This window comes from Sesamum indicum, linkage group LG4 (assembly GCF_026168435.1).
Source record: "Sesamum indicum cultivar Baizhima isolate 11 linkage group LG4, ASM2616843v1, whole genome shotgun sequence".
NCBI lineage: Eukaryota > Viridiplantae > Streptophyta > Magnoliopsida > Lamiales > Pedaliaceae > Sesamum > Sesamum indicum.
Window position 1 is genome coordinate 8067661 of NC_142660.1, and position 72089 is coordinate 8139749.

Here is a 72089-nt window from a genome sequence, read left to right on the forward strand (position 1 = left end):
TGCATATCTTGCTCAATCAACTCTAATAATCCCATGTGCAGGACCTGCATCACAAGCATAACTAGATATAGTGATAGGGGGTCGCCCTGTCTAGGTCCTCTAGCACCCGCAAAGAATCCATGCGGTTTCTCATTCATACCTACCGAAAATGAGGGTGAGGTGACACACTCCTCAACCATCTACTGAATGTCTCAGGGAATCCAAATATCTGAAGTACCAATAATAGAAAATCCCACTCCACAGTGTCATACGCCTTCCGAGTATCACTTTCAATGCACATCTCGGTGGCAGCCGGGCCTGATTATATCCAATGAAGAGTTACTGTGCTAGCATAACATTGTTTCCTATACTCCGACCAGGGACAAATGCAGTCTGATAGGGGCTAATAATCTTGTCCAAAACCATACTCAATCTTTGTACAATGAGTTTTGCAATAATTTTGTAAAGTACATTGCAGCAAGAGATAGGGCGAAAATCAACAACTGACATAGGAGAGTGTACCTTGGGGATAAGCGCTAAAAGCGTGCTGTTGATTTGCTTAAGAAGCTTCCCCGTAGTAAAGAAATCTAATATCGCATTCGTCACTTCATGCCCCACAACCAGCCAGGCCACTTTGTAGAAGTCCGACGAGAATCCATCCAGTCCCGGTGCTTTATCCTCGGCAATATCAAAAACAACATTTTTGACATCATCTGCAGTGAACGGCTCGAGAAGGTGGGCAGCCTCCTCATTTGTCAAAACATGTTGTGCCCAAGGTCTAAGATACCGAAAGTCCATTACCTGTTGACGCCTATCTCTCCCTAGCAAGGAATGGTAGTGGGAGACAAATTCATGAGTGACGGCATCTAACTTTGTAAGTGTGATTCCTTGGGTATATTGATTTACAAGATGCATCGTGCTATCCGTCGCTGGGTAATTTTGCGAAAAAATACTCGAGAACACTGATCACCACCCTTCATCCACTCCATCTTCGTCCGCTGCTGTAACATAATTTGCTCGAGCTTAGCCGCCTTAGCATACACAAGCCGACAACAATGCTCCAAGAAAAGGAAGAGCTCATCCTATCTATTCGAGCTTACCAAAGCTTGAGCCATTTCAAGGAACCCCCTCGCCAATTCAACATACAAACGCAATTCTTCATGCCCCGCTTTTACGATTCACATGAAAAAAAGGCTTTGTGGGAGGTAACCTATACCATTATCATCAATGAGATCGACAAATTGTTATGTCTCGCTACTTCACGTAATCCCGAGGACTCCAAGCGAATCATGCTACTCAGCGTTAGAACCGATTCATTAACCAAACGAATATCTCAACTGTAGCTTCCATTACTCGTGAAACAGGAAAACATGAGCATATTCCATTCGTTCACAACGATAGTGTAGCTTTCTTCTATCCCAAACGTGCCACGACTCGTGAGACCACGAATGGGTGAAAGTAGCATCTACACCACATTGTTGTGGATGGAAGGCTTGAATTTAATCAAACCATTTGAATTTTAATCCATTATGGGCCTAATATTTAACTCGGACCATCCAACTGAGAGTTAAGATTGTTGTAACTGAGACCTCATTATTATTAGATTTTGCATGTATCAGTTTTAATTATTGAGTATAAACAGATCCGTTGCAAACACATCATACTTCAAATATTAAAACATATACCACATACAAAAACAAGCCTAGCACGCTCCTGTTGGATGATCACAAGTCCAATCCTAAGTGACCCACTGAGCCCCCAGTGAGTCTATGGTCAATGTAGGGTGTAGCCTAACTATTACAAAATAGTAACCCATTATCATTCTAATGGGCATTCCTCTTTGTTCTTCTTTCATTGTGAGCTCCGTCTAATAGGCCTAGACCTTCATCTCCTTAGAAGCTTACATTTATTCAAAATAAATAAAATCTCTCATTCCTAACTACACTCATTAAAACTGAAATTGAAAAACCCCAATCAAAAGTTATGGGGAGCAAAAAAAGAGAGAAAAAGCAAGCCTTATTATTTCTATGCTAAAGACGACAGAAGGAATTAAAACAAAGAGGTGCACAGGCCTCACCCAACATAAAAGTAAACCATGCATTTGGCTAATGGGCTTTATGATCATACCTATTGTTTATCCAATAAACAATAATTAATATATTTATATCAATATAAACATGCTAAACAAATAAATACAATCCATGTATTTAATAATAGATATCCAATATCAAATATAAAAAATATAATTAAATGCAGAAAATAGCATACTATTAACGCAATTATAAAATGAATATCAACCATACAATCCAATGTACGACTTTTTGGTTTGTTTGAAAATCATTTCCAAATTAATTTACGGCACAATTTAACTCTAAAAAATTCAATTTAACTAAAATTAAAATTAGCCAAAATTAATAATTTCAAAAAAATTGCAGAAATCAGGAAAATCCAATTTTTTGGGAAAAACGACATAAAACGGCCTAGCCATTAAAACAACACACGATCATCTGCTATCGGCCGCACATGCGTGCTGCCTTACCGGCACGTAAGCTAGCGGGCCCGTGCACCAGGCAGTGCGCAGGCAGTAGCCGGCCCGCACGGCCTGCTGGCTAGTGACCTGCCAGTAGGGCAACAACGACCGTCTTTCACAAAATGCATAGATATCCATAATCTAAAAGCAAAGTTAATACATATTTTTCAGGCATATAACCATGCTTCAAAGCCATAAAACATGCTTTCCAAAAGTAAATTAAACTTGTCTTTCATGCTCAACACATAACAACACCGAACCGGGCTCTAATATCTCTGAAAGAGTCGGTACGGCCCGGGGAACGCGACGGAAGCGTGAAATAAAAAAAAATTAAAACGTTTAAAGGGGTGTTTCCTTTGAAATTTTTAGTAGTTCGATATTTGTAAAAAGCATAATAACAAATAAATAAACATGCTAAACATGTGGCTAGAGGATAAAACAAAAGCCACAGAAATATAACATGAAACTTTATCTTTTGTTTCTTTAGATGATCAACAACGTACATTGTTTTAATTTTCGTTCCTCTTTCATTCACTTTAGGATCCAAATTTGAATTCCTCTAATTTGTCCACACCACACTATGAAATAGATATAGTTCTTTTTCCATTGCTAGATAGAACAAAGAACAAGAAGAAAAACAACTCCAAACAAACACTATTGTTTAGTGCTTTTGAATTATTTTATGTTCTAAGTTGAATCAAATTCAACATAGAACAAAAAGGAGAATGTGATAGAGAAATGGGAGCAAAATTTTGTGGCTTCTATGTAAGGTTCTGTTAGATATATATGTAGTTTTGTATATTACAAACCATTGAATTCAAAATTCAATACCTACCAAGTTTGCCTCCAAGACAACCTATACTATACACACACATGAATATAACCTTCAATCAAGATGAAATAACCACTCCATCATGTTCATCATGGTGAGAAGTTTTAACTCCTTCTTAACTTACTCCAACCTCTCTCTAATGGGGTAGGACTTCAAGCATGTATCGGGCTTGATATAATAAAATTAAGTCAAGCCCAACCAAAGTATATTGAACAATAATTAATTAAATTAATTTTATCCCAATAAAATCCAAAGATTTATTTAATCTAATTAAATAAATCTAAGCCCAAACAATAATTAATTGATCCAATCAATTAATTAAGCCACGCCTAATAAATTAATCCAAATAATTTAAAGATGTTAAGCCCAAAAATTAATTAATCCAATTAATTTATTCTTGTGTCATCAATCAAATGAATTATTAAATAAATGATCCAATCATTTATGTATATTCTCCTTGAGTTAACTTAATCTAATTAAATTAATTCATTTCTTCTCGAATTCATTCCACCAATTCCATAGTAATTTGTGTGTGACTCTTTTGGTTCTCCCTCAGCTAGACTTGGGCATTGCGTCCAAAATAGATAAATAATTAAATCTAATTTAATTAATTATTTTTAATTAACAATTAATCAAAAACGCTCGTCTCTATGGTGGCAGTCTAGCAACGGTCTATGACACTGGAGACTAGGTGAATATTGGGGTGAACATTTAGGCTCTCGAGTTCCATACAGGTACGGTTCCTCCGTCAACCATCTCCGAGCTTTCGTCTGGGCCTTGGAGTTGGGTTTCGGTTGGCATCCTAAACTAGGCAATTATACTGAACACTTGAGATGCGTTTACTCTATTAATTGACAAAAAAAACTATTTTCTATTCGACCAATCGCTATGGCCATAGACTTAGAGAGTCTAAACCATCTCAGAGCGCATAGGAGATTTATCTATCATATACGAATTGGGGACGGATTCTATCTTGAAGTCCACCGTCCTTACTACATACTTTGACTACACTGGACAAGGCTTATAACGACCACATCAAAGACATAGTCATCTCTCGCCAGATCCAAGATATAGCCATCATATGTATGCTACCACCATGGTTCCTCAAGTCCAAGGACTAATTCTGTATTATCGGAGTTGGGAACTTAAGTCATAACGACCATGCCTCCAAGACTTCCATATGAAGATTCCAGCTAGTCAGTTCAATTAGTTAACATCCTTGTCAACTAATCCACTAAAATTGCATAGACATCTCATGTCTATCGCCGATGAAATACGACACTCATCCAATGAATGCAATACTTAGTGTAAGTCTCTATAGGACTATAGATGTTCAGTCTCGTGGTCCTCGACTTGGAACGTTTCAGACCAACCCTCAAAAGTTTGTTTCATAGCCGCCATCCAATGCGCAACCCGACTACTTGGGTTATTCAATTAGTGTGTGGGCATTTATTGTGATGTTAAAATACCGTTCAACGTAAATAGTAAGCACAACAAACATATGGTGCCACAGAAGAATGCTTACTATATTCATTAAGATAATATCACATTCAAACACATTGCTAAATGGTTCCCGATATCGCCAATCTAATTGGCTTTCTGGTCATCTATTCTAACAACAATACCCCAATTTGAGGGTATAGTTGCAATTTTGATTTTTCATAATATTTATGTAAATTATTCATAATTTTGGGGTTGGCATTTGTGGTCAAATCTACCTTCAATCTTACGATTAAACAAAATAATTTAAAACAAAGTAGTATATTTGGTCCAATTTCTATAAAAAAAATTTAATTTGTCCAAAAAAGTAGTTGTCACATGCCAAACATGCGAGCCTTTTCATAAAATATATTTTACGCGCATAATTTTGTATATATATATATTAAATACCACAAGGATTGTAATAAGAATACAATAAAGAAATCAATTCCAACTAACTTTTAATCATTCCATCAGTGCTTTGAAACCCAACTCCGCCCGGGCTACAAAAAGGGTCAGGTTAGAGGAGAAAATTGGAGGAAATGAAAATATTTTGTATTTTTCCAAAATCAAACGACCCAGCGATCGGACCATTCACCCGTGTGAACTGGTGTTAGGTCTCTAAAATTGGACAGTTTGTGCATTTGTATCAAAGAGCATAAAATCCCGAATTCTTTCTTAACCAAAGTCTATGTTCCAAACATATCTCATCCAAGTTATTTATTTTTTTATTAGTAAAAAAAATTATATTAATATAATTATTTTTAATAATATAATATTAATATATCGAGTCATGATTTTAAATCACGACTCGAGTAAAAAAAATGATTTTTTGTCAGCAAATTGGCTAAGTCGTGATTCTGTTTCACGACTTGGCCTTTCGTTTTTTTTACTTCGTTTATTTAAATTTTGTATAATTTAATTATATATAATTAATTTTTAACTACATATTAATGTCTAAAAAATTATAATATTAAAATTTCATTAATTTAAAAAATTACAATTAAGGGTACAAATGTAATAGTGTATTTATTTTGTACAATTGTAAAAAAATTACAATGAACTATACAATTACAAATATAAAAAATGTCCACCAGTTCCACAATTGCGTCTGTGGCGTTGACACCGAGGTCTTCTTATTTCCTCGCCCACATTTTGCATTGACTCATTTTGCGCCTCATTTTCATCACCACCGAACCGACTTGATATTGTTGCGGAACTATACTCCACATTGTCACGATATGCACCAAACGATGAAAATAGAATTGGTAAAATATTGTATCCTTGTGCATATGGTTGATTAATACGAAGACCAATGTCAAGATGTACTTGTGAAGATTAATCTTGTGTTTGGTTTGCATATATGAAGTCGATTGAAACCAATCATCTTGAGATGGTTGAGGCATGTAATAATCTTGAGGCGGTTGAGGCACGTAATAATCTTGAGGTGTATATACTATAGAAAGACCACTATATCCACCCCAATATCATGACGTTCAACTGAACCATTAGACATTTGGCTAGAACTTCTTCTTTGCCTGTCGGATGTTGTGGGAGCATCATCGGATGGAGAAGCAATTTGTTGTGGCTGTTGGGTTATAACTTTCTTGATAATATGTAACCCATTTTAAATCTATCCACCAATTGACTATATCCTTCAATATTTAGTGGTCTAGATCGACATAATGTTTCAAGGGCATTCACCTCATTGGCCTGAAAATTGTAGAAAAATAATGAGCCTTGTGTTGTTAAAAAGAAATCTAAAATAAAATATGTAATATTATATACCAACGTACCACAACTTGCAACTTAGGTGCTTCTCTAGGTTGGCACCCGCTTTCCACACGTCTATCAGTAGATGACGACACGAAATTTTTTGTTATGTTGTAGTACCATTTCGAATAACCTCGTTCTGTTTCTCTTCTATTGGAAATGGGTGGCCTCTGTACAACCGTGTCATATCGTCTTTGCCATCTAGTGATATATTGTATGTGTTGCAAGTACCAATCGCGCTCGTGTGATTTTCACGAAAAATCTGATGGAGGCTTATATCCTGGGTATCCGTCGCTTCTGGTACATTTTACCTCATCCAAAATTGGCGAGTAACCCGTTCGGTACGATGCTTTTGAACTATGGCGTAGAATATCAATGGACATGATGACCTCCACAACTGTGGGTTCAATTCATCGACGTAAGCCATAATGACATTCGAATCCATGTCATACGGCTGCCATATATTAATATGCATTTAATTCACGGTATAAATGTACGTATAATATTAAAAATATATTACCTGATCTGCCTGCATCTCATCCAGTATTTCTCTTATGACCCGAACAGTTCCCCGTACTTTTTGGGTGAACTTGTGCTGACAATTCCAAGTAGCACCATATGGTGTTGCTGGGAGCCAGCGATTGTTGTCCATTTGGACTTGGCCCATAAATAGTCGCTGGGCACCAAGTCAGGACAATGTGGAGTAATCTGTGACCATGCCCAAATCTGCACGAATAATATACATATGTGTTATTAATTAATATTAATTGCAAAAAAAATTGTATAAGAGTTATTAAGTAAATTTTACCTTCAGAAATTGCATTGCGCCACCAATTGCCGCTTTGCCTTTTGTACTGACATTGCATAATTTCCGATATAAAAATGCCAGCACAACACTCCCCCAACTACAGTTCCTTGCTGTTTCGTTGATAGCTCCCAGTTTTCGTTGAAAGTATCTGCAAACATTCGTACCAATACCTCGGTCGAATAAAGGAAACACTCAACAAATTAAAGATGACGATACGTTGTCATTTTTCATCGATCCTGCAGGTGGATTCCCAGTCATGGAAATTTACGTCGAAATTGTAAAAATCCACCATGATGATACTCCACAAAATTGGCCGAGGTTGGGGAGCTTTCGACCACCAAAATATGACTCAACAGTGGGTGATGACAACTCAGAGATGAGTCAACAGTGGGGGGAATACATGGCGTTGTTATCAAGCCAAGGATTCCCTTCATCTTCCAACTACGAAAATTTCCTAAGTACGTATAACACTAATTTCAGTGCAGGTACTTCTAACACCGATTTTGGGGCAGGCACATCGAATTATGATATAGAGTGTTATACTCCCAATGTGGTGTATGTTACGGAAGGACTCGATAATATTGAACTCAATTACACAGATCCCACCCACTCACATACTCCATCCACCTCCCATTTTATACTAAATGATGTTGAGGCTGAAAACCCTATCGAAAATTTTGCACAAGACGATGCAGAGCCAGAAGACCCTTTTGCGGACACTTTGGCTTATGATTTAGAGACTGCTTCTGAACTGGATGAAAGATTATCCAATTCCACCGGAGGATGGACTACAAGATGTTGACATAAATGTTGTGGCTGAAAATTTTGCAAGGTACGTCAACATCCTCTGAACTAGCTATGCCACATCGAACTACTCATCAAACATTTTACCGCTCTATACTATTTGTTGAACAAACATTCCCGGAGGTACCAGTGGATTCCATTGATGTACTGAACTTGAAATATGCAAAATTTTATGACAAAAACGAAGGAAGAATTGATGTGGGAATGCTTTTCAATAATAAAGAAGCTTTAATTGAGGCGGTGAAAGATCACTCGTACGATATGCACGACGCGAGTATTAGGTAGCTGAGAGTTTAAAGGCCAAGTGGAAAGTATTGTGTAAGCATAGCAACAAAGGTATATATATATATATATTTGTATATGTATAAGCATACAAAATTATTCGACTGATTCATGTTTATTCTTTTCAGATATGTGGTGTAGATGGGAGCTGCGAGGGATTTTAAAACAAAAAATTAGAAGGTGGACAATAACAAAATATGGAGGGGACCATACATGTATATTGAATCAAATGTCCCTCGAACATGGTAATTTAGATAGGGTTTATGTTGCTTCTTTACTTTTAGGGCAGGTAAAATGCAACTCGTTGTACGGAATAAAGCATGTCATCCAAGCTGTGAAAGACCATACAGGGTATGATATACCATACCAAAAGGCATGATACAGTTTGAAGATGGCACGTGATGGTTTACGGCACATGGAGAGAGCTCAGTTCAAAAGCTACCCAAACACTTGGGAGCTCTCCAAAAATATAATCAAGGAACGATTGTTGAATAGCAACACAAAGCCCGCGACACATCATTCGGCGCATATGTGATAGGATAAGTCTTCTGGGCGTTCAAGCCGTGTTTTGAAGGGTTCCAACACTGTCGCAAACTTATCAATGTAGATGGGACCCATCTATATACAAAATACAAGCACAAGATCTTAATTGTTATTGCTATGGATGGAAATCAACAGGTACTCCCTCTTGGTTTTGCAATTGTCGATGAAGAATCACATTTATCTTGGAAGTGGTTTCTTAGACAATTGAGCGGACACATTATACGGGGGCGAAGGGGTTTCTGCCTTATTTCTGACCGCCATGCTGGTATCACCAGAGCTGTACGTGAATGTCCGAATTTCGTGCCACCTAACAGTGTGCACCGATATTGCTTGAGGCATGTGTGTTCTAATTTCAACAGTAAATACAAAAATATTGTGTTGAAGAATCTTTGTTGGAAAGCTGGCTCTGAATATCATATCAGTAAATTCAATCGCATTATGGAGGAGATAAAGAGCCAAAAACTAGAGGCGTTTGAGTGGTTAGATAGGATCGATAAGAAAAATGGACAGCATCTCATGACGGTGGATGGCGATGTGGAATTCTGACAACAAATATGTCGGAATGTATAAATGGAGTATTGAAAGGCGCTCGCCGCCTACCGTTGACAGCAATTGCTGAGATGACGTTTCAGCAAAGTGTCCATTATTTTCGTGAGAGGTTAGCAAGAAGTTCTGTAGTGTTGGCCAACAACCAACTGTGGATGGATTTTGCACATAAAATGTTTATACATTGGCATCAAAATTCTGTTGATCATACCGTCACCAAATACCATCAGTTCTAGTAGTCCGCCTCGATTGTTACAAGACGTTACAGTGGACATGGAGTCAACACCCATGTTGTCAAAATTGCGAACCGAGAATGTTCTTGCGACAAGTGGACTTAATTTAGTATTCCTTACAGTCACGCTCAAAAGATTTGCGCTGCATGCATGATTAATGCTGCATCAATGGTGAATGATTATTACGATATAATGGCTTATAAGAATACATATTTTAAGTCATTTGAATCTGTGCATTCCGAAGATTATTGGGATGTACCGGGATTTGAGTTGGTCCACGATCCTACTATTCGCATCTCTTCACGCCCTGGTCGAAATCAAACAACACGTATTCACAACGAGATGGATTGGTCGCAAACGCATGCACGACAACAAGCCCAACAAAGAAATTTTTCAACAATCAGATGTGCCGGTACCAGGTTGCCAGGAATAATTGTATACTTCATTTATTTTTTTCAATTGTACAAAAAAAATACACTATTACATTTGTACCCTTAATTGTAAATTTTTAAATTAATACAATGTTAATTTTATAATCTTTTAGATTTTAATATATTGTTAAAAATTAATTATAAGATAATTAAATTATACAAAATTATTTAAATAAAAAAAATAAAAAATACCAAGTCGGGATTCTAAATCACGACTTGGGCTTTTTTGCCTTAAAAAAATAGTTTATAATGACGAGTCGTCATATTATTAATAACATATTTAAAATAATTATATTAATATATTTTTTTATTAATAAATAATTAAATAACTCTATCTCATCCTCCATTTTTCCTAAAACCGTTAGTAATAAATGAGAACACAATTAGGGATTGATGAACTGATTTCTGCTGAGTTTCGCGAAAATTATCGAGATTTAGAGTAATAATCAATCCATTTTTGCCACCCCAATTGTTATTAAAAGTTTATGTGAATTGTGCAAGAAAAAAATGGGATTGTTATGCTTTCTTGGTTATGCAGAGAAAGGGAGTTGAGTTTGAGGGCGTGTAATATGAGGAATGGGAAGGAGATTTCTAAGAATGTAGGATGAGGTTTTGAAGAAAGAGAAAAAGAGGGGAAGAGAGGAAGAGGAGAAGTTTAAAAAACGATGCATTAAAGGGTACTTTTTCTTTTCTTGTAGAAAAAATTAAAAACAACATTTTGAATAGTTTAAAAATTGGTAAGTCAAGATATAGATGTAACATATGTTGAAATTATGCATGGTATTGTGAAAAGTTTGAAAATATTTTATTAAAGACATATATTATTGAAAATATTAATTTGCAAAGAGGGGCATGTTTAAAAGAATATTTTTTTAAGTATATTTATATTATTTAAAATTTAAAGCGACTCTTTATATATTATATAATTATTTATGACGTATATATGACATTACCGGTTTGGTCACGATTGGACCAATGGTTGAACCAGTGACTCGTAACTCACTGAATTTTCCAATTCGACAAACAGTCCAAGTTTTAAAACATTGCTTTCTATCTATCTATTTTTTTTTTTTTTTTTTGTAGAGTTAACTTGAGTTAGATTAACTGAAAAATTCACCAAGCAACAAATCATTCAACCCAAAGGGTACATTAGAAGAGTCTCCTTCAAAGTTAAGAGCAAGTTGAGCCAAAAGATGTGCAACAGAGTTGCCTGACCTGAAACAAAAGAGAAAGAGGCGAACTCCAATTGAGCTGCAGGCACAACAATGTCAAGAACTAAAGAACCAATAGTAGAGTGGTCCAGAAAATGAGGGAGAGTTTGCAGAGAAGTGTAGGGCAATCCCCTTCGATTGTCAAATTTTGCCAAGATCTTCGATAAGCTAAAACTATTGCTTCTCGTATTGCAAAAGTCTCTGTAAAAAGTGTTGGCCCTCTTCTTTCGATGCGAAGTGAAAGCCATGCCAATTCCGCGCCACCACCCCGAGTCCAAACGAGTTCCCCCCTTCCAGAAGTGCACCATAAAAATTGATTTTGATACAATCTTCCTGTGGGGCCTACCACAAGTGATGCTGAATTCGACGTGGAGGTAAGTAAGTAGAGTTATGCACGATAAAGGCAAACAAATAGCTCCTAGCAAAATCTATAATTTTTATTGGGGGAAAGGAAACTCTTATTCAACAATTTCAAATTTAACGACCACCAAACCGTCCAACATATCGTAAGAGCACAATCAAAGTCTCTCGATGACAATTTATCCTCGATGTTGAGGAACCATTCCTTAATGAAAAAGACAGGATCACACAAATTACACTAACAAATATTTGACAAAGCCCAAACCTGTCTCGCGAAAGAGTACCTCAAAAGTGTATGAATGATAGTTTCATCCATGGCTGTACAAGAAGGACAAACAATCTCTTCATGTGGCAGTTTCTTTTTAGATTGAGCATGATGGCAAGGTCATTCTGAATTGCTCTTCACGTGAACACCTTCACTTTGTTCGGCACTTCTGCTTGCTAGATTATTCTCCAAAGCTTTCTAGAGAGAAGGTGCCCATCACTTGTACCTGGAGGTGAAGAAAAAGAAAGTGCGAGATGATACGCACTACGTACCATCTAGAGACTGTTGTTTGAATAATGCCAAATAACAAAGTCGGGTTCTCTTGAGAAACTAAGAGGAATTTGCAAAATAGCGTCTTTGTCCACGGGCCACAAAAGAGCATCAATTGTTTCAATATCCCACTCCTTGGAGTTGGTCAAAATAAGATCACTGACGCACAAGTTTTGTAAACTATGTACATTAAGTGTAATAGCTCTAAAGGAGGGCATACGAGGGATCCATGTATTTAAAAATAGATATCCAATATCAAAGAAAAAAAATTAAATTCAGAAAATAACATACTAATAATACAATTAAAAAGTGAATATCATTCATAAATCCAATGTACAATTTTTTTTTTGTTTGGAAACTATTTTCAAATTAATTTAAGGCACAATTTTAATTTTACAAAAATCCAATTAAAACAAAATTAAAATTTGTCACAATTGATAATTTCATAAAATTAGCATAAATCGTAAAAATCAAATTTTTTAAGAAAAACGGAACAAAACTGTCTAGTCGTTATAACAACAGACGGTCGTCTGCTGCAATCCGCGCGCGCGAGCTTAGGCGCCCTTACCTGCTTGCATGTTGTGTGTGGGCCTACGCGTTACCCTGCCGGCACGCGCCCGCCTGCGTGCGCTGGGGCACTACCTGCACGCGCCTGGCCAGCAGGGCAACAACGGTTGTACTGCTTCATTTTTTAAATTTTTTTTTAATTTCTACAATTAAAAATTGAAATAAGATCATGCATGTACAGAAAATCCAATTTTAAAAAATGCATATATATCAATAATTTAAAAGCAAAACTAATACATATTTTCTGAACACATAACCATGCTTCAAATCCATAACACATGCTTTTCAAAAGCAAATTAAAATATTGTTCATGCTCAATACATAATAACATGTTAATCCTAAAGCCATAACACAAAATCGGACTCTGATACCACTGAAAAAATCAGTATGGCCCGGTAACATGATGGAAGCATAAAATAAAAAAATTAAAACCAGTTCGAAGATGTGTTTCCTTTGCAATTTCCAGGCGTTCGATGTTTGTCAAAAGCATATAACTAACATATAAAAATGTTAGACATGTGGCTAGAGGATGAGATAAAAAGCATACAAATATAACATGAAACTTTACCTTTTTGTTTTTATAGATGAGCAGCAACGTCGTTGTTCCCTTTACGTTCTCCCATCTAGTTCAAACTAGAATTCGTCTAAGTTGTCCACACAAAATGGAATAGATATAGTTATCTTTCTATTGCTAGATAGAACAAAGAACAAAAACAAGAAAATTCCGAACAAACACTATTGTTTAGTGCTTTTAGATTGTTTTATGTTCTAACATGAATCCAATTCACTATGAGAGAAAAAAAAAAGAGAGCAAAATTCGTGGTTAATGTATTTAGTTATGTTGGATATCTGTGTAGTTTTGTATATCCAATGCAATTGAATTCAAAATTCAATAACTACCAAGTTTGCCTCCAAGACTACCTATACACCCACATGCATATAACCTTCAACTATGATGAAATAATCACTCCATCATGTTCATCATGGTGAGGAGTTTTAACTCCTTCTTAACATGCTCCAACCTCCCTAAAATGGGCTTGGACTTCAAGTATGCACCGAACTTGGTTTACTCTAATTAATTCAAATCCAACCAAAGTCCATAAGACAATAATTAATTAAATTAATTTTAACACAACTAAGTCCAAACATTCATTTAATCCAATTAAATAAATTTAAGCCCAAATACTAATTAATTGATCCAATCAATTAATTAAGCCAAATCTAATAAATTAATCCAATTAATTTAAAGGTGTTAAGTCCAAAAAATTAATTAATCCAATTAACTGATTCTTGAGTCATCGATCAAATGAATTATAAAATAAATAATTCAATCATTTATATATTCTCCTTGAATCACCTCAACTAGACTATAGCTTGTGTCTAACACAATAATAAATTAAATCTAATTTAATTAATTTATTTCTAATTAACCATTAATCAAAAATTTTTGTCACCATGGGTGGCGGTCTGGCAACGGTCCGTGGCACTAAAGACTAGGTGAATGTTGGCATGAACATTTAAACTCCCGAGTACCATACAAGTATGATCCTTCCATCATCCATGTTCCGATCTAAGCCTAGGGTATGAAATTGGATATTGATTCCCATCCTGGACAAGACACTATGCTCGATAACTCATGATGTGTTTGCTCTATTGGTTGACATAGAAAATCATTCCCTTCTCAACCAATTGTTGTGCCATAGACTTTAAGACTCGACTGTCATATACTGATAGGTGACAGATTCTATCTTAGAACCCACCATCCTCAATACATATTCTGATTGCATTAAACAAGACTTGTAATGACCACATCCAAGATACAGTCGTCTTTCGCCACATCCAAAATACAACCATTATATGCATGCAACTGTCATGGTACTTCAAGTTCAAGGACTAATCTCTTACTATCAGAGCCAGGAAGATCTAGTCATACCAACCAAGCCTCCAAGGCTTTCATATGACAACTTACCGCGAGTCAATTCAATAGGCTTAACAACCTTGTCAACCACCCTCTAAAATAACATAGACATCCAGCATCTGTTGCCGATGAAACACTCATCCAATGAATGCAATTTTAATGTAAGTCTCAGTAGGACTCTCAATGCCCAGTCTCAAGGTCCTCGACTTGGAAAGTTTCAAACCTAACCATTAGAAGTTGGTTTCATGCCACCAACTAATCTGCAGCCCAACTAAATAGATTGTACAATTTGGTTTGTGGCTTTGTTGTGATGTTAAGCATATAAACATAATTAGTGAATACAACAACTACAATTGCTAAACAATGAATACTCATTTTATTGATAAACAATATTACAATCACACCGAAATTGTCAGAACAGATTATATAAAGATCAATCCAATTAGTTTTTTTATCACCTATTCTAACAAATACTCCTCCACGTGTAAGAGGGTTGAATCCTCACCTAAAAGATGATTGTGGCGGAACTATTTTACCTTCAAGACCTTACTAACCAAACATTCCGGACGAATCAAGATATGCCACAGTTGTTTTGAAAGTAACGCCAGATTGAACGCCTCCAGATTACAAAAACCAAAACCCCCATAGAGATTGCTAAAACACAACTTATCCCATGCAATCTAATGAATGCATCTACGGTCCCCATCATGCCCAAAGAAATCCTCCGCAAGTGACTGGAACTCTTTAAGAAGTGTTTTCGCAAGGGCGAAAGCACAACATTACATAAGATGGGATTGCATGCACGACCGAATGAATAAGAATAACTTTACCAGCTTGAGACAGTGTTTTTTCATGCCACCCCTGGATCTTCCTCCAAATCTGATCCTTAAGCAACGCACACAAACAATGATTTTTTTTAGCGAAATGCCATCGCTGGTAGTCCAAGGTATTTCTCATGCATGTTCTCAAGTCGGATACCTAGTAGATAAGCCAGGTGCATCTGGACATCTCGCGACGTGTTTCAGCTTAATGCAATAGAAAACATTAGGAAATTAATCTCCTATGCAGAAACCTGTTTGTAAGCTGCAAGAATCCCCTGCACATACTGCACCGAGTTCTTATTAGTTGGACAAAAAATCATTGTATCATCTGCGAACAAAAAATGAGAGATCATCGGGGCCCCTCTATAGACAGAAACTCCCAGAACAACCCCACTTACCTCAGCTTGTTGAAAAAGCAAGTTAAAAGATTCTGTACACAAAATGAAAAGATAAGGGGAGAGGGGATCCCCCTGTAGGAGGCAACTCTAAGGGATAATAGAGCTGAACTGTGTGCAACTCTAGATGAACGAGTAATAAACATAAAAAATACAAATCATAATAAGATCAATAAATGATGTAGAAAAATCAAGTTTGCCCAACACCCTCTTCAGAAACAACCATTAGACTCGATCATAGGCTTTGTTGATGTCTAGTTTAAGATTCATAAAATGCTAGTCACCTTTCAACTGAGTATTCAAAAAGTGATTAAGTTCAAAAGCAAGAAAGACATTATCGATAATAAGAGGCCCGAGGACAAAAGCCAACTGAGACGGGAAATAATTCTATCAAGGCAAGGTTTCAGTCAGTTAGCAATTGATTTAGAGGCAATCTCATACACGACATTGGGAAGAGTAATTGGACAAAATTGTGCAAGTATTTCAGGATGTTTAATCTTTGAGATCAACACAATATTTGTTTCATTTCATTCCATTAGGAAGGATATGGTCATTAAGTAGCTTGAGAACATAATCAACAACATCAATTTTCACGAGATGCCAAAATTTTTGAAAGAACAACAGTGGCAAACCATCGGGGCCTGGGGATTTCAAGGGGGACATACAAAAAAGAACTTGCGATACCTCTTCCTCTGTGAAGGGTCGTTGGAGGTCAGCTGCCATATCCTCGTCCACCACGACTGAGGGATGCTCAATTCCTCGCTAGATATCAATTGGATGTGGTCTATTGGATGCAAACAAGTTCTGAGAATACTTGATGATACACTGTTGCATCTCCTACTTTGTTTCAGCCCAAGACCCATCAGATCTTCGCAGCCGGCGAATCGAATTAATATGATGTCTATGACGGGAGTGGATCAACCGGGAAGCGCAGTGGAAGCGCAAAAAATTGAATAATTACAATTAAAGCAAATAATTAAGTCCTGATCAAGGGGTGTACCCTTGATCTTTTTTCTGGCGTTCGGTGTACAATAAAAATAAAGGACAAGAATCACACACAAAAAAAAAAAAGAAAAAAACACAAGAAGCACAAATGTAAAACGATTTACCCTTGTCGTTTTTCTCTTGCGGCTACAAGCGTTGGCTCCTCTCCTTTTCGAATCCATTCACTTAGATGGTTCAAGTGTAGAACTTCTCTAAAGCTAGTTCATACCACACCGTTGGAAGATGGATCTAGCCCTCTTGTTAGAAAGGATTAGATCCGATAAAAGAAAATAAGCTTTGGATCACACTATTAATTAGTGTATCTGGATTTCCCTCATTCTCAACTTGAATCCAATTCAAAGAGAGCACAAAATTAAATGGAGAAGATGAGTTTTCATATTTTTCTTGTGAAAACACAGGGGGGAGAGATTTTGTAAGATGCACGCACTATCCAACACATTCAACCGTGTGTCATTCTATTTGATTAGAGAAGAATAGTTGTAATATTTGTGTAGAATCCAATTCCACATATATTCAGCAACTAATTTCCCTTATCCTCAAATCGCAAGCCTCTTTCCCAAGAACTAAGGCATGTGGTAGAGTGGTCTCTCTAAGAGACGATTTGGCCACTAATTTTTTTATTGTGGCTAGGGGGCTCTAGTATATTTGGATTGAGTTAGTTTGTCCAGCAAATTAGTTAAGCCAAAAACTATTGAGTCTATTATTTAATCCAATTAAACAAATACCCAGTAGAAAATCCATATGAATATTTAATCTAATTGAATATACACAAGCCCAAATATACTCAATTAATAAATCTAATTTATTAATCAAGCCCAAACAATTAGGTAGTCCAACTAATTAATTTAAACCCACGTCCATTAATTAATGAATCCAATCCATAAATTAATTAGCTCAAGTATTTTTAAATTAATCTAATTAATTTAAAATGATATGCCCAAAATTTAATTAATCCAGACAATTAAATTCTTGGGCTATCCATCCCAATAGATTATCCCAAATAAATGATCCCATCATTTATTTTTTTTTTCTCCATGAATTAATTTAATGTAATTTAAGAATTAATTTAATTTAATTTAATTAATTTGTTTCTTCCAGAATTAATTCTAAATTAATTCCATCACTTCCACAATTATTTGTGTGTGACCCTTTAGGTTTACCCTCAATTAGACTCGGGCGCGTGTGACTAACACAGTTAATTTAATTTAATTTAATTAATTATTTTCAATTATCCCACCGTCTAGCAACTGTGCATGGCACTAGAGACTAGGTGAATGTTGGTGTGAACATTTAGGCTCCGAATCCATACGAGTACGGTCATACTATCAATCGTTTCCCAGCCTTAGTCTAGAGCATGGAATTGGACGTCGGTTCCATCCTTAACTAGGCAACTATGCTTAATACTCCTCTACTGCTTCAGTCTAGGAAACCTATCCTCGATCGACCAATTGCTTTGGCCAAAGGCTTATAGAGTTTAAACCATCTCAAAGCGCATAGGAGAACTCTCTATCGTATACTAACAAGGGACATATCCTCTCTTGGAAGTGTTGCTTACTCCGACTGAACTGGATAAGGCTTATGATGACCATGCCTCACGACACAGCCACCGCTCGTCATATCCAAGATACAGTCTTCATATGCACGTTACTATCATGATTTCTCAAGTCCGAGGACTAATCTCGTACTATCGAGAATTCGAGTCATACCGACCAAGTCTTAGAAGTCTTCCATATAATGATTCCCACGAGTCAGTTCAATCAGCTGACTACCTTACCAACTAACTCACTGAAACTATACTGACAACCTATGTATCCTGCCGTCGAAACATGGCTGCAATAATTAGTGCAAGTCCCTATAAGATCCTCGATACCCTGTCTCGAGTTCCTCAACTTGGAATGTTTCAGACCGTTCCTCAAAAGTTAGATTCATGGCTGCCAAACTTAAGCATAGCCTAACTCCACGGGTTTAACTTTCGGTCTTTGGGCATTTCATTGTGACACTAAAATCCCATTCAGTATTAGTGGTAACCACAACGACACTACTGCCGACTTGATGTATTCTTACCGTATTCATCAATTTAATATTATTTGATAAAGTTGGCGACTGGAAAACAACCAATCCAATTAGCTTTTGATTATCCATTCCAACAGTCTATGAATCGCTTTTCATGAAAGAAACTAGAGTTGCGACCCCCAGACTTGAGTCACAAATCCTTACTGCGTTGTTTCCAAAAGACCTCCTCCTGGGTGATAAGTTTGGTTAGCTTCTCCTTCAATTTCAGCTCTCTTTCCTTCATCTCTCCTTTTTTGATAAATAAGATGGAGCGTTCTAACGTTTGAATCCTCTCTTAGCTTCCCTACCAAACAACCACCCTTACCTCGAATGTGTAGATCTGACCTCTGAGATTTTGTTCCTTAAGGTAGAAGATGAGTGTGATTAACCAGAGATATCTAAGCCTCTGTGACAATAGCTTCACATTCATTTTCTTGGAGCCACGCGGCTTCAAAATGAAAGTATTTTTTGCGAATTGTTCGAGAAGAATTAGAATCGAAGAATGATCTGAGTAGGGGTCGATAAATGATGTGTTCTTGCCTTGGGGAACAACTGGGACTAAGTTAAGCGTCGCATGCTCGATCTAACCTTTCTCGGACTGCATGTGGGGCCTGCTATTGATTGCACCAAGTGAAGAATTGCCCATGGAAACCCAAGTCATGAAGTTCACATTCTGTCAGACAACTTCTGAAATTTCAGATTAGCCACTCTACTCTTGAAGGGCCACCATCTTTTTTAGAATGTTCAAGTATTTCATTATGGTCTTCAGCATACAACCAAGGACGTATTGATTGCCGATGAAGTTGATGAAGGAGTTGCTAAGTATTTTCCCTTCTTTCCCGTATTTTATTCCCGATAGATACCTGAAAATCTCCACCACTCCTCTAATTCATTGAGTCGAACAGATAAGTCAATGTGATACTTGGAAAATGACTGCAGTTGAACCTCAATAGATTTTTGCCAAAATAATGCTAACCCACCACTTCTACCCTTAGGATCCACATTACGACTTAATAAATCAAACTTTCTTTTCAATGCCTCAATTTGGCTTGAAACACTTGATCTCCACCTGAAAAATCAAGGTGGGTTTTTTGTCTATGAGGAAATCTCCAAGACCTTTAACTGTCAAGGGGTTTCCCAACCTTTGATAGTTCCAAATGAGAAGATTCATTGCGGTCGGCAAGGTTGCGAGGCAGCCTCCACCATTTGATTGGTAATGTCTCTGAAAACTCTGTTGATTCTGCTAACTTTGTTCTGATGAGAGGAATCAGTAGTAGACTCAATTTCCCTAGCCATTTTCTGCTTTGACAGGGGATATGGGTTGGTGTTGAGACAGGAATCAGGTGGGGCGGATTTTTATGGTGTACTTTTGTTTCTGTTTAGTAATTGAGCCTGGATATTGCAGTAAGTTTTCAGCAAAGATAGGGTTTTGGTGAGTTAAGGGGTCTTTGTGGACGTATGCCTAATGACGTTAGAGGTTAGGGGCGAGGATATGAAGCTGGTAGGGGGCTGGTTTATTGTCTGAAGTTGGGGAGCTTTAATTGAGGGTGTCGGAATACCATGTAGGCTTTGGTCAATGGAGAGCTTAAGTTCAAGTTGGGCTTGGTGAGTGTCGTGGGTGGGGGGAAATTATCTTGTTAAGGTTCAGTGTTGATGTGGTGGGTTGAGTTTCTGTGAAATTAGGGGGAGCTTGGATGGCTTCTGTGGAATCATTATGAGCAAGGGATGAAAATTGAGGGGAGATTGGATGAGTAGCTATAGATTGAGAAATGTTACGAAAGTCTCAAAAAAATGGTTGTACCTCTAGTACCTTGTGCGAGCGAGGGTGATTCGAAGGGGGATCAAGCTTTGCGACGAGGTCTACAATCCTGTATCTGGGGATAACCATTCCTGCACTGATGAACTCGGTTTCTTGAAGTAGGGCCAATAACCAGCCTCAGCCATGGTCCTAAGGAAAATTCCTCACCGGGGTCAACAAAGCCATCATGAGAACAAGTCTCACACCACTTAGAGATGTGGCCAAGTCTCCCACACAAATAACAGAAATTTGGAAGTCTAACATAAGCGAACGTCACAAGATGCTCGTCCCCAAGAATTGTTCTTGTTTCAAGAGCGTGAGATAGAGGTTCCGAAAAATCAAGTGCCACTCATAATCGCATAAAAGAACCTCATGATTCCGGCCCATTATGTTGATCAAATTCCTTTAGCTTGCCGTTTTTACACCCAATAAAATTTGCCACTTCCTTAGTCATCTTTCCAATGGGGAGCCCATGTATCCGAACATGGAAATTACACCAGCTGAGGTCCACATCAGCTGGGTTCTCGTCCTCAGCAACTTCTGAGAGCACAATCAAGTTAGTTTCAAAAGCCCAGGGGCCATTTTCAAACACCCGCTCTCTGTCAATGGTATGGAAGTATTTTATGAGAAATAAAAAAAAATAAAAAGATTTGAAGGGGTGTTCCCTTTGAAATTTTATGACGTTCGTGATTTGTCAAAAGCGTAATAATAAATGTATAAGCATGCTAGACATGTGGCTAGAGGATGAAACAAAAAGCACAGAAATGTAAAATGAAACTTTACCTTTTATTTTTTTAGATGAGAAGCAACATGCATTGTTTCCCTTTCCGTTCCTCTTTCGTTTAGTTTAGGATCCAAATTAGAACCCCTCTAATTTGTCCACACCACACTATGAAATAGATATAGTTTTTTTTATATTGCTAGATAAAACAAAGAACAAAAAAAAAAAAAAAAACTCCAAACAAACACTATTGATTAGTGCTTTTGGATTATTTTATATTCTAAGTTAAATCAAATTCAATATAAAACAAAAGAAAAATATTTTGAGTGAGAAAAGGAGCACAAAATTCATGGGTCATGTCATAGGTTATGTTGGATATGTGTATGATTTTGTCATACAATTGAATTCAAAATTCAATAATTACCAAATTTGCCTTAGGACAATCTTTACATACACATGCATATAACCTTCAACCATGATGAGATAACCACCTCATCATGTTCATCATGGTGAGGAGTTTCAACTCTTTAACTTGCTCCAACGTTGGGATTGCACTTCAAGTATGCACCGGTTTGATTTAATCAAATTATATCAAGCCCAACCAAAGTCCATTGGGTAATAATTAATTAAATTAATTTTAGCCCTACGAAATTCAAAGATTCATTTAATCCAATTAAATAAATCTAAGTCCAGACACTAATTAATTGAGCCAATCAATTAATTAGTCCAAACCTAATAAATCAATCCAATTAATTTAAAGATATTAATCCCAAAAATTAATCAATCCAATTAGTTAATTCATGAGCCATCCATCAAATGGATTATTAAATAAATGATTCAATTATCTATATATTTTTCTTGAATTAATTTAATCTAATTAAATTAATTCGTTTTTTCTTGAATTAATTCTAAATTAATTCCAACAATTTCATAGTGATTTGTGTGTGACTCTTTAGGTTCACCCTCAACTAGACTTGGGCATTGTCTCCAACATTAATAATTAATTAAATCTAATTTAATTAATTATTTTTAATTAACCATTAATAAAAAATGCTAGTCACCATGGGTGGTCGTCTAGCAACAGTCCATGATACTAGTGACTAGGTGAATGTTGGAGTGAGCATTTAGGCGCTTGAGTTCCATATAGGTCTCGTCTTTCCATCGACCATCTCCTCGCATTAGTTTAGGGCATGGAATTAGGCGTCAGTTCCCATCCTGGACCAGGCAACTATGTTGAATACTTGAGATACGTTTACTCTATTGATCGACAAAAGAAATCATGTTCTATTTGATCAATCGCTATGCCATAGACTTAGAGAGTCTAAACCATCTCAGAGCACATACGAGATATATACATCATATACTAATAGGGGACGGATTCTTCTTGAAATCCACCGTCCTCACTACATACTCCGATTACACTGGACAAAGCTTATAACAACCACATCGAAGATAGAGTCATCTCTCATCAGATCCAAAATATAGCCATTATATGCACGCGACTGCCATGATTCCTCAAATCCAAGGACTATTCCTATATTATCGGAGCCGAGAATTCAATTCATACCGATCAAGCCTTTAATGCTTCCATATGACGATTCCCACGAGTTAGTTTAATGAGTTAACAACCTTGTAAACTAATCCACTAAAATTGTATAGACATCCAATATCTATCACCGATGAAACACGACACTCATCCAATAAATGCAATACTTAGTGCAAGGACAAAATGCATATAACCCCCCTGTGTTTTAAAAAGTTTGCAAAAAGCACCTCTCTGTTTTCAGAATAGGCTAAAAGCTCCCATGTGTTTTGTAAACTCAGCTCAATCGCCCCCTCTCCGTTAAATCCAACTAACGGTGTTAATTTTTTAGAAAATGACCGTTATACCCTTACTTAATATATATTATTTCTTATTCTAATGACCGTTGGATTTTTTTGATCAAATATTGATCGTTAGATCTAATCAATTAATCTCAACCGTTAGATTTTGAAAAAATAAAAGGTCTAGATTCAACATATTATTTAATTTATATTATATATAAATAATTTAAAATTTTAAAATATATTATTATTATATATTAAAAAAAAATAACTAACTATCCCACCCACCCCCTCCCCCCCGCTGCCCCCCCATCCCCACCCCCTTTACCCCGGCTTCCCCCACCACATCTCGTCGTCGGCGACGAGATTTCGATTAAATCATCATATCTCCATAAATTCTTTACCAAATTGAGTGAGGCTGGTCTCGTTAGAATCGTCTTAAAGAGACGAGTTTGATGGTGCTAGTTTGAGACCGAGATTCGATCGGACGGAGACGAATCGACGAAAAATACGTTCGGCGATCGTTGCTTGAGCCCACTCTCTATGATCGACGAAAACTCAAATTGAAGGTATGGAAATGATCGTCTTGAAGAGAGGATTCTAATGATACCATTGGGCATCGGAAATTCGTCCGGACGGCGTCGGAAAATTGTTTCGAAGTTTCCGGCGAAAGTGGGCGAAATACCAAATTTTCTTTCTTTTTTTTTTAATTTTTTAATTAATTTTAATTATATTAGTTAAAATATATTTTAGTAAATTAAGAATATTTTAGATAATTATAATAATTAAATATTTTGGCTAATTAATAATAATTATAATAATAATTATTGTAATTAAATATATATTTTAATTAATTAAAAATAATAGTTAGATTTAATAATTAACAATTACAAAATTATTTGAATTTAAATATAATTTAATTTAAATTTAATATGCCAAAATTTAATTTATTTTTTAAGGTGAGAAATGAAAAAAAGAATACACAAAACAAGCAAAAACCCCTTTGTGTGTTATATAGACCCATAGAGGGGTATTTTGGTCCAAAAAATCATTAAATATCAACCTAAGTCGCAGAAAAAGGCTACCAAATGCAGCAGACGCGCGTCTTCTCCACTTCCCGTTAGTTGCTAACAGAATGGGGGTTTTTTGCTGACTAAAACAAAACATGAGAGGGGTTTTAGCCTATTCTGAAAACAGGGAGGTACTTTTTGCATACTTTTTAAAACACAGGGGGGTTTTATGCATTTTGCCCCTTAGTGCAAGTCTCTTTTATACACTCGATGCCCAATCTCGAGGTCCTCGACTTGGAATGTTTCAGATCAATCCTCAAAATTTGCTTTATAGCTGACATCCAATGCACATTTGTTGTGACGTTAAAACACCGTTCAACGTAAATAGTAAGCACAACAAACATATGGTGCCACAGATGGATGCTTACTAAATTAATCAAGATAATATCACATTTATAAAGATTGGTAAATGGTTCCTAAAATCTCCAATCCAATTGGCTTTTTGGTCACCTATTCGAACAAGAATTTTATGAGAACTCTATCATTCTCAATAAAGGACATCTGCATTCCTTTGGCCGGATTGAAAGCTGCTTTCAAGATAGATTGTAGAGCTTTAGCATTACAGGGCTTGTGAGATAGAATCCACCCAACCATATGAAATCCTCAATTATTAATCTCTGAGTGCCACAACCCTGCAAGCACCACTAGACCCAAGTCTTCCTCTTCTATGAGAACAAAAAATTTACTTGATGTGTGATTAAGAGGAGATACAAGGAAAATGCCAAGAATGCCCTTCATTAAGGGCATTATAGTCATTTAAGCAAGAATTCGCGTCTCTTCCATCAGGCGGGTCGCAAGGACCCGACCTGGATCCGTATGCCCTCGAAGACCCGGATAATTATAGCCGTCTGATCATAGACGCGGGCCAGTAGGATGAGACCACGTGGCTGGTCAGCGCTACCCTGCTGAACCCTATATATAGACCCAAAAAGCCGTCATTACAGGTAACTGTTCTGTATTTATTGAGATCGAACCTTGTGATCGCACACTTTTCTCTCGATCAACCTAACTTGAGCATCGGAGGGTCATTGTCGGGGACGTGCCCGACGAACTCATTTTCTTGTCTTATTCTCAGGGAACCCAAAATCTGATCTTGAAAGAGTTAGCCATCTACGTTGAGATCGTTTCTCGAGATCGCCGAATTTGACCTGAATCAGTTGGCGACGTCTGTGGGAACGTCTGAGAATTACCATCACAAAAGGTTCATCGAGAAGGAACGACGGGGAAGAAGAGACACCAAGGAAAGGAGGAACGACCATCTAGATAACGAAAGAGGAGCTACAAAGAATGATAGAAGAAGCAAGTCGGAATGCCATTATGGAATATGAGAGAAGAACCGCTACCCCAGTGGCCAAAGACACCGCGAGGAGACAGTGGATTGAGAACACCGAACCTCAAAGAGAGTCACGGGTGCATGGCGAGCCGGAGCGCAGAACTAAGAAACCGGTCTCGTCAGACGCAGGGTCCAATAGTCATGCCAGGACAAAGAGAAGAGAGCCCGTGATATCGCGAGCAGAAGTGGAAAGCGTGGGAAAATAGATAGAAAGTCTGAACAAGCAAATCGATGAGCTGAAAAAACGAGGGGAGATAGTCGCGCATAATAAGAAATCCCCTTTTAACAATGATATTCTGGTTCAAGTTGTGGAACCGGGGTTTAGAGTACCCGATTTATCAAGATACGATGGAACGAAAGATCCCTACGAACACGTGGCAGCCTTCTATATGGTGATGAATTTGTACAGACAGCCAGGTCCTATAATGGCCAAACTATTCGCTACTATGCTGACGGGGAAAGTACAAGAGTGGTTTACCAATTTGCCCCAAGGAAGCATTGACTCGCACGAACAGCTCATCCAGAAGTTCTCTTTCCTTTTCACGAGCCGGAGGAAGCAGAAGAGATTGGCCACCCATCTCTTCACTATACGACAGAGGGAGGAGGAGATGTTGAAGAGTTTCGTGGGTAGATTCAACAACGAGATGATAGAGATCCAGGATTTGTGCATTGAAATGATGGTCAGTATCTTGATCCATGGATTGAAAAAAGGCCCCTTCGCATCCGCGCTCGCGCGCGACCCGCCAGGCGATGCTGAACAACTAATGGCCCTAGCTCAAAAGTACATAGACGAGGAAGAGATGAATGCAATGAAAGATTACGAGCGAAGGGAACGCGAGCAACTGTTCAAATGATCGAACGATGCAAGGGAAGGGGGAGGGAGCAAGCCAAAGCAGGACAAACCCAAGGAGCCGAAGTATCAGCCCAAATACTATAACTACACCCCATTGCCTATGTCACGGGAGAAGGCATTAATGATGGTCGAGAATGCTGATGTTCTCAAATGGCCGAGGCACACCAGGTATACCCCCTCCAAGAAGTTTTCTAACAAATATTGCAGGTTCCACCGTGAGAGGGGACACAATACGGAGGAGTGCTTTCAGCTCAAGGATGAAATTGAGAGGTTGGTGAGGCAAGGATACTTCCGTAATCATGTCCCCCCGAGTTGCAAAATCAGTAAGGACGAGACAAGGAGAAGTAGGTCGAGGAGCCGAGATCGAAATCCCGGATCTGCGAGGACGACCCAAGTCCAACCCACCGGAAATAATGCGCCGACAAAAAGGGGTGATCTACACTATCGCAGGAGGTTCCAGCTCGGGAAATTCGAACAGGGACAGGAAATGATGTGCTAGAACCCTGAGCTCGAGCAGAGGAAGGGAGTTTGTGCTGAAGGTCGAGGAGGAAGAGGCAATTTCTTTCAACAGCTCAGACAAGCCCGAAGAAAGTGGGGAGATGAACGATCCGATGATCATCAAATTGGATATTGCAAATTTCACGGTTCACAAAGTCCTGGTGGACAGTGGAAGTTCTGCGGACATCATCTTCAAGAGTGTAATCGATAAGATGGGCTTAGAGAACATTCGGTTAGAGCTAGTGAAAACCCCACTAGTCGGTTTCGGGGGAAGCGAAGTAGCGTCCTTAGGGATGGTCGAACTACCGGTGTCCATGGGAGACGAGCCGAAACGGAAAACTACGATGGTGAAATTTTTGGTAGTGGACACCCCGTTCGCGTACAATGTGATTTTGGGCAGACCCAGTTTGAATTTGTTCAGGGCTGTCATCTCCACTTACCACATAAAGGTAAAATTCCCCACGGAGCGTGAGATTGGAGAGGTCACATGCGATCAGAAGGAGGCTCATAAATGCTACAACCTATTGAAGCCCAGCAATGAGTACAATGTTGTGCAGCTCTCGCCTGATGAGCCGGACAAAACTACCAGGATAGGAGCGAGCATGAAAGAAAAAGAGATGGCCATGATCAGTTTGTTAAGGGAGAACATGGACGTGTTCGCTTGGAGCCCGTCTGACTTCACAGGCATCAACCCCAAGGTGATCGTACATAGGTTAAACGTAGATCCGACCGTGCGACCAGTACAGCAGAAAAAGAGGTCGTTCGGGAGCGACAAAAATGAGATCATACGGAAAGAGGTGGACAAACTGCTTAAAGCCGGGTACGTATCAGAAATTCAATACACTGATTGGCTTTCTAACGTCGTGCTTGCTTCCAAATCCTTCAGGAAATGGCGGATGTGTGTGGACTTTACAGACTTGAACAAGGCCTGCCCGAAGGACCCGTACCCATTGCCCAGAATCGACATCATGGTGGATTCCACAGCCGGGTTCGAAATGTTCTCAATGATGGACGCCTACCAAGGGTATCACCAGATCTATATGGCGGAAGAGGACAGAGATAAGATCTCTTTAATTACTGAAAAGGGGATTTATTGTTATAATATGACGCCTTTCGGTTTGAAGAATGCAGGAGCAACATACCAGCGGTTGGTGAGCAAGATGTTCGGCGACCTGCTCGGAAAGATAATGGAGGTTTATGTCGATGACATGCTCGTCAAAAGCAAGAGGTCGCAGGACCACCTCGCAGATCTCGCGCAGGCGTTCGGTATCATGAGGTCCTATGGAATGAAACTGAACCCAGACAAATGCACCTTTGGAGTAGGCAGAGGAAAATTTTTGGGATATATGGTCAGCGAGCGGGGGATCGAAGCTAATCCAGAGAAGATCCAAGCTATCATAAACTTGCGATCACCAACCACGATCAAGGAAGTGCAAAAACTGACAGGAAAGATCGCCTCGCTAAGTGGGTTCATCTCGCAATCGGCAGACAGGAGCCTTCTTTTCTTCAAGGTCCTGCGGAAACCCAAGAACTTCGAATGGGGCGAAGAATGCGAAAAAGGCGTTACAAGAACTGAGAGAGTACCTGACGAAGCCCCCTTTGCTCGCAAATCCGAAAGACGGAGAGACACTGTTCCTATACCTAGGCGTATCTGAGAATGCTGTTAGCTCTGTGCTGGTGAGAGAAGAAGGAGGCCAGCAGAATCCGATTTACTACGTAAGTAAGATGCTCCAAGGCGCGGAATTGAGGTACACAGAGATAGAAAAGTTGGCACTCGCATTGGTTATCACCACTCGAAAGTTACGACCATACTTTCAGTCGCATAAGGTGATATTAACGAACCATCCCCTCAAACATGTGATGTCACGACCCGAAGCCTCAGGCAGGCTGATCAAATGGGCAGTAGAATTGGGACAGCATGATGTAGATTATCAGCTTAGGATCGCGCAGAAGGCACAAGTTTTGGCAGACTTCGTGATGGAGCTCTCTAGCGATCCCAAATCACCTCCGGTCGCCGAAGAGCAGATCTTGAAATGGATGCTACACGTGGATGGTGCTTCGAACGCTAATAATGGAGGAGAAGGTATACTGATTCAGGGGCCAAAGGGAGTCGAGATCGAGGTAGCAGCTCGCCTATGTTTTCTAGTGACCAATAACGAGGCGGAGTACGAGGCACTCATACTCGGACCAGAGCTCGCACACGAGGCTGGAGCAAAAGATTTAGAGGTTTTCACAGATTCCCAGTTGATCGCCCTACAAATTGAAGGGACTTATGAGACAAGGGAAAAAACGATAATGTCTTACAAAGAGATTGTAAAACAATAGATGGATAAATTTGACAAATGCTCAATTTTGCAGGTTCCTAGAACAGAAAACGACAAGGCAGACGCCTTATCAAAATTTGGAGTTGCGATAGACGAAATCAGAGATTGCAAGATCATAGCCTTGGTCCGTGAGCGATCAATTCTCGCTAACAGAGCAGAGGTACAGATGGTCGCTGAAGCTGAGTCATGGAAAGATGAAATTGTCAAGTACCTCGAGGACGGCACCCTGCCTGCCGATCCCATTGCTGCAAAAAGAGTCAAGTTCTGAGCCACCCGATTCACCATGCTATCAGGTCAGCTTTACAAATGAACAGTGGATGGGCCCCTCCTAAAATTCCTAGACGAAGAAAGAGCTTTATATGTGATGCGTGAAATCCATGAGGGAAGCTGTGGTAATCACTCAGGTGCGAGGTCGTTGGCTCAGAAGATAATTCTACAGGGATTCTACTAGCCCACGTTAGCAAAAGATTCCAAAGAGCTGGTGAAGAAGTGCGAAAGCTGCCAGAAATACGCGTCCCTGATACACCAACCTGCGACCCCGATAGAGCCGATCAAGATAGCCTGCCCATTCGACCAGTGGGGGATTGACATTGTCGGACCCTTCCCCCCGGCACAGGCTCAAAAGAAATTCATCATCGTAGCAGTGGAATACTTCACCAAGTGGGTCGAAGCAGAGGCTGTCGCCAAAATATCTGAAAAAGAAGTTATCAACTTCATCTGGAAAAACATCATCTGCAGGTTTGGTTTGCCAAGGATTCTAATCTCTGACAATAGTACTCAATTTCAAGGAAGAAAAATCACAGAATGGTGCAAGGAGCTCAAGATTGCGCAGCATTTCACAGCAGTCGCGAACCCGTAAGCCAATGGGCAAACGGAGGTAACTAACAGAGCAATCCTGCAGCACTTGAAAACACGGCTGGAAAATAAATGATCGTGGGTTGATGAGCTGCCTGGAGTACTATGGGCTTATCGGACGACACCGCGGCCTGCTACGGGCGAGACTCCTTTCTGCCTAGTGTACGGAACAGAGGCTATTATCCCGGCAGAGATTGGCGAGGAGTCTCAAAGGGTCGCAATGTACAACCCTGAAACTAACCAGCACGAGCAAAGCTTTGACCTCACAGTGATCAAAGAGAAGAGAGATGCAGCGTATGCTAGGATCCTGGACCACAAGGGACTGATAATGAAAAGCCACGATCGGAAAATTCAACCACGGCAGCTTCAGGTGGGAGATCTCATGTTGAAAAAGGTAGAAGCCTCTAAACATGTGGGTAAGCTGGAACCACCATGGGAGGGGCCGTATAAGGTGACTGAGATCAAGAAAAAAGGGACGTATAGACTGCAAGATATGCAGGGACGAAATCTGCCACGCCCTTGGAACATACAGAATTTGAAGAAGTTTTATGAATAAGCTCGGGAGTTCGAACTAGGAGTCTGTGAAAGGCCATCAACTGCGACGAGATCGCACCACTGGGAGCCTATGAAAGGCCATCAACTGCGACGAGATCGCACCACCGGGAGCCTGTGAAAGGTAATCAACTACGACGAGGTCGCATTTAAGGAGCCTGTGAAAAGTCATCAACTACGATGAGGTCGCATTTAAGGAGCCTGTGAAAGGCCGCCGACTGAGTATTGCATTCGAGGAGTCATTTGTGAGTTTGAAAATTCACATCAAGGTCATCAATCGAATTTTTTCTGTATTGGAAAACAGTCATTAAAATTTGTATGAGCTATAATTTCTCTGGAGCAATCTTAAGAAATCAATTTGTCTTTTCATACTACATTGATTCAAAAGTTGCATGCATTTTATGCTTTGCCTTTTGTCTGCTATTAAATTCTTCGAAGTACTACACGTGAACTGCAAAAGACGCGTTCAACTCGTGCGATCTGAAAAAGACGCATCCTTTGTGCCAACTGAAAAAGAGGCACTCAACTACACGCGAACTGCAAAAGACGCATTCAACTCGTGCGATCTGAAAAAGACGCATCCTTTATGCCAACTGAAAAAGAGGCACTCAACTACACGCGAACTAAAAAAGATGCGTTCAACAGAACTGCAATCTGAAAAAGACGCAGCCTAAACTACGATCTGAAAAACACGCATTATCTGTGCCAACTGAAAAAGAGGCACTCCACTACACGCAAGCTGAAAAAGACGCGTTCAATAAAACGGCGATCTGAGAAAGACGCGGCCTAAAGAGCGATCTGAAAAAGACCAATATTATGTGATATGAAAATAGATGCAATCTTGGGATAAAAGGGAAGCATTCAATAAACGGAGATAGAAAGAAGCAAATATGCGAGCTGCCAAAAGATTGTGTCTTTCCATTGATAAAGCATCATTTGCAGGGCAATACCAAAAATTCGTGCCCTTCAACATCAGCATCGAATATCCAAAAAGAAAATTACAAGTCAAGTGAATTGTTAACCAGTATCAGCAAAAAGAAGTCAAGCATCAAGCCCTATTACAAAAGTTTGAGGCCATATCGCATCAAGCATCAGCCTCAGCTTCTAGCTCTTCTAGCAAGGCAGCGAACTCGTCATCCTTGAGATCAGGCTCAGCAAGGTAGGGCTGGAGTTCGCCATCGAGCGTGATGTCCAGTTGACTGCGATCGAAGGACTCTTGAAATCCACCAAGCTTCTCAATTTGGGCCTCGCAGGTCTTATAACCCTTGGCGAAGGAATCAACAGATTTGATTTCAAGAGCAGTCGTGAATGTATTAGTCTTCAAAAAATCACGAACAGTGGACATCCTAGAGTCGGCCATGATTTTATGATGTTCTTCAATGGTGATACGACCAGCTTGGCCTTCCTCTAATCCCTGCTTATGACCTTCAACGAGGCCGACCTCCCTCCCAGCGTCGAACCCTTCCTTCGTCCCTTCAGCGAGAGCGACCTCCTTAGCCTTCTCAGCTTCTGCGAGTTGGCCCTCCAAGCTCTTGACCTTCTCGGCCAGAATCAGCATTTCGTCTGCGTGCTTGAGATCTAGTCTATCTCGCTCTGCCAATTGGGCCTTGAGATCCTGCACCTTCTGATCCGATATTATGAAACTTCTTCGGTAGTTGGTGCACTTCAGAGATAAGCTCCGGAAGAAGGTTAATGCCTGCAATGTTGAATGAAGCTAGTTAGAAAACAGACATTGAGACAACGATCAATAAAATAGGAGAATACCTGTAGCTGAGCATGGACCCCATATTCCCCGATCTGGATGGGGTTGTTCATTAACAAGGAGCTTTGGTCGCGAAGCGAGGTGAAGGAGTTATAAAGGTCGAAAGATTCACCCCCCGCCTCTGAGAAGAGCATCGAGCTGGAAGAGCTATCCCACCTCGGAGACGCTCGGTCTCCTTGAGACTGATCGCCTCTCAAGGCTTCTTTGTTATCCTCCCAGCGCGAAGTGAGCTGAGCTAACCTCAGAAATCGGTCTCGCTCCTCGACCTGGCTGGTCTTCTCTGCAACTTCCAGGGCCATCTTGCGTAGTGATTTCGAATGGTGGGGCTTGGACTTTGAAGAGCCAGAAGGTTCCACTGGCTCTCCTTGGCCTCGTCCCCCTGCCCGTGCTTGTGTGAAGATCGCTTCCTTTTTTTAGAACGGTCCCCGCTGTCGGGATCGCATCTCTCTGGTTCAGCACCCTGGTTACCACTCACATCGTCTAAATTCAGTTCTAACTCCGAGGAGTTATAGCCATGATGATCAACAGGGGCGGATGGAGTTTCTTCACTGTCGACTAGGATGGGTTGCTGGTTAGCAGAGCTCGCAGGTACAGGGGCACGCGAGGGAGCAGGGATAGGCGAGCTTGAAGGGAGATCCGCAGGATCAACGACCTGTTTTCCCTTCCTCAACTTATTCGTAGCCGCCTTCAGTCGCATAGTGTTGCGAGAACTCATGATCAAGCTATCTGCAAGATGGAGGGAGGTTAGCGAACTCGAACAGACAAAAAGGAATGAACGATAATGAGAAAAAGAGATCACCTAAAGACTCATCAATGTGGAGGGGCGCTGGAGACAGTCCAGACAGTCGCAAAACCTTCTCAATGAGAAGCTTCTTGGTGTCGTATTTAAAAGCTGTTATTCTATTTATTTGATCGCCCTCCAGCCCCCCTCCACTCATCCTGGGAACAGGTTTATACTTACTCCATTCCTTGTTAAAGGGCCAAGCCCTAGGAGGTCGAACAAAAATGTAATGATCTAACCAAGCCCCTACGTTTGACTTTAAAGTATCTAAATATCTACAGTCGGGTTTAGCAGAGAGGTAGAAGAAACCCCTATTGCCGGATCGTGTGGAAGTGGTGAAAGAGTACAGACTCCAAAAGTTATCAAAATTGGGTTCTATGTCTAAATATTGCATTATTACGATAAAAAGAACAATATGAGAAATGGAATTGGGGGAGAGTTGCATAGGACACAACTCCAATTTATTCAAAATTGCGACTAGAGGAGGAGCTAAAGGGACCTCAGCCCGGCATCGAAATGCTTGATTGAAAAGGCACAAAAATTGGGGGGGGGGGGGGAGACGATGCATACGGTCGAAAGCCCTAGGAATAATGATCTCGTACTCAGGGGGTATGAAATATTTTTCCCTAATCTTTTGAATGGGAGTCCTAACGCTACTGACTACCCCCTCCCAGGGATTCCTAGCAAGCTTATCTTGGAATTTCTCAAGGGTAGAAGGCCCAGCTTGTTTATCAGAAGGATTCTGGGATATTTTGAATTTTTTATTCCTCTTAGGAGAGGTAGAGAAAGAACTATGTGCGGACCCAGAAGGGGTCGCAGACGACCCAGAGCCGGAGATCGAACCGAAATTCGAAGAAGAGCTAGAAGCCATCGTACCTTAGAACAGGATGGCTCTGGAAGCTCTAGGTCGAATGCGAACTTGGAGTTAGTAGTGCTGGTCGCTAAAAGCTCGTATGTGGGGTAGAGAAGAATGTTTGAATGAGGGGGGTATTTATAAGCCCTACCTTCTGGGAAAGCGCGTTGCAGAAGGACCCACGAGATGACGACACATGTACACGCAGCTGGCGAGATCGACGGACGCGACCGATGAACTTCTCCAAAAGTGATATTTTCACTTTTTGATAAGTGCTGGAGTAATGATGTGTGATTAAGAGGAGATACAAGGAAAATGCTAAGAATGCCCTTCATTAAGGGCATTATAGTCATTTAAGCAAGGATCCGTGTCTCTTCCATCAGACGGGTCGCAAGGACTTGACCCGGATCCGTCTGCCCTCGAAGATCCGGACAATTATAGCTGTCTGATCATAGACGCGGGCCAGTAGGATGAAACCACGTGGCTGGTCAGTGCTACCCTACTGAACCTTATATATAGACCCGAAACGCCGTCATTAAAGGTAACTGTTCTGCATTTATTGAGATCGAACCTTGTGATCGCACACTTTTCTCTCGATCAATCTAACTTGAGCGTCGGAGGGTCATTGTCAGGGACGTGCCCGACTAGCTCATTTTCTTGTCTTATTTTCAGGGACCCCAAAATCTGATCTTGGAAGAGTTAACCATCTATGTTGAGATCATTTCTCGAGATCGCCGAATTCGACCCGGATCATTACCCATTTTATCCACTGCAGATTCCATCGGATGATATCCAGCCAGGTGCAAGATTCCAAGCGTGGGGTACAAGTTTGCAGTGACCTACAACAACACCACAAGGAGAACAAGGTTAAGAGGGAAGATTGAGGGGACAATAGCACTACCAAAAGGGATATAACATATAAGATGAAAAATCAGCAGAAGAAAGAACGATAAAATGGGCAGGGGTCTAAGCACAAGAAAAGAAAAAATTCAGACAAAAGGGCAAGATTAGAGAGAGAGAGAGAGAGAGAGGCAAAAGCAAGGGAGACGAGCATTTTAATCAGCATTGAAAGAGAAGCAGTTACGATGATGGTGTCATCCGATGTCCAAGCGATGAATGGGCGCCGGCGAAAACCCTAATCCAAGGGGAGGAAACCACTTAGTCGAGGGAGAAGACTCTTAGGAGAGAAAAAAATCCCTTTTCACGTTGTTGAATAAAAAACTTTGAGAAGAAGCACTTTCCATCTAATTAAGGTTAGTATTTGTTGTCGCGCTGAGCTTATATGGCAATTCGTTCACTTGCTTTGCAGAAAAAGTTTCTCGAAGGACTGATTTGCAAAAGCTGGAGTACTAGAAAAAGCAGTAGGGCCAGAAGAAAACAATTTCTATAATTTGTCATTGTCATATATAGCTGCAGCATCACCCATTTCTATATTTATTCCCCCCCACCCCACCCCCGCTAACTCACTCGTAATGCTGCACAGAAATCTTTTCACGGATATACTTCACCTTTTACTGCTCGTAAACCACTAGTTCATTCAATGCAAAGAAGCCCACAATGTCAGAACTCTGCGATCTGCAAATTCACATCAATGGCCAACACACATTCTTCCTCTCCGAGGTAATGATAATACTGTCTTCCATCTATGTATCTATCTATCCCTCCAAGAAACCGGTTTTCAATTCAAACAATTTTGTTTCATCAGCTCATTCTTGGTTTCTGGGCTGCAGAAAATCCTGTCAAAGTATTCGTGGAAGTTGAGGAAGATAATCAAGCAAGAAAAGCGAAGAACTCAGATCAGGAGGTCGGGGATTGAGATTGATGATTTTCCAGGCGGCGCTGATGGGTTTGAACTGATTTCAAGATTCTGTTACAACAACGGCACCATTTCCATTACAGTGGAAAACGTTTCCCTCCTCCACTGCTGCTCGGTGTTTCTTGGAATGTCTGAGAAGGCATCCCTCGTCAATCTCTTGCATCAAACCGAAGAGTTTCTTGACGGGGTTTTCTACTGGTCCTGGAATGAAATTATCACCTGCCTCAAGAACTGTGACCCCTTCTTCTCTTATGCAGAATCCCGTGGCCTCATTCAGAAGCTCTTGTCCTCTCTTCTTGCCAAGATTGCACAGAATTCCGATGTCAGCTTACTCTCTTTCTCCTCATCTTCTTCGTCTTCCTCTCCCGAAACAGCACGCAGTTTAAACTCACCAACAATATGCAATGGCTCCACATCAAGAAAAGCTTGGGCCTGGTGGTTCCAAGACTTGACTGTTTTGAGTCCGAAGATTATAGAGCATTTCCTCAGGGCATTAGGGTCTTATGGGAGTCATAACAACAATTTAGTCCTCACAAGATTTCTCCTGCATTATCTCAAAACCGCACTACATTCCAACGGCGGCAGCATAAGGTACGCATCGACCGATTACCGAGGATTAGCAGACACTGCAGTTCACGGGGTCGTGTTGATGGGGAAAACTGCATTTTCCTGCCGGGGGTTGTTCTGGGTGCTGAGAATTGTTTCCGGTTTCGGGCTGAGCCGAGAGGGGCGGGCAGCGTTGGAGAGGCTGATAGGAGGGATGCTTGATCAGGCAACCCTGGATGATTTGCTGGTGTCTGGAGGGAATGGAGGGGTTTATGATGTGAATCTTGTTGTGAGATTGATCAGATTATTCGTTCATTACTATGATAAGGTGTCATTGGAGAAGATGAAAAAGGTTGGGGAATTGATTGACATGTATCTGGGGGAGATTGGACCTGATCCGAACCTCAAGATCTCAAAGTTTCTTGGAGTTGCAGAGAGTTTGCCTGATTGTGCAAGAGATTCATTTGATCAAGTCTATAGAGCAATTGACATCTATCTTCAGGTGATCACATTTCTTCACTATTTTTTTTCTTTCTCACTTTGTTTATCAAATTTCTCCCAGGTTAATTGCATTTTTCTCTATGTGAAAATATATAGTAATGGTGTAGAAAATTTCATTGAAAAAAAAATAATAATCATGAACTTTTGAAAACAACCTCTCTGCTTCCTGCATTAGGAGGTCACACTATCCTTCTTTCAAAAGTTTAACTTGAAAAAAACTTCACTGCTTTTCCTACATTACAAGATTGCTATAACCTTTTTTTAAAAGAAAAGGAGATTTTTGCTATTTTAAGAGGATTTGCATTTAACCCTATTTCTTCAATAATTCTTTTATTGGCTTAAAAATATTTTTGCGAATTTTGCAAAATTCACAGTAATAAATCATATGCGCCTCATGTGATTTTGTTTAAATTGGGGTTTTTTTTCTAATTGGTTTACTTTTGTCAATATGGACGAAAAATTATAAAAAAAAAAATAATGGGCACATGATTTATTCCGATAACTTTTGCAAAATTCGGCACTGAAAACATCAATATTACGAAATATCAAAAAATTATAAGACTATTTTAACCCTTAGAAAGATAAAGAATAAAAGTATCAAAATCGCGAGTGACACATAATTTATTCTCACAAATTTTGCAAAATTCATCATTAAAAAATGACCAAAATCGTGAAATATCATAAAATAAAAGAACTATTTTACAACTCTTAAAAAACAAAATAAAAATTTCCAACTACCAAAAATAGAGAATCAAAAATATTTTAAGCATTGTTTTAACCATCAAGTTTAATATTTTCCTTCTTACAACATTTTCCTTTCATCTTTTCTATTTCCTATTAATACCATCTTCTACTGAGGGTATGGAGGAGATAACGTACTTATGGTGTGGGATGGTGTGTGGGGGTTGGGGCCCCCCGGGGCAAAGACAAATACATAAAATGATACAGAAGACAACTTGAGAAGACCTGTTTCTTGACTTTTGGATTTTGCTCCATTTTCAATATTTCCAAGATTCCCATAAATCTGTCACATTTGAAGTCAGAAAGAATTTAAAGATACCTTAATTTCTTAATTAACAATAATTAAGCACTAATTAGCTTTCATTTAGTGGAGGGAATTGGCAATTCATGATGCCTAAAACAGTGCTAATTATTCTCTGCCAGCATGTATTGTCTTGCACTGCATTTGTCCTTTCTTCTTGTGTCTTGTGCTTTATAATTTTCCTATGAATCCTACCAATTTTTCCGACAGGTACTAATTGTCATTATCTATACAAACCAAGAGCCATAATATTCGATTAGTCGTGTCCTGGTCTAATTATAAAGTAACAAGAAGTTAATAAAGTACCCCTCCACAATTGAGTGCTTGTGCTTCCAAGCAAAAACCTGAATAGCAATTTACTCCAAGATCATATTGAAAATGAGCATATTACCCTCTTATGAAAAAAAATATAGTAATTTATCCCTTTGTATTTTTTAAAATGAAACAAATTTACCTCCTTATATAGGGAGGTAAATTGCTTCATTTTAAAAATTATAGGGGGTAAATTGTTATATTTTAAAAAATATAGGAAGGTAAATCACTATTTATTTTTTGATAAGAGGGTAGTTTGCTTATTGACGATATCACAAGGGTAGCTTGCATTTGTCCCCTTTTTAATTGAATAATAGCAACTAATCCTTTGGATGGACAAAGAAGGAATTATTTCAATTATGAGATAGAATAATTATAATGTCACGGGACTTGAACGCGGTTTCATAGTCTATGTTCTTGCTCATTAATATATATATATATATATATATATGTGTGTGTATTGTGTAATTGTTTATTTAGATACTTGAAACTTAATTAGTATGCCGTGAGGGATAGGTATAAGGTAAACGACACATAAACTTGCCCTGTCTTTCCACAGATAAAGACAATAAGAGGTTTTTGTCTTCTATATTTAATGATTTGTATGTATGATTGTGATTGATTGGATAATTATATAAAACATTTCTTGATTTCGGGCCTAGTGTAAAAGGACCTATGAATAAAATGTAATTTTTCAAAATTGAGTTTTATTTTATGATTTAATGTAATTTAATTCATGTAATATTATAAATAAATAAATTATCTCTTGTATAAAAATATAGTGTAATTTGTTTTCTATAAAAAAATCATTTACCAGACAGAGAGGTATATAGTTTCATTTTAAAACACGCAGAGGGGTAAATTACTAATTTTAAAAAATACAGGATGTAAATTACTAATTGTTTTGGATTAATTATATTATATCATCTGAACTATGATTATTTTCACTATTGGCATCTAAATTTTTTCTTTGTATCAGCTTACAGAATTTTACACTTTGCTATTTATAACTGTTTTTCAATCAAAGCTTTTGTCTGAAAAACATCTTATTCGGTGTATATGTGATATCTAAAAGGTTATATTCTGTGATATCTAAAAGGTTATATGATGTGATATTTCTCACATATGCAAAACATGTGATATTTTTCTGGCAAAAATATCAACAAAAAAGACGATCACATATGATAAAGTGTAAATTTCACAAAGTTGAGATGGTAAGTTGATACAAAAAAAGTTTCAGTAAGAAGTGTAAAAAATGACATAATTTGGATGACAATTTATCTTTAATTTTTTTATAAATGATAACTTGTTCATTTGTAATATCACACTAGGTTAATTGGATTTTTCCCATTCCTTTATAGTGTCTTTTTTATGCTACTCAATTTAGAAGTATGTGTTGGTCCTATTGCAGTCTCATCCATGTCTTTCCTTAGAGGAAAGATCCAGATTGTGTAGATGCCTAAATTACGAAAAGCTGAGCCTGGAAGCCTGCAAAGACCTAGCAAAGAACCCTCGAATACCTCCAAGAATTGCGGTTCAAGCGCTGGCTTCTCAGCATTCCATCATACAAACGGCGGAGTTTGTGAGCGACGATCATTCAAGCCTTAGCAGCAACAGTTATAAGTGCATAAATAACAGTAATAATAGTAATTACCAGATGGTGTTGTACGAAAACAATGACAACACTAGTAACTTGGAAATGGAGAGCTCATCCGACGACAAGGAAGATGTTAAAGTAAACTTGGAGAGGATGCAGTGGAGGGTGGTGGAGCTGGAGAAAGTGTGCAGAGAAATGAAAGGTCAAATGGCAAGAATGGTGAAGCTCACCCCTCAACATACAAGACCTTTGCCTAGATTGTGTTGATCAATCTTCTTCTTACACATACTTTGTTGCTTTTGATTTGTTATTTTGTTGATTTTCTCAAAAAAAAAAAAAAAAAGAAGAGAGAAAAAGGACTTGTTCATATCCAGATGAATGGATTTTGATTTTATTTTTGTTTGTAAATGTTTATGGATGCAATTTCAAATCATAATACAAGCTATTCATGTTCACAATAACCTAGGAACTTTTATCGAGGGATCGTGACTTGGTGTACAGTAATGTAATGATACGTCTATCATTATTCTTCAAATTAAAGATATTCTTGGTTTTTTAGTCATACTCATTTTTTATTTTAATCCTTTAATAATATGGGATTGCAAAAAGATCCGACCAATTTTTGATTTGCGCGATTTTAGGACATCTCTCATCGAATTTTTTTTCAATTGACCGGAGATCAACACCTGTTCCTCACGTGCCGATTTTAAATTAGGGGAAGATTTATAATTGACTACAACTTTCATGACATGGCTTTACAAAATGGCGATGTGGCATCCAATACCATTTTACCTCCTCCTCTCCAAATCCTAATTTCCTTTCCAGTTCCTCCCCCTCCCTAAATACTAATCCGCCTACCTCCTCGTGCACCACCATCACTCTCTATCTCTCTCGCGCGCTAGGAACACATAAACCAGACACCATTTCACATTATTCACCAATTCTTCACACTATACTGCAAAACCATTGCAAAAAGTGGATCGGTTTTCAACGATTAAAAGTTCCGTAACAACATTTAGATCGGGATAAATGCACTTTTCATTCTCCGATATCGTGACTTATTCGATTTTAATCTTCGAACAATTTAAGGTTGCAATATTAGTTCTCAAACTTTAATCTTTTCAGCACTTTTGATCCTACCGTTAGCTTTACCGTCAAAATTAATGGATTTTGGCATGTACAATGCGCATGACTGCTGAAGAGGGAAAATTGGTTGGGGGGGGGGAGGGGGGAATTAGGTTTCCTCATTTTCTCATTCTCCCTGATCCGGGTCGAAATTAGCGATCTCCTAAGACGATCTCACTGCAGATAGACCAATTCTTTCTAGATCAGATTTCGGGTTCCCTGAGAATAAAACACGAACCGTGAGCTCGTCGGGCACGTCCCCGACAATGACCCTCCGACGCGTAAGTTAGGTTTATCGAGAGGATTGTATGCGATCTTAAAGTTCTAACTCAATAAATGTGCAACAATTACCTCAATAATGGCGCATCGGGGTCTATTTATAGAGCACAGCTGAGATATCAAGTATTAGGCCACGTGGCCTTATCCTACTGGCTCATGTTCTGATCGAACGGCTTCCATTGTCCGGGTCTTTAGTCGGTTTGTGCGATCCGGGTCGGGTCCTCCGCGACCCGCCCGTTACAAGAGGCGCGGAACCTGATCGCGAAATGACTTCAATGCCCTTAATGAAGGGTAATCTGGTCTTATTACAGGGTTACAAGTGTATACCCATCATTACTCCCCCACTTTTTCAAAGTGCATGACTGTTGCCTTTGAAGAAGCCGAACAGTCGCATCGTCGATCGGTTACCCAGGCGGACACGTGTCGGCATCTCGGCGGTTGATCTGCGGTGCGTATTTCAAGAGGGGTCTTCCTTTAAATATACCGGTCATTCAAACTCTCACGCCTGCCCCATATATAGACTTCCAGCGACCTGCACTCACGACTTGAAGTTCGCATTCGATCTGCAGCTTCCAGAGCCATCCTGTTTTAAGGTACGATGCCCTCTAGCTCTAGTTCGAATTCTAAGTCGCGACCTGGCTCAGGGTCTCATGCGACCCATTCTGAGTCTGCGTCCGAGTCTACCTCTAAGTCTGTGTCTGGGTCTGCGTCAGAGTCCGCATCTAGGTCCGTGTCTGGGTCTTCTCATGAGTCTTTTTCTACCTCTCCAAAGAGGAACAAAAAGTTTCCGATTTCAAAACTCACCGATGAACATGCCGGCCCCTAGACTCTCGCGAAATTCCAAGATAGGCTCGCTAAAAACCCTTGGGAAGCTGTATTCAGCAAAGTTAGGACTCTCATTCTCAAGATTAGAGAAAAACATCATATACCCTCCTGTTATGAAATTATCATCCCTGCCAGTTTTGATCGCATGCATCGTCCCCCCGAGGGTTTTAGTGCTTTTTCTATCAAATACCTCGATGCTAGGCTGCGATTCCCTTTGGCTCCCCCTATAGCCTCGATTTTGAATAAACTGGGGTTGTGCCCTATGCAACTTTCCCCCAATTCAATTTCTCATATCGTTCTTTTTGTTGTAATAATGCAATTCCTAGGTATAGAACCCAGTTTTGATAACTTTTGGAGTTTGTACTCTTTCACCACCTCGAAATGATCCGGTAGTAGAGGTTTTTTCTATCTTTCGGCCAAGCCCGACTGTGGATACTTGAGCGCCCTGAAGTCGAATGTAGGGGTCTGGTTAGATCGCTTTATTTTTATTCGATCTCCTAGAGGTGTCTGGCCTTTTAAAAATGAATGGACCTTGTATAAACCCATCCCGAAAACAAGTGGAGGAGGGCTGGAGGGCGATCAGATAAGGAGCCTAACGGCTTATAAGTACGACCCCAAGAAGCTTCTCACTGAGAAGGTTTTGCAACTATCTGGGCTCTCTCCAGCGTCCCTCCATATCTAAGAGTCCTTAGGTGATTTTTCTCTTCCGGTCCCATTCATTCTGTTGTTGGTGTGCTCGCATGTACTGACTTCTCTAATTTTTGCAGATAATCTAATCATGAGTTCGCGCAATGCTATGCGGATGATAGCGGCCCAAAATAAATTGAGGAAGGGGAAAGAGGTCGCAGCTTCATCTGATCCCCCTTCTAGTTTGCCCGCCCCAGTTCCTTCGAAGGCTCTTGTATTTGTGAGCCCCGTCGGCCAGCAACCCATCCTGGTCGATAGTGAGGAAACGCCTTCCGCTCCTGGAGGTCACCACGGCTACAACTCTTCGGAGTTAGAATTAAACCTGGACGAAGTCAGTGGCGACCAGGGGGTCGAGCAGGAAAGGCGAGGTCCTCCCACTAAGGAGCGACCCGAAAAGAGGAAGCGATCCTCACCCAAACGGGGTCCGGCAGATAAGGCCAAGCAAGGGCCAAGTGATAAGGGCAAAGGGAAGGCGCCTGCAGAAACCTCTAACCTTCCCCAATCCAAACCGCATAGCTCGAACGTGTTGAGCAGGATGGCTAGGGAAGCTGCGGAGAAGACTGGCGAAAATGACGATCGGGACAAATTTTTGAGGGTAGTCCAGCTCGCGGCATGTTGGAAGGAGAGCAGGGCGGCCCTTCGAGGTAACCAACCGCCTCCCAAAATAGGATAGCATGTCTAGTTCGGCTCTCTATAGCGAAGTAGGGAATGATACTTTCGATCTTTATGATTCCATCATCTCCGTTCGCGATCAAGGTTCGCTGGTGGCTAACAACCCCATTCGGCTCGAAGAGTTCGGGGCTCATTCCCTGATTCAGGTATTCTCTTGACTGATTGTCTATCTCTTCGTCCTGCTTTCTTACTGGCTTTTCTCGACCTTGCAGGCCATGACCTTCCTCTGGAGTCTCACTCTGAAGTGCACCCACTATCGAAGGAGTTTCATTCAAACAGACCAGAAGGTGCAAAATCTCAAGGCTCAACTGGCAGAGCGAGACGAGGCGGACCTCAATTATGCAGATAGTATGCTGGTCCTTGGTGAGAAAGTCACGAGCTTAGAGGCCGAGCTCGATGCTGCCAGGAAGGAGAGGGAGGTTCTTCTCTCTGAGAAGGAGGTGGCTTTGGCGGAGGCTAAGAGGGAAGCGTTCGAAGCTGGACGTGAAGAAGGCCACAAGCATGGAGTGGAAGAAGGCCAAGCTGGTCGAATTCCTATCGAAGAACATCAGCAAGTCTTGGCCAACTCCAGGATGTCTGCAGTTCGTGACTTTCTGAAGACGGATACTTTCACGACTACCCTTGAGCTCAAGTCCGCGAATTCATACGCCAAGGGTTATGAGACCTTCCTGTATCAGATCACAAAGTTTGGCGGACTTCAAGAATCTTTCGATCGCGGTCAACTGAGCATCGCGCTTGATGGCGACCTCCAACGTTATCCTGCTGATCCTGACCTGAAGGATGATGAGTTTATGGCCTTGAGAGACGAGCTGGAAGCGGAGGCTAATGCGTGACTTGTCCTAATCTCCCCATTTTTGTAATAGGATTCTGACCTGATCACTCTCGAACTGTAAATCCTATAGACCGTTTCTCGGAAATGTAATTCTTTTGAGAATAGGACATTGGGGTGTAGGTTTATGATCGCCTTGTAAATGACACTCGATTAATGGAAAGATTGATTTTTGGCAGCTTGTGTACTTTGCTTCTCTTTTTATTTACTGAATGCCTCCGTTCGTTCAAAGATTGCGTGTCTTCTGGATCGCACAAAACTTGTCTTCTTTCGATTGTTATTTTAGTTGGCGTGTGAAGTACATCTTTTTCAGATTGCACATTTAGGTTGTCTTTTTAGATCGTAGAATTTGAACACATCTTTTTCAGATCGCACGATTGGACGCGTCTTTTTCAGTTCGCGTTTAATTGAATGCGTCTTTTTCAGATCGCACGATTGGACGCGTCTTTCTCAGTTCGCGTTTAATTGGATGCGTCTTTTTCAGATCGCACGATTGGCTTACTTTGCTTAGTAGATAACGACAAGGACATGAAAGTGTGCACGTACGAAGATAAGCAATAAAAATGTACGCAGATTTATAAATTGTTCCGAGGAAATTACAGTTGATGCTATATCCAGTGATGACTATATCCAGTATACTGAATGCCATCTCTCTAACCTTTACATGATTGACGGCCTTTCACAGGCTCCAGAATTCGACCTCCTCCAGGTTGATGGCCTTCACAGGCACCAGACTCGATCTCTTTGTTGATGGCCTTTCACAGGCTCCAGAATTTGACCTCCTCCAGGTTGATGGCCTTTCACAGCACCAGACTCGATCTTCTTTGTTGATGGCCTTTCAAAGGCACCATAGTACGACTTTCCTGTTCATGCGTAGAACTTCTTCAGGTTCTGTATATTCCAGGGGTGTGGCAAGTTTCGACCCTGCATGTCTTGCAGCCTGTATGTACCCTTCTTTCTGATCTCGGTTACCTTGTATGGTCCCTCCCATGGCGGTTCTAACTTTCCTACGTGCTTGGAGGCTTCTACCTTTTTCAATACGAGATCTCCTACTTGCAGTTGGCGTGGTCGGATCTTGCGATCATGGCTCTTCATCATCAATCCCTTGTGGTGCAGAATTCGGGCATACCCGACCTCTCTCTTTTCTTCAATCACCATGAGGTCAAAACTTCGCTCATCTCGGTTAGCTTCGGGATCGTACTGCATGATTCTTTGCGACTCCTCCCCAATTTCTGCTGGAATGATAGCTTCTGTTCCGTATACTAAGCAGAAGGGGGTCCCACCCGTGGTAGATCACGAGGTCGTGCGATAAGCCCATAGAACTCCCGACAGCTCGTCAACCCACGATCCCTTGTTTTCGAGGCGTGTCTTCAAGTGCTGCAAGATCGTCCGGTTAGTTACCTCGATTTCTCCGTTCGCTTGAGGGTTCGCAACTGCAGTGAAGTGTTGTGCGATCTTCAGCTCCTTGCACCATTCTGTAATCTTTCTCCCCTGAAATTGGGTGCCATTATCAGATATTAATATTCGAGGTATCCCGAATCTGCAAATAATGTTCTTCCAGATGAAGTTGATGACTTCCTTCTCAGATATCTTGGCTACTGCTTCTGCTTTGACCCACTTGGAGAAATACTCAACCGCCACGATGATGAATTTCTTTTGAGCTTGGGCGGGTGGAAAGGGTCCGACAATATCGATTCCCCACTGATCGAACGGACACGCTATTTTGATTGGCTCCATCGGGATCGCCGGCTGATGTATCAGGAAAGCATATTTTTGGCAGCTCTCGCATTTTCGCACCAGGTCTTTAGAGTCTTTGACTAAAGTAGGCCAAAAATATCCCTGTCGCATGATTTTTTGTGCGAGTGATCTCACACCCGAGTGATTTTCGCAACTTCCCTCATGGATTTCCCGCATCACGTAAAGGGCTCTCTCCTCGTCTAAACATTTCAAGAGAGGCCTATCCACCGTTCATTTGTAAAGCTGGCCGGCTAGTAGAGTAAATCGGGTAGCTCAAAATTTGACTCTTTTCGTAGCAATGGGGTCGCTGGGCAGGGTACCGTCCTCAAGATACTTCACGGTTTCGTCCTTCCACGACCCCGTCTCTGAGACTACCTGCACCTCGGCTCTGTTCGAAAGGATCGATCGCTCGCGCACTAGGGCTGTGATTTTTCGATCTCGGATTCCGTCCATTGCAGCTCCGAATTTAGATAAGGCATTATTGAGGGGTTGGTTTGTTAGTACCACCACATTATGCGACTGGAAGTAGGGTCGCAGTTTTCGAGCCGTTACCACTAAAGCCAAAGCTAGCCTTTCCATTTCTGAATACCGGGATTCTACACCTTGAAGCATCTTGCTGACGTAGTAGACCGGGTTTTGATTATTTCCTTCATCCCTTACCAATACGGAGCTAACCGCATTCTCGGATACCGCCAGATACAAAAACAATATCTCTCCTTCCTTAGGGTTTGCGAGCAAGGGGGGCTGGGTAAGATATTCTTTCAACGCCTGTAGCGCCTGGTCGCATTCCGCGGTCCATGTAAAGTTTTTTGCTTTCCTCAGGATCTTGAAGAACGGTAAACTTCTATTTGCCGACCGGGATATGAACCTACTCACTGATGCGATCTTGTCAGTAAGTTTCTGAACCTCTTTGATCGAAGTCGGCGACCTCAAATTCATTATTGCCTGGATTTTTTCTGGGTTTGCCTCAATTCCTCGTTCACTAACCATGTATCCAAGAAATTTCCCTCCTCTTACTCCGAAAGTGCACTTGTCCGGGGTCAGTTTCATGCCGTATGTTCTCATAATACGGAAGGCTTGTGCGAGGTCCTCGATATGGTCCTGCGACCTCTTGCTCTTGACCAACATATCATCAACGTATACTTCCATGGTCTTCCCCAGCAAGTCACCGAACATCTTATTGACCAACCGTTGATAGGTCACACCCGCATTCTTTAGTCCGAATGGAATCATGTTGTAGCAATAAATCCCCTTCTCAGTAACGAATGAGGTTTTGTCTCTATCCTCTTCAGCCATTCGAATCTGGTGATATCCTTGATAAGCATCCATCATTGAGAAGATTTCGAAACCAATGGTCGAGTCTACCATCATGTCGATCCGGGGCAGTGGGTACGGATCCTTTGGGCAAGCTTTGTTCAAGTCTCTAAAATCAACACACATGCGCCACTTCCCAGAAGATTTTGGGACAAGCACCACGTTAGAAAGCCAATCACTGTATTGGACCTCCGATACGTACCCGGCTTTAAGCAGCTTTTCGACCTCCTGTTTGATGACTTCGTTTTTGTTGCTGCCAAACGACCTCTTCCTCTGTTGTACAGGTCGAGCCATCGGGTCGACATTCAGTCGATGCACGATGACCACCGGATCGACCCCTGTGAAATCTGATGGGCTCCATGCGAACATATCAACATTTTTTCTCAGAAATTCGATCATGGCCATCTCTCCATCTTTCATGCTGGACCCTATTCGGGTCGTTTTACTGGGCTCCTCGGGCACTAGCTGAATCGCCTTGTATTCTTCGCTGGGTTTCAAGTGCTCGGCCTCGTATGGTCGGGGTTCAGCGTCCTCAAGTTTTTTGCTTCTTCGGCTTCGGCTCCCCTTTTAACGACAAATTGTAACACTTCCGAGCTTCCTTCTGGTCGCACGACACTTCTCTAATCTCGTATTCAGTGGGGAACTTCATCTTCATGTGCTACGTGGAGATGACCGCTCGGAATGAGTTCAGCCCTGGCCGACCTAAGATGACGTTGTGTGTGTCTACTACCAGAAATTTGACCAACAAGGTCTTTCTTTTCAGCTATTCTCCCATGGACACTGGTAGCTCGATCGTCCCTAGTGAGGCCACTTCGGTTCCTCCAAAGCCCACTAACGCGGTTTTTATGGGTTCGAGCCGTGCGTTCTCTAGCCCCATCTTATCCACCACGCTCTTGAAAATGACGTCCGCTGAACTGCCACTGTCGATCAGCACCTTGTGGACAGTGAAGTTCGCGATATCCAACTTGACGACCATAGGGTCGTTCTGATCCCCGCCATCCTTCAATCTGTCAGAACTATCGAACGAGATGGCCTCTTCATCCTCCACCTTCAGCACGAATTCTCTTTCCCTGCTCGATTCCATAGTTCGAGCGCACCTTTTCCGTGTTCGACTCGAGTCTCCAGCGCTCGACCCTCCTGCAATCGTGTATATTACTCCCTCTGTGGGTGCATTGCTCCCGCCGGCCGGGGTCCTCTCAGTTCTCGAGGGACCTGGGTTCCGATCTCGATCTTGGCTCCTTGACCTGCTTCTCCTTCCTTTCCCACTGATTTTGCAATTTCGGGGGACGCGATCTCGGAAATATCCCTGCCTAACTAGTCTCTCGACGTCATCTTTTAACTGAAAACACTCCTCGGTATTGTGACCCCTCTCCCGATGAGACCTGCAATACTTGTTAGAAAATTTTTTCGAGGGGGTGTACCTCGTATGTCTCGACCATTTCAAAACATCCGCACTTTCCACCATCATTAAAGCTTTTTCTCGCGACATGGCCAACAGAGTGTAGTTATGGTATTTCGGGATATACTTGGGCTCCTTCTATTTCTCCAGTTTTTGCTTGCTGCCACCCCCTTCTCTATTTTCATGAGGTCGTCTGGGCGCATAGTCGCGCTCTCTCCGTTCGGAGTCTTTCATTGCATTCATCTCCTCTTCATCAATGTATTTTTGAGCTAACGCCATTAGCTGTTCGACGTCGCTGGGCGGATCGCGTGCGAGAGCAGACGTGAAAGGACCCTTTTGCAGCCCATGGATGAGGATGCTCACATATCGATCCTCAACTCTTGCACCTCTAAGGTCTCATTATTGAATCTCCCCATGAAATTCTTCAGTGTCTCATCTTCCCTCTGGCGGATATTGAATAAATGGGTGGCTGACCTCTTCTGCTTCTTCTTGCTTGCAAAGTGAAAGTTGAATTTTTGTATGAGTTGCTCGTATGATTCGATACTTCCTCGGGGCAAATTGGTAAACCATTCTTGAGCTTTTCCTGTAAGTGTGGTCGCAAATAATTCTGCCATGATGGGGGCTGACTGCCCATATAAATTCAGCACCATCTCGAATGCAGCCATGTGTTTTTGCGGATCTCTCATCCCGTCATACCTCCGTAAGTCGGGCACTCTGAAACCCGCTCGATTGTCTGGACCAGAATGTCATTGCAGAAAGGAGAATTTTTATTTTGGGAGACTATCTCTCCTCGTTTCTTTAGCTCATCAATTTGCTTGTTCAAGCTGTGTATCTGTTTTCCCACGCTCTCAACCTCGGCCCGGGATATCACGGGCTCCCTTCTCTTCGAGCGAACATGAGTGCTGGAGCCGGCATCAGATGATGCTGGTCGCTTGGTACGGTGCTCTTGTTCGCCTTGCACTCTCGACTCTCTTTGTGGCTCAACATTCTCAAACAACTGCCTCTTCGCCGTTTCCTTAACCAGTGGAGTCGCGGTTCTTCTTTCGTATTCCACAATGGCCTTCCGACTAGCTTCTTCTATCATTCTTTGTAGTTCGTCTTGGGTTAACTAGATAGTTGCTCCTCCTTTTCTTGGTGTCTCCTCCTCTCCGACATTTCTCCTCGATGAACCTTCCATTATGATGATGAATTCACTGATGTTCCCACAGACGACGCCAACTGATCCGGGTCAAAATTAGTGATCTCCTGAGACGATCTCACTGCAGATAGACCAACTAATCCTAGATCAGATTTCGGGTTCCCTGAGAATAAAACACGAACTGTGAGCTCGTCGGGCACGTCCCCGACAATGACCCTCCGACGCTCAAGTTAGGTTGATCGAGAGAATTGTATGTGATCTCAAAGTTCTAACTCAATAAATGCGCAACAGTTACCTCAATAATGGCGCATCGGGGTCTATTTATAGAGCACAACTGGGTATCAAGTACTGGGCCACGTGGCCTTATCCTACTAGCTCATGTTCTGATCGAACGGCTTCCATTGTCCGGGTCTTCAGCCGATTTGTGCGATCCGGGTCGGGTCCTCCGCGATCCGCCCGTTACAAGAGGCGTGGATCCTGATCGCGAAATGACTTTAATGCCCTTAATGATGGGTAATCTGGTCTTATTGCAGGGTTACAAGTGTATACCCGTCACTCCCAAAATTTTCCCCAACACAACACACTTTCTCTCTCAAACTCTCAACTCTTTCACTATGTCACTACTCGCCGCTCGTTCAAACCCATCCGACACCAACCGCAAGAGCTGTGTTCTCAATCACTCGGGACATTCGTTCGCTGTCATTGCAGGTTGAAAGAAAATCCTTCGCCGCGGATGAAAATCCTTTATTGCTTCCCTTTGGCATCCGTTCCGCATTGCTCCAGCCCCCGCTTGCTGACCCTATTCTCCGGCCCATCGTCGCTCGTCGCCATCTCGCCTGGAGGTATATTCTCCATGAAAAATAGGACCAAGCATGAGTTGGATTTTATGGTTGATTACGGTAAGTATTAGTATGAACTTTTGTAATTATTTTTTGGATTTTAATTTTTTATTATGAGAATTTTGTGTTTATTGCTGAGATATGAGATGTAAATATTGATTATAGTTTTTTGTGATTATTGTTGGGATTATGATATTATGTTTTATAAATTTATATGATTAATTTTTGTACGATGATGTCTGATGGAACTTTTTTATTCTTTTTGGCTTTTGTGTTTTAGTTTCTTCTAATGTACTTAGAATACATTGAAAAGGGGACTGATGATGGGTTAATTAATGATGTTATAGTAATTGAAGAGGGGAATGGGAGTGGCATGAATGCAATATTAGAGGGCTGCTACGTTGGAGCCTCAAGTGAAGAACATTTCGAGCAAGTCATAAAAAATGAAGGTATTGTTTTTCACTCCTTTTTATTTCGGTTTTAGTAATTTTACATCAACCCCATGTTCGTTTTTATTTTAATACATCGAATGCCCGAGAACTCGAAGGATACCACCCTTAGAGTCATTTAATTTTTTATATGTATTTTCGTTTTACCGCTTCCGTTAGCGTGTTCCAGGGCCGTACCACGCTATCCTTCAAGTGGTATCAAAGCCCGGTTCGATGTAGGTGGGTTGATGGCTATGTATTAACGTGCTTTTACTCAACATAGGGGCACTAGACTGAAAAGTTTCTGTCTAGTGCCCCTATTTTACTGCAAAATAAGGGCACTAGACAGAAATTTCCGGTATAATGTGTCTGTTTATATATAATTTTGATTGTGTACAATTTGTTAATTTTTTAAATAATCTTTTATGTATGTGATTTCAGGTAAAAATGCCCCGAAAAGATAAGCAAACAAAGCCAACAAGGATTGCTTTAGCCAAGGTATATCTTTTGATTATATTATTTTTTGTATGCCTCACTTAAGTTATTAATTCATTCTCTCTTCTAATATTATTGATTCAGATCAGTCCATCTACATCAAACATACACACTCCAGTAATTGTTAGAGATGGAATGAATTTCATCAGTGTACCAAACTTAAGAGCCTCTTTCTGAAATACAACAATAGAGAATACTTTAAGGGTTGCTTCTGAATTGCCTGATAGAGTTTCAAGAAGTACTTTAAGGGTGTCTTTAGGCTCATCTAAAGCATCTCAGTCTAGTCAACAAGGATGATATTTTGTAATAAGAGTGTGAACTATATTTTTATTAGTTAATATTTGAGAATGTGGAATGTTAAAGTTCAGATTATGAACTATATTTTTATTAGTTAGTGTTTGAGATTGTGGAATGTCAAAGATTATGAATTATTCAATTTGAGATTGTAAAATATTATATTAAATTATTATGTTGATGTTTAATTAATTCAAGGATGTTTATTTTTAGTACGACTGTTGTTTTTTTACGTCACACATATTGTAGGCATTGTCTTATACACAACACAAGTTATTGACAATGTTTTGTTAAAATTATTTAGAAAATTTGTTTCTTAAATTCACTTTTGTTGGTTTATTCTCTTTTTAAAATTTGAAGAAAAATAGAAAAAAAAATGAACTCATTGGAATTAAATTTGAAAAACGCCACAAAATAGGAGAAAAATAGCAATTTTTTTGTGTTTTAAATAAAATTTTCATTAAGTTTATTGGTGGAGTTAACAGAAGGACAAAAGTGCCAAAAAAAATTAAAGTTTGAGAATGAAAATTGAAACCTCAAATATTTAGAGGACTAAAACTGCATTAGGAACTATATTTGGGGACCAAAATCACACTTAACCCCGTCTAGATCTAGACTTCCTATTTAAACAATCATAAGCTCAATATGCAAATAACTGAAAATTAATAATAGATCAAGTAACCAAATCAAACCCATTTTCCAATAACTGCTAGCAATCCACAGTAACATCAAAGAAGAAAAAGAAAAAAACGTGGGTGTTTGGTCTAGTGGTATGATTCTCGCTAAGAAAAAGAAAAAAACGTGGGTGTTTGGTCTAGTGGTATGATTCTCGCTTCGGGTGCGAGAGGTCGCGAGTTCGATTCTCGCAACACCCCGACATTTTTCTTCCAACACTAGCTTGGCATTAACCGGTCTATGTCAACTCTTCAAAGTGCGGTCAAGTGGCTCAAGAAGGAAAAAACAGGTTCCTCCGTGCCGAACAAAGCGCGATACCTCGCTTTGGCATGCACGGTGTACACACTTTGGAGGCAGCACAACGAAGTCATCTTCGAGGGGTCAACGGCCTGTCCCGAGAGGCTTATTAATTTAGTCAAGGTTGCATTGTATAGGGTCCTTTGGACACTTTTCCCACACGATTTTGATTGTTCTTAATCTTTAGCGTGGGCTTTTGTATCATTCCGTGTATGCCTGGAGTACATTGTAAATATTATTCTTGGTTGAATGAAACTTACATTTCACCCAAAAAAAGAAGAAAAAGAAAATGTTCTAACGATTTCAAAAAGAAAAAGCGTCACACATTTATCTGCAATCTCCCTAAACCTCTTATAATCCCAGTCCCTAGGGTAAAGACTTCCTCCACAAATGATCAACTTGGGCCTAAATGTTGGCCTTCTCCTCCAACCTATCAAAGCAAGATACCCTTTTGAATACACCTTTTAAGACAAAGCCTTGAAGCAGATCGACGTCGTGCTAATCTTCTTCCTTCGGGAAGTATAGTGATGGTGGCGTTGGGTTTGAAAGTAACGGTGACAATAGTGGTGGGCGAGGGGGTAGGCAGATTAGGGATTTAGGGAGGGAAAATTTGGAAGAGGGGGTTGATAAGGCATCGGGTGCCATGTCTGTTGGATTGGGTGGTCAAAAGTCAATTGAATTAGTTATTTGCTATTTGTCAATCTTTGTCAAATAATATTAAATTGATGAATAAAGTAAGAATTCATCAAGTGACGGTGTGTATTTCATTGTGCTTACCACTAATATTGAACGTGGTTTCAATATTTTTTTTGGGTAAATGTAATTTGCATTAAGTAAAAGAAAAAAGAAAGGAAAAATATAACAACTCGATCATCAGTTGGTTTCTCCCTTGACAGGCCAAGGGATACGCCATAGTCTAAATAAAGCTTGTGTACTGATCGATCTAGGCAAGGTGATGCTATTAATTCGCTTTCTAATAGCCTCAAGTATTACTGACGCCATGGTGGTGGGTGTTCGTTCTATGTGCTCGAATCGTCTGAGGTTTCTCTCCTTCCAAATGTGATAAACACATGATGCTAATAATGCTCGGTAGGGCATGTCAACAATGTGCTTACTCCTCCATCGCTTCAAAGCTGATGTAATGTCTGTACTCCAGTCTCTGAACTCAGCAACGACGTCCTTTATAGCTAGCTGATGGTCTCTATTGTTCAGGCCACGAGCGTTCCATATTACTGTATTCAACATGGATCACGCAGGATGGGGTTGCTTTGAATAGGACCCCGAGGTATCTCTTATGCATCATCCAACAAGTGTAGAGCATCAATTGTATTATAGACGACAACTGCTTTACCCTTTTCCTCACGGCTTAACCTTCCTTCGCGAGGAAGCTCTCGGCCTTCTCTCTAATTGTCCACCCCTTGAGTCTGCAGCATTATCTCTTGATCATGCATAGGTGGTGACCTCTCAGGTCTCGTTTTAGGAATGTGGCTCAACTTTTGTTCGTGTGGAATCTCTCGTCCCTCTCTCTAGTTGTCCACCCCTTGAGTCGGCAGCATTCTCTCTTGATCATGCATAGGTGGTGGCCTCACAGGTCCTTTTTTAGGAATGTAAACAGAGACCAGTGGTTTAGCTGGCTTGGACGGTTTTTTGAACACACAGACCTTGGTGGTATGGCCTAACATCATACAACTTGTACATTTGGGAGGTATCCACTCATATTCGACATCAATTTTGCATGGTGTTTCTCCTCCTTCCTCGTCAGGCATCATGATAATAATATACTTTGGTAGTTTGGAGCTCACATCTAGCATCATGCATACACGAGCGAAATTCAATCTCGTGCATGCTCTTGTAATCGCGTCCGGTATAGGGGTCTGTCAATTCCACTAGCCACCATACTCAGGCCATCCTCTATCCACAATTCAACCGGTAAATGTCACAATTTTATTCAAATCGGGACCTGTGTATGTTTTAATTTTTGCATTATCATTCCCGGTGCCCACTTTGAAGCACAATTAGTTGTCCTGGAAACAACCACGGTCCCCCTTCAATAGCTTCTTCCATATATGCAATTGTCTTGAATTGGAAGAAGTAAAATCCGTTTGTGGTGGCCTTAACCTCATGTAAACCCAGCCAAACCGGCAAGGCGAAATCTTGGACATGGTAAAAATATGGTCTCTTTCCCAGAAAGTAACCCACCGCGGTAGCTTTCCACCGACTAGCTCCATTTCGAATAGATTCAATCGTGCGTCTGACAACTATTTCACCATTTTGTATTGTAGGAGGGACATATGAAAGAGTCTTACGGGATGAATTGTTGAATGCGTCAGAAATCTTATCATCCACCTCTGGAGTAGGGCATGCTTGCAACGGGATGTTCCCTATAAATATGCCGGTGTAAGCAGATTTTACCTCATATGTTCTTTTCTCTCCAAATCGAACACTATTATCATCATTGACTGTGTCTGCATATGTCTCCTTTTCCCCATCCACTTCAACGTTGACCTCTTCATTGTTGACCTCATCAACATTGACCCTGTCATCTTTGACCACGTCAACATTGACCATTTAATTGTTGACCCTGTCAACATTGACCCCGTCCTCTTCCAAGTCATGTTCCACATCATCAACATTGACCGAGTCATGTTCCACGACATCAACATTGATCGAGTCATTCTTGACCAAGTCCAGTGCCCCTTCTTCAGCCAACACCTCATCATCAGCGTTTGACTCGCAATCAGCTACTAACCGCCCGGTTTCCGTCTGATCTACCGTCGGCTAAAGAGGTTTCGGATCTGGCTTGTTTTTCGATGTTTTCGTCGTCTCTACTCGCCTGAACGGTGGCTGAATATTCCTCATAGACGGCAGCAATATTTTGGATAGAAACGGCGTGGTAGACGCCTCCCTAGATGGAGGAAAGTAGCGCGTCGTTGCTTCTTCCCCAAAACGCTCCATTCGTTTGTTGTTCAGTTCACGCAGCACATCCAAAGCTTGTGTATCACCGGCATCTATCACCGTATGGGAAAGTTTTGAGAACTCAGGCATGTTGAAGGAGATCGAGCCATGTTCGCCTTGTGAGCCACTTGATTTTGCGCTTGCAAACCCTACAGTAGGGCGGCGCCTCAAGTCACTGCCAACAATGGTCGAAAAATCGCCGGTGGCCATCTTTTTGAGACGTTCAATCATTATGTTCAACGTACAACCATCCTCCGTCGTCTGAATCACCCGTGCCTCTTTATCCGCCGGCAATCGTTCAGATCCGTCGGAAACCCTTCAACTTCCGCGATTGAAGGTGGCGGATCTCCATCAAAGTCGAGCATGGCCATATCATCAGTAAAACATCATCTTCCTCATCATCTCCGACGGCAGCCACCGCTTCTCTGCCATCCCCAGCGTCGTCGGCCGGTGGAATAGTGATTAGGGCTTGAATTGTGCTAATTTGTGAAAGATTAGGTGTTCTAGTGTGTGAACGAGTATAGAGAGAATTTTTTGAGTCCATCTTCTATTTTTGTTAGGGTTTCAACGAAATGACATAGACTGAAAGGTTAAACCCGTGGAGTTCGACCGTGTATAGTTTTGGCAGCTATGAAATCAATCCTGAGGGTTGGTCTGAAATGTTCTAAGTCGAGAACCTCGAAAAAATGCATCAAGGGTACTATCGAGACTTGCACTAAGTACTGTAGTCGTGTTTCTTCGGTAGGAGATGTAGGTCGTTTATGCAGTTTTAGTGAATTAGTTGGCAAGGTAGTCAACTAACTGAATTGACTCATGAGAATTGTCACATGGAAGCCTTTTAAGGCTTGGCTGGTAGGATTGGGATTCCTAGTTCCGATAGTTTGAGAATAGTCCTCAAACTTAAAGAATTATGACAATCACGTGCATACGAAGATTGTGTCTTGTATATGGAAAGTGGTGATTATGTTATGAGGAATGGTCATCATAAAGCTTATTTAGTGCAGTCGGAGTATGTAGTGAGGACAGTATATTACAAGAAAGGATTTGTCCCCTGTTAGTATGTTCTAGTGAAATCTCATATGTGCTTTGAGATGGTTTAGATTCTAAAAGTCTTTGGTCATAGCAATTGATCGATCAGAGATAGATTTTTTAGATCGAATCAATAGAGTAAACGTGTCTGGAGTATTAAGTATAGTTACCAAGTCAAGATGGGAACCGAAGCCCAATGCCATGCCCTAGACTAAGGCCGAAATACAATTCATACCAGGACCATACTCATATGGATTCTGAGCTTGAATGTTCACGTCACTATTCACCTACTCTCTAATGCCATGGACTATTCCTAAACGACCACCAATAGTTACGTGCTATTTTTTATTATGGGATAATTAAAAATAATTGATTAAATTAGATTTAATTAATTGTGTTGATCACAAACGTCCAAATCCGGCTGAGGGTGAACCTAAAGAGTCACATCATACCATTATAATGTGATAGAATTAATTTTAAATTAATTTCAGATATTCGGATTAATTCAATTCGTGAAGAGAATAAATAATTGGATCATTTATTTAAACCAATCCATTAGATGGATGACTTAAAATTAAATCTATTGGATTTATTAGAATTCTAAATTAGCCACTAAAATTAATTGGATTAATTTATTGGGCTTGGCCCAATTTATAAATCGAATTTATAAATTGAAAGAAAGAGCATGGGCTGGATCTTTTAATTAGATTGAAAGATTAGGAGTTTATTGTTGGATTTGTAATTAAATTAGATTTTGTCACGCCTCAAAAGTAGGACTCTTGCTTTAGGCTCTATTACCGGGACATGACCTAACCAAAATCTTAAAAATAATTAAATTTTCTACTCACCAAAATTAAGACTTGATAACTAGAATAACTACGAGTCTAACCATTCAGCTTCCTTCCTAATCACCTAAATCTCTTTCTTAGGTCAACCAATCCTGACATGATCACTTTATCACTTGTATCTAGAGAAAAGAATTTAAAAGCTTAGTAATGCCATTAGTAGGTGCACATGGAAGAATAGTAAATAATAGAAATCAATCAAAATACTTAAAATATGTCATATTAACTGACAACAATAACAATCGAGCATGTGAAAGACCATATACAGGCAAGAAGTGATTTTCATGATCACCACCTTGTGTTTTCCGAAAGACCATTTACTACCTTATCCTTCATGCAAGGAGCGACCCACGATCGCATAGAAGTTGCATGCATGGCGGTGCCAATCACACACAGACAATCTCCATCCTACCTGTGAAAGGACACCCAAGTGGGAACTGAATGAGAAAGCCTCAACTGGTAGCCTAATGCTACCCCAGTGCACCCGAACTGTCCAGCCCCTTGGTCCATTGACCGCTTAGCAAGAAATACATGATAAAAAAAAATCACAAAGCTAGTCGAGCAATTATATAGGAAATAAACCATTTAAAGACCACATGCATATTCGATGTTACAACAAACTGAATAATATCAGGATAAATAGGACCTTTTGAATATTCATGTGGATTCTAGTAATGGCTCCAACAGAAGTTTATAACGAATACCAGAATAACATATAACGATAATAATAATTACGTTGTAGCATTTATGTAGCACCCCCTTCGCTACAAGGGCTATATCTACCCTAAACGTCATACTTATAATAATTCCTGTATTCATACATATACATTTGCACATAATCATCTAATCAATTTGCATACGTAATCCCAAAACGTCATAGTAGGTAATATCAACCCATAGCATTATATATATATATATATACATATCACACACCACAAGGTGATTCGTCACAAGTAATCCGTACGCTTATATTCTCTCTGTACAAACAAAATGTGGTTTGTACTGTAACTGACAAAGAGGAGGAAACTGCATACTCGCCCGACCTGTCTGAGTATAGCGTGTGGACCTATTCTTCAACAGTCAGACACCTCAAAGTCTATTCCTGAAAGAAAATGTCAGTAGGGGATTGAGCTTACCACTCAGTAAGTAAATAACCAGCCCTATCTATATATGTATATCAAACACAGCCCAAATAAGATAAGTAGGCAACATGCATGGAATACAATCAATTAAATTCCAACATAATCAGTTGTAGTACATCACATAGCTATCTCACAATAAAATAATCAATTAAACTTTCTTTTTCCTAGTTTGCTTACCAAAAGGTGATATCGTGTTTTTCCCGTCAACTCAATCTCACCGTCATATAAATTTAAGTGAATCCCCTTGACAGCCGGCTCATGAATCTCATTTCGCACATAGCACTTTCTTTTCGCACATAGCTTTTTCATATCGCACATAGCACTTTCTTTTTGCACATAGCTTTTTCATATCGCAGCATCGCTCTTTTCATATCATATTTTTGCCTCATAGGCTTTTCAACACATCAAGGGGTATTCACACCACAATTATATTCAATTTCCACCACTCCCTCATTTCCACATATAACCATTCTTGTAAACAACTAGTAACGTAAAACCATATATCAGTATATTCTCATTCTCAGACACTCACAATAAATCAAACAACAAACATAATATTTCAGCGTACTTTCTCATTCCACGTACACATTATCGTCAATCAAATTACATCATTTACCACTCATATATATTTTCAGATAAATCAAAGTCAGCATGAACCACAAAATCATATAACAGTAATACCATAAATAAAGGGGACATATATAGATAATACTAATTATTTACTTACCTCGACCTTACAACGCCTTTATGTATTCAATAGGTAGTGGTTCGGTCTTTTCACTTTACCCCCGTATCCTATAATGAGTTATTAAACCACATATAGTTAATATATCGAGAATATCATAACTTCCTTTAAATATAATATTAAATATTATTCGTACAATTTTTAATAATTTTTTAATATTCCACTTCTATCGAAGTACAAAAATCTTCGTTTTTCCTCTTTATTAACATACCAATTATTAAATATAATTTTCGAAATATTTCTATGAATTTTCTATCAATTTCTCCCTATTATATAATTTAATTAAATAACAAAATGTAGAATTGCGTATTTGGTTAACAATCCCGATGGAATTGTATAAATTAGCTATAGTAATATTCAAATCTAATGAATTTAATAATCTAATTAACCAACGATATCATTTTTATATCCTATTTAATCCGATACTATTTTAAATAGCCAACTCGTAAAATATTCTGATTAAATAGTACATCACTTAATATAAGCAACATTTAATAAACCAACTAATTAAATAATATAATTATATAAATTATTAAAAATTAAAATATAAATCTTACCTTGATGCGTGAACTGAAGCAGAAAAGGGGAAATTGCTTGAAATAGTTTGAAGGCATACATATATGTATATATATATTATATGTTTATCTTGGTGGTGGGGCGGTTGGTGAAGGCCCACCCCTCCCCCAATTCATTTTCCTCCTTTTTCTTTTCTTTTCTCTTTCTTTCTTTATTATTATTTTTTTATTTAATTTAAATTTTTCTCAAATTACCCATTACGTCCTTTCTGAATTTTCTTGTTAATATAAGTTGTCCCCAAATATTATAACGAACTACAATTTAGTCTGTTCAAGTTCTATTGTATTCCAATTATGACCTATAATTTATTTATCGACTAACTAAGTTTCATAAAAATTTACCAATTAATCCCCAATTATATAATATAATTTTTGAGGCGTCACAATTCTCCCCTCCTAATAAAAATTTCGTCCTCGAAATTTAACTAACTTATTGGTTCAGGAAAAAAATATGGGTATTTTTATCTCATGTTCTCCTCTGCATTATTTCAACAAACTGTAGCATAAAGGGGTTCATTTCTGGTTGTGAGGCATTTCTATTTTGGGATCCTAATCCCTGATGTTCTGATGTAGAATCATGACCCTGCACAGACTCTAATGACTCAGTTGGGCCAGTAGCGTTTTCTCTTGACGCTTCCATCCTATATAAAATACACACCTGTTAGTAGATTCCTAACACATACACCTTACGTATAATATTAGATTTCATCTACTATCCAAAGGAAATCTAATCCCTGCTTTGATACCATCTAATGTAGCACCCCCTTTGCTACAAGGGCTATATCTATCCTAAACGTCATACTTATAATAATTCCTGTGTTCATACATATACATTTGCACATAATCATCTAATCAATTTGCATACGTAATCCCAAAACGTCATAGTAGGTAATATCAACCCATAGCATTATATATATATATACATATCACACACCACAAGGTGATTCGTCACAAGTAATCCGTACGCTTATATTATCTCTGTACAAACAAAATGTGGTTTGTACTCTAACTGACAAAGAGGAGGAAACTGCATACTGGCCCGACCTGCCTGAGTATAGCGCGTGGACCTATTCTTCAACAGTCAGACACCTCAAAGTTTATTCCTGAAAGAAAATGTCAGCAGGGGAATGAGCTTACCACTCAGTAAGTAAATAACCAGCCCTATCTATATATGTATATCAAACACAGCCCAAATAAGATAAGTAGGCAACATGCATGGAATACAATCAATTAAATTCCAACATAATCAGTTGTAGTACATCACATAGCTATCTCACAATAAAATAATCAATTAAACTTTCTTTTTACTAGTTTGCTTACCAGAAGGTGATATCGTGTTTTTCCCGTCAACTCAATCTCACCGTCATATAAATTTAAGTGAATCCCCTTGACAGCCGGCTCATTAATCTCATTTCGCAGATAGCACTTTCTTTTCGCACATAGCTTTTTCATATCGCAACATCACTCTTTTCATATCATATTTTCGCCTCATAGGCTTTTCAACACATCAAGGGGTATTCACACCACAATTATATTCAATTTCCACCACTCCCTCATTTTCACATATCACCATTCTTGTAAGCAACTAGTAACGTAAAACCATATATCAATACATTCTCATTCTCAGACACTCACAACACATCAAACAACAAACATAATATTTCAACGTACTTTCTCATTCCACGTACACATTATCGTCAATCAAATTACATCATTCACCACTCATATATATTTTCGGATAAATCAAAGTCAGCATGAACCACAAAATCATATAACAGTAATACCACAAATAAAGGGGACATATATAGATAATACTAATTATTTACTTACCTCGACTTTACAACGTCTTTATCTATTCAATAGGTAGTGGTTCGGTCTTTTTTCACTTTACCCCCGTATCCTATAATGAGTTATTAAACCACATACAGTTAATATATCGAGAATATCGTAACTTCCTTTAAATATAATATTAAATATTATTCGTACAATTTCTAATAATTCTTTAATATTCCACTTCTATCAAAGTACAAATCTTCATTATTCCTCTTTATTAACATACCATTTATTAAATATAATTTTCGGAATATTTCTATGATTTTTTTATCAATTTCTTGCTATTATATAATTTAATTAAATAACAACATGTAGAATTGCGTATTTGGTTAACAGTTCCAATGGAATTGTATAAATTAGCTATAGTAATATTCAAATATAATGAATTTAATAATCTAATTAACCAACGATATCATTTTTATATCCGATTTTATATTTAATCCGATACTGTTTTAAATAGCCAAACTCGTAAAATATTCGATTAAATAGTACATCACTTAATATAAGCAACATTTAATAAACCAACTAATTAAATAATATAATTATATAAATTATTAAAAATTAAAATATAAATCTTACCTTGATGCGTGAACTGAAGCAGAAAAGGGGAAATTGCTTGAAATAGTTTGAAGGCATACATATATTTATATATATTATATGTTTATCTTGGGGGTGGGGCAGTTGGTGAAGGCCCACCCCTCCCGCAATTCATTTTCCTCCTTTTTCTTTCCTTTTCTCTTTCTTTCTTTATTATTATTTTTTTATTTAATTTAAACTTTTTTCAGAATACCCATTACGTCCTTTCTGAATTTTCTTAGTTAATATAAGTTGTCCCCAAATATTATAATGAACTACAATTTAATCCGTTCAAATTCTATTATATTCTATTTATGACCTATAATTTATTTACCAACTAACTAAGTTTCATAGAAATTTATCAATTAATCCCCAATTATATAATATAATCTTTGGGGCGTCACAATTTAGCTCCATAAAATTTCAAAAGTCCATTCAAATCCAAGTAGATAGCCAAATATCGTATTCATTTTTTTTATCAATGTGCAATTCAAGAAATGTTGTACTCATATTCATTACATGAAAGACCACTTTTAATACTTGCATGTAATCATGCACAAAATACATATATTTCTTCAATTTTACAAATATTTATATAATTTTAAATAGCATTAATTCACATTGTCGGATTATGAATGATCTCATAAATTACGAAATTTTCCTTCAAATAGAGGTCTATCCACAGTCTGCAAATCAATATAAAGGATATGCGTACTCCGTGCTATAATTTCCTTGGATACTCCTTACGACTATTTATATGTTTGACGATTTCTTGACTAATTTCTTTTTCTTATTTCATAACTAACACAAGATTCAATAGTTTTGTAAGATGAAGCAAATAATATAAACAACTTCGATTAATATATATATATATATATATAAATGAATTAAAGGCATCAACAACTTCAGTATATGTATATAAATGAACTAAAGATATTATCAATTTTAATTGACATATATAAATGCGGATTGGACTAAGGAAATTGGTGAATTAATTAAGAAGATTACTTGCTATGAGAAGCCCAGAGTTCTGTTTGTGTAAGAGAAAGAGAAACAAGCTTTTCTTGTTGCTTTATGAATTGAGTGTTGGCTGAAACAAATGAATTGAAGAAAACTAGCATTGATTTTATATTATAATGTTGGAATGTGAGTTGTACCATTTCTGACATCTTAGCTACGTGTCACCAACTCCAATTTTAATTAATCAAACCCGATTCATTAAATACAAGTCCAAGACCTTGGTTAGGACCTTGGCTAGGTCAAGAAGGATATTTTGGAGAGTGTTGGCTGATTTTCTTGAGAAAACTAAATGCATGAGGGGTTGCTAGGGGTAAGATGATTATTTTGGAGTCTAACTAAGTTAGAACTCCATGTATATGCATGATTAGGTCATATATATACCTACATCTAGCCCTACCTACACACACAGCACAACACTAGCCTCTCAAACACTCTCCATTTTGTCCTCGCTCTTTCTCTCTACTCTCCATCTTCTTAGTTTTGTTTTTTGGGCTTAAAGATCAAAGGAAAAATGAAACGGAGATCAGAACACGTTAATTGATAGTAGTCGTTTTGATCTCTACTCTTCCATGATCATTTTTGCTAGCATGAGAAGATTACATCCTTGTAGTGGAGGGGGCTTGGATGATTACAGAGAATCTAATCATTGAGATGTAATCATGATGGATCCAGAAAGGAGGGATCAATGCTTGAATCGGATCAAAGAAAAACTACAAGTGTGAGGTTCCTTTTTCTATAGTGTACCTCTTGTTTTTTTTTTTTTTTTGTATTCTTAGGCTATTTATGTTTATTTTACAACAGACGCTCGGGAAAAGATAAAAGGGTACACTCCTTGATCGAGATTTATTAGATGTTTAATCATTAACTTTTAAATTTTTCGCACTTCTGTCGTGCTTCCTGGATCGATCCACTCCCTTCAAGTGGTATCAGAGTCCGATTCAGTGTCTAGGTCTAGAATCTAACATGTTTTGCATCATTCAACATGTTTACATGTTCTAAATCAGCTTTGAAAGCATGATTCATGTTTTTAATTGCATATCTTTTTTTTGGGTGAAATGTAAATTTCATTCAACCAAGAATAATATTTACAATGTACTCCGGGCATACCCGGAGAGATACAAAAGCCCACGCTAAAGATTAAGAACAATCAAAACCGTGTGGGAAGAATGTCCAAACGACCCTATACAATGTAACCTTGACTAAATTTATAAGCCTCTCGGGACAGGCCGTGGACCCCTCGAAAATGACTTCGTTGCGCTGCCTCCAAAGTGTGTACACTGTGCATGCCAAAGCGAGGTGTCGCGCTTTGTTCTGCACGGAAGAACCTGTCTTTTCCTTCTTGAGCCACTTGACCGCACTTTGAAGGGTTGACATAGTCCTGTTAATGCCAATCCAGTGCCGGATGCGTGCCCAAACAAAGTTGCTGAACGGACACTCAAAGAAAAGATGCTTAGCCGATTCCTTGGTGTTGATGCATAGCGAGCACAAATCCTCCTCTTGGAGGAATCCAAGTCTGTCCCTTGTAGCTAGTCTACCGCGCAAGCCAAGCCACAAGATGAATGAGTACTTCGGTGGGATAAATGCCTTCCATATAGCCGCTTTCCAAGGCTGCCTCGCAAGTTTCGGCCTGAAGTACTCATAAGCTCTCGATGTTTGGAGACCCTTCGGGGTGGACCATCTCGTCATTTCTACAATTGCTGCCTCCGGAGACCCAAAATCAGTGACCACCCTGTTGCGAATATCGGCAAGCCGTTGGAGGAGTGGAGAATCCCCCTTCTTCGGTTGCCAGTCCCAGATTGATGCGCCTCTAAGGTAGACACTGTTGACCCACTGCACCCACAACGTGTCTGCCTTGCGGTGAATGTTCCATAATACACGGGCAAGGAGGGCCACGTTCCAAGACTGTATGTGTCGAATTTCGAGTCCACCTTCTTCCTTGGGATGGCAGATTTCCTCCCAAGCGACCGGTGCCCTCTGAGAGTTCCATAGAAAGTTCCTGCAAAGTCGGTGGATTTTCTCGATGACTGCCGCTGGAAGTGGGAAAACTTGGAGCCAGAAGCACTCCACCCCCTGAATTACTGATCGGATAAGTTCCACTCGGCCTGCATAAGATAGGGATTTGCCCGTCCACTTCGAAATGCAGTTGGCAATTTGATCCACAAGCGGTGAGTAGTTGGTGACCGAAAGTCGCTGTGCCGCTAGTGGAATGCCAAGGTATCTGACCGGCATCTCACCTCTCGTAAATTCCGTCCGAGCGAGAATCCCATCAAGCTCCTCATTTTGGATGCCCGCTGTGAAAATGCTTGACTTCGAGGTATTGACGGTGAGGCCGGATGTGTCCCTGAACTTTTGGAGACATTCCATCAAGACGTGGATAGATGGAACGTCGCCACGAGAGAAAAGCATGAGGTCGTCGGCGAAGAGGAGGTGCGTGATTTTCAACTTCTCACATTTGGGGTGGAAGTTGAAGTCCGAATTAGTTGTTTTCCTCTTAACCAGTCGAGAGAAATATTCCATGCAAAGAAGGAAGAGGGCCGGCGACATCAGGTCTCCTTGCCTTAGGCCTTTCTTCCCCGAAAAATACCCGTGAAGGGAGCCGTTCAACGCCACTGAAAAAGAAGAACTGCAAATGCATTCCATAATCCAATTTATAAACAGTGGTGGAAAATCATACCCGTGAAGCACTCGAGCGAGAAATGACCATGAGACCGAATCGAATGCCTTGCGTAGATCGACGTTGATAGTACATCGAGGTGAAATCTGTTTCCTCGAGTACTGCCGCACCATTTCTTAGGCCAAGAAAATATTGTCGATGATATTGCGGCCTCCAACGAACGCTGCTTGGCATCGGTCAATCAAATGCTCCAAAACAGGCGCTAGCCGGTCCGAGATGATTTTCGTGATGGCCTTGTAGATCACATTGCAGCACGAAATCGGCCGGTAATTTGCAACAGAGGTGGATGATCTGATTTCGGCACAAGGGCAATGATAGTGTGGTTGAGCTGCCGTAGCATCCCCACACTCCTAAAGAAATCCAGGACGGCCCTGCAAACTTGATCACCCACAATGTTCCATGCTTTCTTGAAAAAGCACGAGGAATATCCATCTGGGCCGGGAGCCTTGTTGTCGCTAATGTGGAATATGACATCCTTGACCTCCAACGGTGTGACTGCCCGGCAAAGCTCCGCAGTATGCTCGGAGGTGAGTATGGGGCCCATTCAAACACACCATCGTCGATAGGGAGGGTGTGAGCCTCGGTGCCCAAGAGTGATGTGTAGTAGTCAATGAACTCTTGGGCAATACCCTCGGTAGCAGTTATAACAGTCCCGTCCGCCCTAGTGACCGCCCCGATGGAATTCCTAGCGACATTCCTCTTCACCATGTCGTGGAAGAACTTGGTGTTGCGGTCCCCCTCCTTAAGAAAATAGATTTTGGCTTTCTGGTAGAAGAAGTGCCGCTCTGCCTCGGCAAGGAAAACGGCCTTCTTCCTAAGATCACCCAAAGCGTCCCGTAGCGCCACATCTCCCGGATTAGATTCAAGTTGATTCTGGGCTTCTTGCAGGGCGAGCTCAGCCTCTTTGGCCCTGGCGGAGATGTGCCTGTAGTGTTGCATGTTGAAAGCCTTGAGCGCGCCTTTAAGTGCTTTCAGCCTCCGACAAAGGCTGTATTGCGGCGTTCCTTCCACGCTCAAGTTCCATCTTGCTTCAATAGTAGCTAAGAAATCCGGATGATCTGCCCACATATTGAAAAATTGAAATGGTTTTGGCTTAGTGAGTGCATGATCAAAGATAGAAACAATACTCGGAGAATGGTCGGAAAGGCATCCCGGTGGATTGAAATGGGCAGAGCAATGCAAACCAGCCTCAAGCGATTCATTGTTGTATAAGACCCGATCGAGCTTGCACCATACGGGGTTGCTTTCGTTGTTGGAGTACCATGTGTAGTAGCAGCCCGTAGTGGGAACGTCGAGTAATCCAAGTGCTATGCAACAGTCTACAAAATCCTTGAGCTCATACCAAGTCGGTGCCACACCCAACTGCTTCTCCTTGGGAGATTTCACACAATTGAAATCGCCCATAATAAGCCATGGCATGCTTGGTCCTTGTCCCAAATCAGAAAGTTTCTCCCACATGCTCCTTCTATTGACAACAGAATAAAGACCATATGTAAATGAGATATAGAAGGAGAGTTGAGAGGACTTATTCGTGGCACGGCAGTGGATCACTTGGGGCGATATGTCAACCGGGTGTAGGTCAATGACTGCCGGGTCCCAAACCACTAGGATGCGTCCGCCGGCAATGGTGTCAAAGTTGTTGGTTTGGCACCATCCCGGAAATGTGCGGCTAAGAATCTTCGGAATACTTGATGCTGCAAGCTTCGTCTCCAAAATGCCCAAGAGGCAAAGCCGGTTATTCTTAATGAGGTGGGCAACCCCATTGTGCTTGAGAGGCCGATTAAAGCCTCTCACGTTCCAGAATCCTATCTTCATGGGGATTGAGGGGGGGACCCCCTCCGGCCTTATTTTCCGGTGTGCTGCCCGATGCTGCATTCCCCTCAGTCGTTCTGCCCGCCATTTTATGCTGTGTGGACGTCGACGAATCAGTTGACGAGCTCTCGAAATCAGCCGGTGAAGGAACCACTGCTTGCTTAGGGCTGGTCGGTTGCGGTGCCTTCATGGTTAGCCGTCCCTGTTCCACCTTGCCGGCTGGTGTAGAAGACGGTTGCTGCACCTCCACTACCGGCTTGGTTGCGGTGACTGTAGCTTTGCCCTTGTTCTTCCTCTGCACTACCGTCCATTCAGCAGGCTTCATCTTTGTTGCCTCTACTGGCTTCACTTGTGCAGCAGGGGTAGTAGTGGCAGGGACGGCTGCGGGGACAACGGCCGGTAGACTTTGACATGTTTCTTGCAAGTGCCCAAACCTGTTACATGCTGTGCAGAATTTGGGGGTGAATTCATAAACCACCGGCTGCTTTCTAGTTATGCCATTTGGCATAACAAACCCCACTTCGTCGATGAGTTTCTTTGATGCATCGACCTCAACCATGATTCGGGCGTAGGATATCCGTTCCATTTTCATCGTAAGTGAATCCATGGCAATGGGATTGCCAATCCTTGAATCGATCTTGCCAAGCGCATTCAGGTGCCAACACTCAAGGGGGAGTGATGGCAGGGTGGCCCAAACCGGTGTAAGGCTTATATCATCTTCTTTAAATTCGTAGCAGTCAGGCATGTGCTTCAGAAGAAGGGGCCGTCCATATACGAAATAAGGACCTCCGGCTAGTATTCGCTGTCTATCCTCCTCTCGGGCAAAACGAAAGATTAACCAATCGCTCCCGTGCTGCTGGAAGGTTGCTCCCCAAGAGTGAGAAAGCGTTCTGATTGCTTTTAGTCTGGGGAATTTGCCGGCTATGTATCCAACGAGGCAATATCCCAGTTTGGCCCAAACATCGAGCAAGTCGTCGGAACCCAAAGTGAGTGGGCCGTCGTCCACCGCAAATTTAGTGAGCTTGTGTTCATCGGTTAACTTGCGATTAGTGCTGAATAGACCGGCGAAGGAGACCGTTTTCCTGCCCGTATTTTCAGTGGTGGGCTCGATCGCCGGCTGTTTTGCCTCCGGCCGTGGATCGGTTGCGTTCTCTACAAAGGAGGGGGAAGCCTCCAATCAGAAATGAAACCATGGAAAACCGAAGCACTAACCTTGGCAGTGGTGCTGGAGGCGCTAGGTTTCTGCCCGGCTGGTTTAATGGGCGGATCATGGACTGTTGCAGCAGCATTTTTTCCAGTTTCAGCTGCTGCCAATGACGGGACGGAAGGCTGGCTGGAAGCGGCGTTTGCAGCACTTTTCATTGCCTTCTTGTTCTTTGCCATGGCTGCTTTTTGGGACAAGGAGGGTGTGCAGCAGTGGCTGAAGTTGCTGCAGAAATATGCAGCACCAAAAGAGGAATGTGCTGCAGGAATTGCAGAAAACAGCAGCGAAACAGGGAAAGCACAGGCTGCGCAGAGAAGAAGACAGTTTTTGTTGCTGCCAAAAATGGAAACTCCCACCTACCACCGGGCAGCTTTGTTTGGACGGAAAAAATGGCTGAAAAATGCTCAACACCAGTAGCAAAACGAAGGCAAAAGAGACAGCAACAACAGCAGAAAATAACAGCAGAAAATGGCTGCAAAAAACAGCAGAAAATCGCTCAAACAGCAGCAGAAACTCGCCCAAAACAGCAGCTGAAACTCACCCAAGACGTTGGCAAAACACATAGAAACACCAGCAAAACGATGGCAAGCTGCAACCCGTGCAAATGGCTGCAAATAGCAGCAAAAAAACGCCCAAAACAGCAGCAGAAATCGCCCAAAATAGCAGCAGAAACAGCAGAAAATGCAGAAACTGTTTTAACACTTCAGTGGGGGCTTTTCAGCCGGCAAGACGACTTCAAAACCCAAAACCAATCGGTAGAAACGATGATCAGCCGAAGGGAAAACGTTTAATCGGTCCGAAATTTGCAGAATCTTGAAGAAGAGACATGTAAGAGCAAACTAAGATGAGGCACTCTAGAGAGAAAACTTTCTAGAGAGAGAAAACTCTTAACCCCACTACTGAGTTTTAATTGCATATCTTGATATAGGGTTTTGTATGTTTTATTTGTTAGAATAGGTGACCTAGAAGCCAATTAGATTGGCACACTTGTAATTCATTCTAACGATAACTCGATTTCATATAATATTATTTAGTGAATAAAATGAGTATTCGCTATTGGCATTTCCTTTGTTGTGCTCATTATATATATTTGCATTTCCTTTAGACATTACAACAAAGCCCACAAACCACTTTGACAACCGTGCAACAGTTGGACTGTGCATTGGATGACGATCATGAAATCAGCTGCCAAGGGTTGGGTCTGAAATATTCCAAGTCGAGAACCTCGAGAATGGACATCGAGTGTCCTATGGAGACTTGCATTAATAGTGACATTCATTTGATGAGCGCCGCGTTTCATCAGCGAGAGACGTGACGTCTATGCGATCTTAGTGGGTCGATTGGCTAGGTGTCGAATCGACTGAACTGACTCATGGGGATCGTTATACGGAAGCTTTGGGGGCTTGGTCGGTATGACTCGATTCCTCGACTCTGATACTACGAGAGTAGTCCTCAAACCTGAGGAATCACGACAATCATGTGCGTATGATGACTGTATCATATTTTTATGCGGGATGTGATCATGTCTCAGATATGTTTATCATAAGCATTGTCCAATGTAGTCAAAACATGTAGCGAGGACGGTGAGTTTCAAGAAGAGGATCCGTCCCCTGTAAATATGTGACAGAGTTATCTCCTATGCACTTGGAGATGCGTTTACGCGCTATGAACCTATGCCATAGTCATTGATCAAATAGGAAAAGAGGTCCTATATCGAGCAATTTGGTGTAACGCGATCTGAAGTATTAAGCATAGAAACCTAGTCCAAGATGGGAGTCGACACCCAATTCCATGCCCTAAACTAGGCTAGGAGATGGTAGACAAAAAGAACGTATCCGTATGGACTCGAGAGCCTAAAACTTCACATGGATATTCGCCTAGTCTCTAGTGCCATGGACAGTTGCTAGACGGCCACCCATGGTGACGGGCTTTCTTGATCAAGGGTTGATCGAGAATTATTAATTAAATTAGATTTAATTAATAATAGTGTTTGACACTAGCCCAAGTATAGCTAAAAGGTGAACTTAAAGAGTCACATGCAAACGCCGAGAAGGGACGAGGTATTAATGAAAATTAATTCCATGAATAATTGGATTACTTACAAATGAAAGAGATCCATTGGATGGAGGAGCCCAAGGATAAATTAATAGGATTGATTTATATTGTGTTTGTCCTTATTGTTTAATAAGTTGGACTTATTAATTAATAAAGACTTATTAGTCTCATGTATTTAATTGGATTAAATATATGATGGGCTTAATTAGGTGGATTTTAATTAAATTAGATTTAATTAGAATTAGTTGGGCCTTGTATTTTTATTCCAATAAAATCGGCCAAGCATCCCCTAATTAAACACATCGGATAATTCTAAGAAAGGAAATAATTGTTTACCAATTTTCACTTTTGGAAGTGCTATGTTGGTCATTCTTTATTTGGAATAAAGAATATATTGCCTTATGGATAGTGGAATGAACCTAGACACATTCTAGTACATCCATAAAAGG

At 40.3% G+C, this 72089-nt stretch overlaps 4 protein-coding genes, 1 long non-coding RNA gene and 1 other non-coding gene across 7 annotated transcripts; 4 read left to right on the forward strand and 2 right to left on the reverse strand.

Annotated features, from left to right (window-relative positions):
- Window positions 1-18341: 18341 nt before the first annotated feature.
- On the forward strand, window positions 18342-21711 carry LOC148788383 (uncharacterized). Its single transcript, XR_016065198.1, has 2 exons — window positions 18342-20317; window positions 20416-21711. It is a non-coding gene; the product is annotated as an uncharacterized LOC148788383 (long non-coding RNA).
- A 4564-nt stretch (window positions 21712-26275) lies between these two features.
- On the forward strand, window positions 26276-26704 carry LOC148788384 (uncharacterized). The gene has a single exon (XM_088880044.1). It carries the CDS (start codon window positions 26276-26278, stop codon window positions 26702-26704), a length of 429 nt encoding a protein of 142 aa, XP_088736170.1.
- A 5134-nt stretch (window positions 26705-31838) lies between these two features.
- On the reverse strand, window positions 31839-35540 carry LOC148788385 (uncharacterized). Its single transcript, XM_088879747.1, has 3 exons — window positions 35413-35540; window positions 32697-35167; window positions 31839-32628 (listed from the first exon to the last, which is right to left on the reverse strand). Exons 2-3 carry the CDS (start codon window positions 32991-32993, stop codon window positions 32017-32019), a joined length of 909 nt encoding a protein of 302 aa, XP_088735873.1. The 5' UTR covers window positions 32994-35167; window positions 35413-35540; the 3' UTR covers window positions 31839-32016.
- On the forward strand, window positions 35442-40603 carry LOC105159800 (BTB/POZ domain-containing protein At1g50280). 2 transcript variants are annotated; one of them, XM_011076992.3, is made up of 4 exons: window positions 35442-35581; window positions 35812-35948; window positions 36059-37192; window positions 39957-40603. In XM_011076992.3, exons 2-4 carry the CDS (start codon window positions 35886-35888, stop codon window positions 40407-40409), a joined length of 1650 nt encoding a protein of 549 aa, XP_011075294.1. In that variant the 5' UTR covers window positions 35442-35581; window positions 35812-35885; the 3' UTR covers window positions 40410-40603. The 2 variants fall into 2 exon arrangements, with proteins under 2 accessions (XP_011075294.1, XP_020548745.1); XM_020693086.2 differs by lacking the exon at window positions 35442-35581 and having other exon boundaries at window positions 35803-35948; window positions 36034-37192.
- A 7770-nt stretch (window positions 40604-48373) lies between these two features.
- LOC105159816 (uncharacterized) lies at window positions 48374-49075 on the reverse strand. Its single transcript, XM_011077016.2, has one exon. The coding sequence runs from the start codon at window positions 49073-49075 to the stop codon at window positions 48374-48376; it is 702 nt and encodes a 233-aa protein (XP_011075318.2).
- Window positions 49076-53006: 3931 nt separating this feature from the next.
- Window positions 53007-53078, forward strand: TRNAP-CGG (transfer RNA proline (anticodon CGG)). The gene has a single exon. It is a non-coding gene; the product is annotated as a tRNA-Pro (tRNA).
- Window positions 53079-72089: the final 19011 nt, after the last annotated feature.

Bases quoted from the DNA above. Each gene is read 5' to 3' on its own strand.
- LOC148788384 (XM_088880044.1), top strand. From the start codon at position 26,276: ATGGCCAAACTATTCGCTACTATGCTGACGGGGAAAGTACAAGAGTGG.
- LOC148788385 (XM_088879747.1), bottom strand. From the start codon at position 32,993: ATGGCCCTGGAAGTTGCAGAGAAGACCAGCCAGGTCGAGGAGCGAGAC. The intron at 32,629-32,696 runs GTATTCTCCTAT...TCAACATTGCAG, and splicing joins GGGTCCATGCTCAGCTACAG to GCATTAACCTTCTTCCGGAG.
- LOC105159800 (XM_020693086.2), top strand. From the start codon at position 35,869: ATGCAAAGAAGCCCACAATGTCAGAACTCTGCGATCTGCAAATTCACA. The intron at 35,949-36,033 runs GTAATGATAATA...TTGTTTCATCAG, and splicing joins ACACATTCTTCCTCTCCGAG to CTCATTCTTGGTTTCTGGGC. The intron at 37,193-39,956 runs GTGATCACATTT...GTCCTATTGCAG, and splicing joins CAATTGACATCTATCTTCAG to TCTCATCCATGTCTTTCCTT.
- LOC105159816 (XM_011077016.2), bottom strand. From the start codon at position 49,075: ATGGTGGAAAGTGCGGATGTTTTGAAATGGTCGAGACATACGAGGTAC.